Raw genomic sequence first — 71,794 nt, forward strand, 5'->3', positions numbered from 1 at the left:
TTGTAAAAACTCAGGAAGAGAACACGTAAACAAACTTGTCTACTCAATCAGCGATTGTTTAGACGTGGAGAAGGGGGAAAACTAAATGTGATGTGCTTCAATATTATTTTTACATGTAAAAAGCAGGAAATGTAGTTATGTTTGTAGCGTCCCCTGCTGGAGATTTTTAAGAAGTACATTTGAAAGCAGCAGTTCAAAGCCAAAGTGTAGTTCAAGAGTATTAGGGAAGTTTTGATCCATCCAACCAACCATCCATCCATTTTCTATATCGCTTATCCTCACGAGGGTCGCAGGTATGCTGGAGCCTATCCCAGGCAGTTTAAATTGCGATTATCGGGGTATGTGTTAATGTATGATTATAGTTATGCTTATTACTAAATAATAGTACTTTTTTTCATGTGTTTGAATTTAAAATAAAGTGACATTGACGATATTTGTTTTGTCCAGACTGTGGTTATAAAAGTGATACAAATATGTTCAACGAAAGGTGAACAAGCAGTGTCTGTAATCTCGTCATGTCTTTAAACGCACCATCACATGGAAGCAGGAAGTATACACACTGTCGCTGTGCACCAAGCTAACCAGGCTAATGGTGGATATGCAGTGATGCTAACATGTCATGATAATAAATCCGGGTTGACCGACAATTTACTGTCCTGCGGCCCATCGGAATACGACGTCGCTGACGAAGTCAAAATAGTATTTTGTGTCAAGCAAGGTAACGTATGAACCACAGGCGACCGCGCTTGATGCTAATTATCATATAACCACTTCGGTTTGCTTTTAGCTTAGCACTTGGAGCTAATCCTCAATGCTGCACTGGGAATGGCTGTAAATTAAAAATATTGGGAAAGTGCATTATTTTTGATTGTTTCATAATTGCAGTCAAGTGGAGCACCTCTTATAAAAATCAAAGAAATACACTTATGATTTTCCGAGGAACCTGGTGACATCAGCCGTGTTTATACTTGAGTACCAGTGACGTATTACAAGATAATGTTTGTTACTTATACTAGGAGTGTTTTATTCCCAAAATGAAACAGACACAATGAAACGTTTCTCAGTCTATGCTGGTGGAGCTCTAATTCACATGTGTGTAGCTCCGTCATGCTTAAGGATTATTGATCAACTCCATTGAAAACTTACAGTTTACCCAGGATTTAGCAGAAATGAACATTTTCTGTATTCTTTGTGTTTTATTTTTTGCCCCAGAGAGCAAGTGGCATGCTGGACGTTGGGAAGTGGCCAGTGTTTGCTCTCCTCCCGCCTGAGGAACTGGGGCTCATCCGGCAGGCTTGTGTTTTTGGAAGTGGTGCGAACGAAGCCCTCTATGTCACAGTTAACGACGAGGTAACAATCACTGAGTCAACTCAAGCTGGAAAATGCGGGAAGTCTTGATCCAGGCTGCATGTGCAGGGATAAGCAGATAGGATGGCGCTATCTTTAGCCATATAGGCCTAATTCCAGAGCAAGCACCATTTTTATCCCGGGTGAGGGTAGAGTGAACGCCTCGCCCTTGGTCACTTGTTTGTTTGAACACTCGGTATTGTTTGCACCTGATTGTTGCTTGTGTGATCAAATTACAGCACAATGATCCTATGATGGTCCAGAATGATTGTCTTCAAGGGTATCTCCTGTATAACACAGTACTGTTTTTAAATCCATGCAGGTCTTTGGCCTCGGCACCAACTGCAGCAGCTGTTTAGGCCTGGGAGACCTGCAAAGCACCATTGAGCCACGCAGGATTGATGTCCTCTGTGGGAAGAAAATTGTGTCCCTAAGCTATGGAACTGGACCACATGTGGTTGTCGCTACCTCGGGTAATAAATGATAGAGGTGCATGATAATTATCAGGCTGATAGGAGGGAATTTTGACGTCATACAGATGTATCCGATGACATTATAAATACCTCCAATAACCATTACTGAAAAAAAAACCAATGCTCTAATGAGACGAGATTATCCGCATTGTGCTGGTAAGAAAATCAAGCGCTTCTCCTGTTGTAATTTCTCCTGAGATCACTTGTAAACAAACATTCACTTTAAGAGGAAGGACGTTGTCCCAAATGAGGGGGGGGTTCACATCCTCATTTGTTCCAGTCCTTACTTCCAGATGTGCACAAGCTAAAGGTAAAAAGTCGATATAAAGAAAAAGTTATAGATACCACATCGGTCTTGAGAAACAGAAAGTTATCGTATTGGTTTGTAAAAGAAGATATAGTATAGAAAGTTATCGTATTGGTTTGTAAAAGAAGATATAGTATATCTGTAATAAATGCTAAAAGTATAATCAAGTCAGCCGTAATGTTAACCTTTTCTTCACCTATGCCAAAATGAGCAGGGTGGTCCACAAGTACAGCATGAAGTCCATTTTTGCTCTCCTAAAGGGCTAGCGGCAGTGTTTTGATGTTACCCCGTCACACAGGCTGAACAGTATTAAGCGTCAGAGGTGGCGCAATCGTGCATCGGAACTCTGGTAGCCTTGATGCTGGAATTCAGACAATCAATCAGACAATAGCTACTGGGAACAGGCCGTTTTTCTGTGTGTATATGTGTGCGTTTATGGCTTCAACGCAAATGAGATGTGAGTCTCCAAGAAGCGGTGAATGACATGCATTTTTAGCATTGAAATTGTCATAATTCTCAACGTCTGATGAATATGTATACAGTGATGTACAGTCATGTGATGCTTATTTTTAACAATATATGCTCAAAAAAGGCCAAATTCAACCCAACAATCGTGTCCATGAGGAAGTTGGCTTTTCCTTCCTTCACTTTATTGTAATGTCTTTAATGAAGCGTTTGCTTGGTAGATGGAGAAGTGTACGCATGGGGCCACAATGGCTACAGCCAGCTGGGCAACGGCACCACCATCCATGGGCTGACCCCCGCCCTGGTCTCCACCAACCTCCTCAACAAGAGGGTGACTGAGGTGGCTTGCGGCTCCCATCACACCATCGCCCTCACAACGGAAGGCGAGGTAACGCGGCCTCCTGTCTCATAGCTCCTCTCTGTTATCACGTGTTTGACCTGCGAATGTGTCATCCCGGCGTTGAGGTCTATGCATGGGGCTACAACAACTCAGGTCAAGTGGGATCGGGGTCCACGGCCAACCAGCCGACACCCCGCCGGGTCAGCTTCTGCCTGCAGAACAAAGTGGTGGTCAACATCGCCTGTGGTCAGCTTTGCTCCATGGCTGTGCTGGACACCGGGGAGGTAACAACAATGTGGAGCTCAACACGGTGCTCCTACCTGAAAGCCATCCTGAAGATCTGCTCCTTTCTGTTGCAGATCTACGGTTGGGGCTACAACTGCAACGGCCAGTTGGGCTTGGGCAACACTGGGAACCAGCAGACTCCCTGCAGGATCGCAGCTCTCCAGGGTGTCAGCATAGTCCAGGTATGGCTGTGTGGATTGAATAGGGTCGGCACAGGTTGTTGGCCTCCCTTGTGGCAAAGCAGCTCATTCTTCCCGTGTAATGATGATATGTGGCAGTACAAACCTCCACCCCAGGCCCCACAGTTGTTAACCACATCATAGAAATCTTGCTGCCTCCATCCATGCCCAGGTCGCCTGCGGATACGCGCACACGCTGGCGCTCACAGACGAGGGCTTTGTCTTCGCCTGGGGAGCCAACTCATACGGGCAGTTGGGGACGGGCAACAAGAGCAATGTATCTCTCCCCACCATGATAAGCACCGACAAAGAGAGGTGTGTGTTCCCACTCTGCTTCCTGCTGCCTTCTGCAGCGTGTCCATATCGTCTGTCGTCTCGTGTTCCCGCAGAATCGTGGAAGTGGCGGCGTGTCACACTAGCCACACATCCGCCGCCAAGACACAGAGCGGGCAGGTTCTGATGTGGGGTCAGTGTCGAGGTCAATCCGTCACCAACCCCCACCTCACCCATTTCAGCTGTACTGACGACGTCTTCGCTTGCTTCGCCACGCCGGCCGTCACATGGCATCTCCTCACCGTAGGTAAGCGTGCCATGGGGACAGGGCAGAAATCAACATGCCACACAGGAGGGTGTGGACCACCAGCATTATGGATAATTGGATAGAATAGAGGACTTCCTGATGTGCTTGAATTAAAATACAATATAATGAAAATGCTAACGCATGTCAAAAAAAGAAAGTAATCATCCGCATGGTTCTCTGCACCAATTATGCATTCACTGTACGACCACTAGCACAAGCTTTTTCTGATTCTTATTGAAGACCTTTTATGACAGCTAGTCCTGCTGTGACCCCATGGTTCATTTTGTATATCTATGCATATTTGTATTTTACTCACTTTTCATCTCCCACTACATCCATCAAAATAACACGCGTCACTGTCAATCTCATCTACAAGCTCCGCCCCCTCAACCCACCGCCACAAAAGGATCACAGTTCTGAGGGAGACACTGACGTACAACAGAATATGCAAACTCTCGACTCCATCACAGTGATGTCAGAAGGTCATTTTATCACAGCACTGTTTGTAGCGTGTGGACAGGCTCCTTTCTGTGACATTGCCACGAGTTCCTGGAAGCATTAGAATAAACAGGAAAGTCTGTTTCCTGCTCATTCCTTCTGACTGAAGTCACACGCAAGATGCACAAACACGTATGTTATTGTTGCTATTCCTTGTGCTATGACTGTTCCCAGGGTTTTACAAGCCTACAGGGCTTAAAGTATTCCCGATGTCCGGCGTTTAACGATTATTCAGGAAAAAAAAACACTTGGCAACAACAAATCAGAACCTTGTTTGCATGTGTTTACTTCTGCAGCAAATCAATCATTAACACTTTAACTACCAAAGACCTATTTGGATTTCAACCCCACCGCCTGCTCCCATAGACCGATTATACGTCGTTTGCGTTTTTTTGTGTGAAAGGCACAAGAGGTGATGATGCACCTCCACAATAAAAGAGCACGTTTGGTGCACCTTTAAGCTGAACAAACGGCCACAAGGTGGCAGAAGTGCATTGTATAAGACAGGGGTGCTCACACTTTTTCAGCATGTGAGCTACTTTTAAAATGACCGAGTCAAAATGATCTACCCACTACAAAAATGCAAAACATCTATTTATTTTCAAATGTATTGAGGACTATTTGTACGTACAATGTATGTTGATGTACCTTACATAACCAAATGAGCCAATATTGCAAAACACACATAATTAACTATTAACATTTTTTGTAATTACCTGAGTTTACTTTGATGACTTGCACTGAATTGAATCAGCCAGGGATGCATAGTCCGGACAGTAGCTGCTGATAGCCAGGTTAGCCAGGTTAGCCAGGCAAACGCACTTCGAAAAAGACATTGTGAAAAAAAAAGTCCACCTCCCATTCCGTATGGAAGTGATATGTTTTTGCCTTTTTACTTGGTCCAGCTACTTCACTCATTTTAGTGACCATAAACTTTAGCGAGGGCTTAAAATCTGACGCTATTCGCCGACTAGCTTAGCACTTTGCATCGTTGTTTACGCATGAGCGGTGACCTAAAGGTCAAAATTCAGTTGTCATCTGATTGGTTGTCCTGTATGTCAATCAAGTAACGGGGATGGATGATAGGCTGACATGGTAAGTTCTGCTGCACTTAGAGACGTTGTTTGATTTGATTGGTCACCCGAAGGGCAACATTCAGTTGTCATCTGAATGGCTGCCCTGTATATCAATCAAGTGACGGCATTGATGCTAGGATGATATTTTTTTTAATGTCACGCCGCGATCGACCAGTACCACCTCCGCGATCGACCGGTAGATCGCGATCGACTTAATGAGCACCCCTGGTATAAGACATCTGTGCCTTGTCAAAGAGGCTATGCAGCAACCAGGAAGTGAAAAGACTTAAGGCAGAAATTTTAAGGCATGCATACGCGCAATAGTTTGCACTTGCACAGTTGAGTTGCAAATGTGTAAATGGTTGATAGTTATATTTAAATTAAAAAAAACCACCAGAACACCAAAAGCTAGAAACTTTTTTTCTGATGGAAGATGAGAGGCTAATCTTTCTTTTGGTATGTACCATGTCGACACAGACCAAGAACACCATGTTCTGCATGCCTTGAAAAAAATCTTTCAAAATCATCCAAAATGGACTGAATGAGTCATGTCATGTCGTTTATTTTTACAGCCCTTAATCACAAAGGAGCCTCAAAGGGCTTCACAAGCAGGCAACAATAGGCAACAAATGGGGACCTATGATGCTTTTTCCTCTTTTCTGACCTTGAATCTTGTATTCTGGTGTCAAACCATGCCACAGTATCAGATCATGAGGCCTGGAAGTCAGTCCCGAAAGAAGTTTAGGATGTCTTTGAACGCTCGGTGTCAGTTTTTTCTAACACACTTCCTGATATGGGTGTTCCTGAGTACAAGCTGTACAAGTTGTTAGCTGTACAAGCTGTGTGGGCCCAATCACAGTGGAGTGGGTGTTTTAGAAATCCAGCTGGAATAGGTGCAGATTGTGGAAGATCTAGAAAGCTTTCTACACAGGGTGTGGTGTGTAGCTGCTCCATAGGAGTCCACAACTCGATACAAAAGGCCCAAATTAGGCACCATAGGCCGTCTTTAACAGCACGTTATGTAGTACACGCTGGTGTTTTGCAGGTTAGTTCACAGCAAATGGTGCAGCAGAATGAGCAGAGCTACATGCTGCTTGCTAAAGCCGTATTATGACCAAAAAAGCAGGAAGCGCCACATCCACTCACCAAGAAAAGTTAATAAAGGTCTTAAGGAGGACTGGATGGAAACAGAAGAACAAGAGTAGACTCCGCCTGAGCTTTTTCTTTTTCTTTTTCAAATGGGAAAGGGCTGCTCTGAGACAGTTTTGTGCGAGTGAGAAGTGTGACTAAATGAGCAGCTTAACCGTGCGTTTAGGGAACCAACCATGTCATATCCATGCAACGTTCAAAAAACGGAACAAAACTTTCCATTGCAGCCAAGAGGCAACCAACAGATGGTCAAAACCAAACAAAACAAATTCTGCATCAAAAGTGCTAAGTTTTCGGAACCAAAGGTAGCTCATTGAGATGTGGTACTGGGGCATGCTTTTATTTTGATGGCCAGACTTAATGACCAAATACAGGAAGTGTACATTTCCAGAATTAAATAAATCGTGGCAGGACAGACTACCGCAAAACAGGGAAATCAAAGTATGGACCATTAGCAAAGTCAGTGGTAAAATGAAATGATCAACTTGCTACAAGATGGAGAGAATGAGTTAGATTACAGTTAGGTGGCCTTGCTGACCTTTTGAAGCCACTCATATGCAAAATAGCACAGAATGGCAGTTGGACGACCTTCCCTTCTCAGGTTTTGGACACGTGTGATGCACGTCTGATGGTGCTGACAGCGGGAAAAAGTTCAGAATCAGGATTTTCTTTTTTTTTTTACTTGAAGCCCTGAAGCTATAATTAAGCCCTTGATGAAAAAATATTGTCATTAATGCTGTTTTCCTTTCTGCTGCAGATAACGATGATTACCTGACAGTGGCCCAGTCTTTGAAGAAAGAGTTTGACAGCCCTGAAATCTCTGACCTGAAGTTCTTAGTGGACGGAAAGTGTATCCATGTCCACAAAGCCTTGCTAAAAATAAGGTACACAACATCAACGTGTGTGGACACTCCGCTACGTCAGACGGGGTTGGACAAAAGCACTCCAAGGCATGCTCGGATGAACGAAAATGAAAGGACGGAGGCCACTATGTACTTGGAAAAGGATAAAAAGCGATCAATATATCTGCTAAGCTATGTGAACAAAGCATCCACACCTTTGCATTGAAGGTGATAAAGGACATTAGTGTGACAACTAATAACATTTGCCGTTCACTGCTTGGTTTCTATTGGCCGCAGCATATTGCAGAAATAAAATGAGGAAAAAATTAACAAACAGGCACAATATGAACAGAACAAGCTCAATACTGCTAACTAATATAACACAAAGTATTGTCTTAAAAAATATCCATATATGTGTATTTTAGAACGGTAACTAAGTCATGGAATGTTTTAGTGTAAATGGTGGGAAAAAGTTTGGACACCTCTGATTTAAGAGTTGCATGTTTGCTATTTAAAGTGAAGCAAGTCGTTTCCCAGCATGCAGCGCTGTGCAGGGCAGCGATGGAGAAAGGCGCTCTGCGTGAGGGCCTTTCCTGTTGGTGTCAAAGGAGGAAGCGAAGACAGACATATTGTTTCCACTTTTGTCTTTTTATAACCGGGCTCTTGACACCGATGCATGTGCATTCCGCCGCCTAGCTCGTTTGCGCCGTCAGTCGGAAGGAGCCAGACTGTCTACAGTGGGGGTGGCGACCTCACGCACGGATACGCAGTGCTTCCAGAATAGCTGCAGTGCCTTACTTCCATGTCAGGAAAGCACAGTATTCCTAAAGGGGGGAAGTATGGATGTACTGTTTACTGCTGCCAAACCAGTGTCCATCATTACCTGTCATCAAACACGTGTCAAACGCCTTGTCCCACTTGCAATGAATGCAGGAGTCTATCATTTGAATCGTACTTAAATTCTAGCAGTCTAGTATCACTACAGTATTTGAGCCCCCTGCCAAACAGCATATGAATGTTTTATAGAACAGCCAGCGTAGACGTTATCGTTGGTGACGGGGTTTGTGCACACCTGGGCAGGGATGTTGGCCCACCCCTCCCCGCAGGCCTGTGGTTTTCAGGTTCCGAGGCTCTTGTCTGGCTATCCGAATTTGGAATGGAAGCATCACTTTTCCTGGGAAAAAGAGGTGTTGCTCCATCGTTCCATCTTTCCCTCAAATTCATGGAGCTGATGTTGCCACCACCATGCTTGACGGTGGGATTGGTGTTCTTTAGGTTGTCTTCCGGGCCTACTCCTAATCGTCCAGGTGCTCGGCCAGGCCTTTATAGTTTCCTTTTTGAGCACGGACATGCATTGCAGGATTTCAATGCATCACATGCTCTGGGAGTACAGGATTGCTGGCATTTCTGGAGGTCCAACCCCAGGTGGAGCAGTTCAAGGATCTCAGGGAAGGTTGGATTGTGAGGTGGAGGGGTGGATCCGGCATAGCGTCTGCAGTAATGCGGTCGCTGTATGGGGTAGAGAGCTGAGCCAGAAGGCAAAGTTCTCAGTTTACAGTCCCTGGTGAGGTGTTCCAGGCATGGATCAGGGACACCCCACTCTGGCAGACCCAGACCACAGGAAGGTTGATTTTGTAGATTTTTCTTAGAGAATCCACCCAAGAATGTACGTTTGATTGAGTTTATACATCGTTGCATTCTTTCTAAGCGGTAGACCTTCAACAGTAGCATGGGGTCAAATACTTAATTCTCCTACCGTACCTGATCATGTATGTTCAACCATTTCTGTGGTAACCATGGAAGGTATAATGCATCCATTTTCTATGATTCCTCTCTAGATGTGAACATTTTCGTGTGCTGCTAAACGAAACAGACGAGGACACTATCGAAATCCACCAGTTCCCCTTCCTGGTCTACCGAGCCTTTCTGGAGTACCTCTACACCGACTCCATAAACCTGCCACCAGAAGACGCTATTGGTAAGAACTCCAAAGTGCCTTCCGTCACACTCCCAACATGGAGAACACTGTCCCTCAAAGACGGTGTGGTTCTGGTGCTGCTTAGGCCTGCTGGACCTGGCCACCTTCTACCGGGAGAGCAGGCTGAAGAGGCTGTGCCAGGAGACCATCAAGAGGGGAATCTCAGAAGACAACGCCATCACTCTGCTCTCGGCCGCCGTCAAGTACGAGGCCCGGGTAAGCCCGATCACGCCGAAACCCTCTTGGTGACATTCACCAAGCCTATCCCAGCTGTCTTCGGTTCGGGCGAGAGGCGTGGTATACCCTGGACTGGTGGCCAGCCAATCACAGGGCACATATAGACAAACAACCATTCACACTCACATTCATGCCTATGGACAATTTGGAGTGGCCAATTAACCTAGCATGTTTTTGGAATGTGGGAGGAAACTGGAGTACCCGGAGAAAACTCACGCATGCACGGGGAGAACATGCAAATTCCACACAGAGATGGCCGAGGGTGGAATTGAACTCAGGTCTTCTAGCTGTGTGGCCTGTGCGCTAACCACTTGTCTGCCATTTTCTCAAAAGTGACGATCGACGAACCTAGCTACTTTCTGGCGTGGTTGGAGAGTTTTCTGGTATTCAGTCACTGCTCCTTGATCTTGCGTCTTCCACCCGAGTATCGCCCGGCTAAAGACGCTCGACACGCTCTGTAATACCACAGGAGTCAGCTGACCCAACAGCCTCTTCATTTTCAGGACCTGGAGGACTTCTGCTTCAAGTTCTGCGTCAACCACCTGACATCGGTCACGCAGACCCTGGCCTTCGCCGACATGGACCACGACCTGCTCAAGAACTTTATCAGTAAAGCCAGCCGACACGGGGCCTTCAGAAACTGACTGCTTACGTCTTCAGCGGAGAGAGAGACACGGCAAAGTAAAGCGAGGACGGTCGCCTCTCAAGAGCCTTGACAGACCACAGAGACGGGCGTGAGCAAGTTGAAGGTCCCTGAGGTGAGCCTTCCTTTTTGGACAACACTAACAGCCACCTTTCCACCAAGCACTTCAGTTCCAGTCAGGCCGAGGTGGGGGGGCAGCTGAAGGCGTACTTGGGCTTAGCGACTGTGGCGCCAGGTGGAAAGGTGTTGTCTCCCTAAAACAGGCTGTTTGTTGTGAATGCAAACACAGATGTTTACTAAAATGCTTTTTATTTTCACATGTATGTCCAAAACCCAGGGGTGTCCAAACATTTTCCCGGTGGGGGGCCACATAGTGAGAAATGAGGGGATGCTATTTGATGGATTTCAAAAATGCGTCCAATAATTGACTGGAATCCATCACATGTAGGCCATTGATTGCCACGCAGTCTGAAAGGCAGCAGCAAGAAGCGGAGCTTATACGTGTTCAAGCAACGCGTATAGCGGAGATACGCCCAGATGTTATTTACACTATATTTCATCTCAGCTTTGTCATAGAGCTGAAAGGATGCTAAAACAAGGTGATTTTGGCCCATAATGTTACCAGGTTGCGCCTTTCTCCTCCTTCCGTTCCAGCTTGGGATATTTGTTCATATTTTGACTTTATTCTGGGAAAATGACAGCTCTGCTCTTTTGCTTGGCTCAGCTTCCCTCCTGGCAACTAGGACCTCCTTTGCCATGATTATGCTGTCATGTGATACAGCAGAATGTATTATGTCATATAAATGACTTATGACTTTACCATGCTACTTTAACTAGTTGAACTTTCCTTTTGTATTGTTAGGACTTTATTCCCATAATATTTACATTTAGTTTCTGTAATACTATAACTTTTTCCCCAACCTAATTTTGCACAAATTGCATCTTCATTGTTTGTTTGGTGTGTCTTATTTTATTTTTCTATATACAGTATATTTCCACTCCATCTTGCTAAAAGGACATTTATTTTATTTGGACATGACTATTTATTGTAATGTCACCTGCGACCCTACTGTGGATAAGCGGCATAGAAAATGGATGAATATTTATTGTAATGTCATATACAGTTTTCCATCTTTGTTGTTTTTTTTAGTTGGCTTGTTAAATGACATTTTTAGAATGTGTCCCGGCCGCATTTGTCCCCCAGGCCACAGTTTGGACACCCCAACCTAACATCTCACAGAATTCACAACCACATCACTCAGCTTGATGGTGTTTTTGAAAAGCCTGCTGCATGGTGCGCTAGATCTTGGTGGAAGTCCGCGTGTCCACATAAAGGAGCGGCCACGCCATTTTTCCACCTTCTGCTTCCCTGTGCCACAGCTGTTTAGGAATAGTAGCAACACGGCCATAGGGACAAAGACTCTGAAATAAAGGAAAATATTCCAAGACTAAAGTCTCTCTTTGATTTGCTGCTGCTGCTTTTTATTTTCTAAATATTTCAACATTGACGTATTTTCTTTTTCTTGGAATGTTACAGCTTATTGCCACTTGATGATCATCATTTCACTTTTTTCACAACCGTAATTGCAACTTGGAAATTACATATTTTTTCCAGAATATTTCAATGTTATTTGTAATTCAATTCACATTTATGTTTTTGTCTTTTTTTTTTCAGAATTTTTGTGACTTTATTTTTTTACCCCTTTTTGCTGTGTTTCTTCTGTTGTTTGGTTGTCAAATTCAGACTTTAGCCTCACTATTTTTCCTGTAAAATATATAAATATATTTTAAATGTTCATTTATATTGTTTTTCTTGAAATGTTATGACTTAATTCCCATCCAATTTGCCAGCCAACCCAATTTACTTTATTTATAAACACATTGTATAAAGACTAGTAAAACAATAAAGATTAAAAAGTCAAAGTACAAATCAATACTATAAAAGCTAGTCAATAAAATACTGTACAACAATAATCATATGAATATGAATATGAATAAATGACAAAAAAAACTTTTGGCAGGTTTTTGACTACCTACTTTTCCCACACATTCACCTTTATTTTTTATTTATTTTATTTTTTAATTGAAACTTCAAATAAATTTTTTTCCTAAATATTTCACCATTATTTTTTCATTCATTATTGCATTTTTAACTGAATTACATGGTTTTTGTCATATTTTTCTTTTTTTTTCAATTTTTTCATCCAATATTGTGATTTAATTCTCTTAATATTTAAACTTTTTTCTCTTCAAATTACTGCAGGTTATTTTCTTGTTAAATAGTATTTTGAGAAGGTGCCGTGGGCCGCAAATGGTCCCCAGGCCGCGCTCTGGAGAGCCACGCTGTGTGTGTTTTGCCACTCCTGACAATAACAAACGTCTCCACCTTATCTTGGGCCGAGCGAGCGGGGCAAAGTGCCTTTGCCTCGTCAGACGTTTTATGTGCTGTTGACGCTGGAGGTCTGTTTCGTTTCTGCCTCCCTGGCCGCACGCCGCCTTCTCTAGCGACCATTGTGCACAGTCAGCTTCACGCTGCCGCCGGAGTAGCTTCAAGTGTTTGCTTCATCACAGCCTGTTTGAATAGGGTGCCGGTCAGCACGGAAATCAAGAGGCAACAAAAGCTGTGTGTGTGTGTGTGTGTGTGTGTCTTTTGCCACACATTCCGACTTGACAGCAGCCAGAAAACAAGATCAGCAAATATGCACGTTGAAAGAAACCAGCAACCAGCAGAGTAGTGCTTGCATTATGAGCAGGCTGACCTCCACCAAGGCTCAGCATCCCTTGGTGACTCCAAATTGTCCATAGGCATGAATGTGAGTGTGAATAGTTGTTTGTCTATATGTGCCCTGTGATTGGCCGGCCACCAGTCCAGGGTGTACCCCGATTCGCAAAAATCGGCTGGCACCCTAAAAAGGATAAGTGGCATAGAAAAAGAAAAGATGGATACTATATTGGGTTAAAGTTCCTATAGGGGTGTTATTTCATGTCTAGGGGGCTCTAATCATTCAAAATCCATGTATTACCAGCAGTAAAGGAGGGATTACTGCAATGGCAGAATACAGCCTACACATTTCAGTGTAAAGACAATAATGAACCATGAAATAGTTTGAACAACTGCAGGATATTAGGTTGTTGAATATATGTAAGGGGGGGGGGGCACTTGAGTTCCGGGATTGCAACATGATGCTCCTGAGGCTAGTACTTGCATGATGTTAGCCAACATGACACTTAACATCTTTCATTCTTGAAGGCCTCGGCCTTGGAGGGGGGGCATGCTTCCTGGCATTGTGGGACATTTAACAGTCTACGTGTTTTTGTTCTCTAACCTCCACATGTTTGCATGTCAGGCTCTGAATGGAATGGAAAGACAATAGTCAGGCTCGGTGGTGTCTATTTTCTGGAAGCTTTGGGCTGGTGTTTATTTTGTCGCCGGCCATAAAACACCCCGCATCTCTTTGAATGTCGCTGGAGATTTGGTGGGCTATTGTTTTGCAGCGTTGTGAAGTCCATCGGGTGTGGTGGCCGTGTCACCGGGCCCTCTTCCAAGACGGTCCAATATTGTAAAACCCCGACCTCCAACACAAAAGCAAAGTTGTTCCCATGTTGGAACCATTTTACTAGAAAAGATGAACAGGAGAAATAGATGATATTCCAATGGAATAGAGAATATGTAATAGTACAGGTAATATGTATGTACTGTAGCATATTCACGACAGTTCCAGTAGAATATCCTCACCATGCCTTGCAAATCGACTCATCGTTGTAGCCGACTGAAGAACGTTGGACTGCAAAAATGAAGAACGAGGACTGCGGATCGAACCAGCAACCATTAGCGGCCCAATCTACCAATTGAGCTGTTAGAATACGCGGAATGTTACATTAATAAACACGCTTGGAAAAAAGCATTGAAATGTAAAAATGGACGACTGAGGATGGAACCAGCAACCATTGACTTTGCCTATTATCTAAAAACGGGGGATTTGGAATGTAAACATGCATAGTGAACCAGCAACCACTCTACCCCCTGAGCCATGTCCTGCTGTAAAGGGATTAAAAATGTTATCCAACAAACCATTATCCACCAATAGGGGGCGCCAAATAAGCTTCCAATTCATTTTCTGCCGCTTTTCCTCACAAGGGTTGCTGGTGCCTATCCCAGCTGTCTTGGGGCGAGAGGCGGGGTACACCATGGACTGGTCGCCAGCCAATCACAGGGCACATATAGACAAACAACCATTCACACTCACATTCATACCTATGGACTATTTTGAGTCGCCAATTAACCTAGCATGTTTTTGGAATGTGGGAGGAAACCGGAATACCCGGAGAAAACCCATGGGGAGAACATGCAAACTCCACACAGAGATAGCCGCGGGTGGAATTGAACCCGGGTCTCCTAGCTGTGAGGTCTGCACGCTACCCACTCTCCCACCGTGCAGCCCCACCATTCATTTTCAATGGGACAATTACCACAGAAAAAAATAAATGTGGGAATTTTTTGAGTTTGTGACCGGAAAATGATGAGTAATAAGAGTAGAGGAAAAGTAGAGGAATACGTGGTGTATAATGACTAGAACAATAACCAGTCAATAAATACTACATATATCTGAATATGTACTTCATAAATATTTATCCAAAGAGATCTTTCCAAGCTCTCCTGGGGGAAACATCCCAGCTTGTGGGCATCCCAAATGACAAAGCAAGGAAGTCTTTCAAGTCCAGAAGTCCACATTCCTGGTGTCCAGCGTGTTTGTGAAAGTGTCGGCCGGGAAGGCCGGCCAGTGCAAGCGTGAAAGGAAGAACATCCAAACAGCCCACTTCATTAGCGTGGTTGCGTGGACATCATGGCCGGGTCTTCTCACTGGGGGCCCATATTGTACACTCACTTTGTTGTCAATCATGTTTATTTTTACTTTTTCTGATTTTTTTTTTTTACACTTTTATTAAAGTTTTTTTGGGGGGGGGGCGTAGCAGACATTTTGTGCTTTCTTGTGATTTTAAAGCAAATGAGGATTTCAGCAGTTTTTTGGGAAACCAAGTAGTGCACGTGCAGCATTGTTTGTCCTGATTCCTCCTTTTAGCAGACAAAGGAGGGGGAGGGGTGGGAGGCGGGCAAGGAGGTGGAGCCAGCCTTGCTGCTCCGAGTCAAAGTACACACGTGTGTGTGTGAGCGTGTGTGTGATACCGGCACAAAGGAGAAGTGGCAGAAGTGGCAGCTCATGTCTGTGAGTGCTTCCTCCAGAGAGACGTAGACGGTGAGGGAAAGGAAGCCGACCCCGAGGACCAAATCGGATAGAAGGGAGGAGGACGACTCGGGATCTGTGTGTGGATAATGCCAGGCCTCCCTGTCTGGAGGCCATCTCTCTGTGGCTCCGACCTAGCAGTGTAGAGGCACGGCAGGGGCGGGGGAGGGGGGCGGCCCATGAGGGAGCTCCTCACCATGAGGTGACTCACGCTTTGGGAGGATACCAGAAGTGGGAATCATGTGAGACACAGCCAGATCCAATCCTCCTGAATCCTCGGCAGAGTGCCGCCTGGACCCCCGACCCCCTCCCCATCCTGCTCCTCTTTTGTCTCCCGCAATGTCCAACAGCAGCCTCCTGCCTGAAATCTTCACCCTGCCAGGGGGCAGGAACATCTCCTCCAGCAACTCGACCTGCAGCAAGAACGATGGCTTCAAGTACCCGCTGTACAGCACCGTCTTCAGCATCGTCTTCGTGGTGGGCCTCATCACCAACGCGGTGGCCATCTACATCTTCACCTGTTCCCTCAAGCTGAGGAACGAAACCACCACCTACATGATAAACCTGGTGGTGTCCGACCTGCTCTTCGTCTTCACGTTGCCCCTGCGGGTCTTCTACTTCATCAACCAGAGCTGGCCCTTTGGCAGCGTTCTGTGCAAGGTGTCCGTCTCGCTCTTCTACACCAACATGTACGGGAGCATCCTCTTCCTCACCTGCATCAGCGTGGACCGCTTCCTGGCCATCGTGCACCCGTTCCGCTCCAGGACGCTGCGGACCAAGCGTAAGGCCAAGATGGTGTGCACGGCCGTGTGGGTGCTGGTGCTGTCCGGCAGCCTGCCCACGGGCTTCCTGTTGGACACCACCTCGCACGACAGGAACCGCGCCAACGCCACCTTCTGCTTTGAGAACTTCTCCTCCAGCCAGTGGAAGGCCCATCTGTCCAAAGTGGTCATCTTCATCGAGACGGTGGGCTTCATCATCCCGCTGCTCCTCAACGTGTGCTGCTCCGTCATGGTGCTGCAGACGCTACGGCGCCCCCACAAGGTGAGCCGCGGCGGCAAACTCAACAAGACCAAGATCCTTCGCATGATCGTCGTGCACCTGTCCATCTTCTGCTTCTGCTTCATCCCCTACAACCTCAACCTGGTCTTCTACTCCCTGGTGCGCACCAAGACGCTGAAGGGCTGCTTTGTGGAGTCGGTGGTGCGCACCATCTACCCCATCGCGCTCTGCATCGCCGTCTCCAACTGCTGCTTTGACCCCATCGTGTACTACTTCACCTCGGAGACCATCCAGAACTCCATCAAGAGGAAGTCTCAGTTGGGTCGCCCGTACGACACCAAGTTCTCTGAGGCCCTGCGCTCCGAGTCCGGCTCCGACATGCCGTGCAGCCTGGGGAATCTCAAAGCCAAAGTTCTTCGCAACGAGTCTTCGGTGTGAGCGCTTGCGTGGATGGCAAAATACCACCTCCGTCTCGGGAACCGCGTGGAACTCCCGCTTTGGATTTAGGAGGCCTGTGGCGCCGGTCCCTCTGGGTGACGTACCGTCATTGCGCCAGGAGCCCGGGAGGGAACGCCCTCGCTGAACTGCGGTGGCATGTTTGTGTACATATCTGTGGTGAGTCACGGTGCTAGCTTTAGCGGTTCTTCAATGAACATGGAGGAGCGTGACGTCTCTTTGCTCGCTTCCACTTTGAGGCGAGTCCCTGCACTGATTGTTGTGTGTCAAATAAAGCCATTGCACCACACATTGGCCGCCAGACTTTGTTTGACGGGCGTTGGGCAACAACACTCGGTTCTGTAGCGCAAGCTAGACCTCGGTAGGGAAGTGGAGCGTCTGACTCTCGCCCGGGGCGTGTCAACTTCCTGTGTGGCAAGAAGGGGAAGGCTTGTGTAAACTTTGAGAGAAAATACTGTATTTATATACGTTATACAACGGCTGGCCAAAGTGCAGCCTGCGCCATATTCTACAAATACAACTTAACCAGGAGCAGTCATTTTACAATACTAGTCATAAACGTCATAATTTTACAAGAATGTTGTAAAGTCACCATCATTTTAGTATCATAAAGTTAAAAGAACCAAACATGTTTTAAAGTGGTATACTGTATTCCGTATAGAGAGTACATACATATACTGTACATATATACAGTATACCTTCTTAGTGTTGCTTCACCCAACCCATCAAAATGGCAAAGTTTCACCAGGTGAAAAAGTTAGGACACCACCTCATTTTAGGTTGCTGGTTCGATCCCCTGCCAATGCCACATGCCCCGTGTGTCTTTGGCCAGTGAGTGAGGTAAAGGTTGGATGGTGAATGCAAGTGCGGTCTGTGGATGTGATGTCAACAGAAGAGGTCAAAGACGCCACACAGGACCGTTGTTGTGAAAACACACTCGACTGTTTGTGTCGACAAGTGGAGATGTTTAGGTCCTGTCCTTGGTATTCTTGCCTTATTCGGTGATGACCAATTAAAAACTGGATCAGTACTTTCAATGGCCGTATCAATGGCACCGAAACCCCTTTTGGGAGGGAAATCCAGATTTTTTGCCCAAAAATACATTTACTTGTCTTTTTTTTCATTCCACCCAAATTTTTTTTTTTCAAAAAACATATATAATTCAGCCTTAAAAATAAGATTATTTAAAGTTGAAATATTCCAGAAAAAATACTTTATTTTCTAATTTGTCACATTAGAAGGAAAAGAAAAAATAAAGTGGCAGTTTTTGGAAAATTAGGTTACAAAAAAGTTAAACGATGAGAATTAATTTTACAGGAAAAATGCTATCAAAATAATAAATACAAAATAATAAATACAAATAATAAACACAATAACACCTTAAAATATTTAAAATGCAAAAATTAGAAGTATTTTCAAAGAATAAATATAAAACAGGAAATGAGAAAACGGTGGACAGCTCTGGAAGAAAACGGGCTTTGCTACACGTCTTAAAAATGAGCTCAGTCAGCTGCAGACAATATTTTTCCTTCAGTGCATACAGTATGTTCAGCTAGCATGATGTCCAGATGTAATGTTAGCACTTGGCTTCTATGTCAGACTTATACGACCTCAAGTGGGTTTTGGCGTGAGAGTGTGGGTCTGTTTGTTTGCTCTCCAAATTGTGTGGCTTTTTGTCAGCGACTGTGTTAAACATGTGAGGGTAATGTTAGCGCTTCAGTGCACGTACGTACAGTAGCTAATGTATGGGCCAACCTTTGAAATTCAAAACTGTCATTTTGAAGTGAGAATATTCTGGGAAACAAAGAAAAGCACATTTTTGGAAGCTGGAGCTCACATGACAACAGTTGAGACGGGGGCTGAGGATAATGGATAATGACCCCCCCAACCCCCATACACTGTGAAGGATAATAGGAGAGGAAATGTCTGTTATTAGGCTGATACGGGCACGCCCACTACGATACCAGCACTGTGACCACTCCATCTATGTCATTGACTCTCCCAGCTATTATTATCACGCTGTAAAAAGTTATTTTCCTCTACCGAGGGAGGGGTTGGGGATTATCTGTAAAAGCAAGGCAGCCTTTTTCCCCTCCCTGAGAGGGCCAATGAAAAGACGCAAAGCAAGCAGGCAGAACAAGACGCTGGTGCTCAGTCGGAAATCACAGACAACACCGAGCTAATCATGTACCCCCCCACCACCTCCCCCCATGTAAACAAGTCCTACCAGCCAGATAGCATCTTCACAGGAAAGCATCCCAGCCCTCGTTGGACATACCAACAGTCCTAAATGAAATGTTGTTGCATTGGAACTTTAGGAAACATCTTTCAATTCCACTCAGGCACTCTACCGTATTTCATTCCACTCCATGGGTGTCCAAATGCTCTTCCACCAAGAGAAAGTGTCACAGTTTGTAAAACGGGATGTATATTTCAAGAAAAAAGTGCATCTCAGCTTTACCATATACTGTAGGTCAGAGATTCATAACCACACTTCAGATATGAACCACAGATTCATAACCACTAGTGTCACCTAGAGGTCAGCAAAAAAACTTTTAATTTTGCACCCCTGGGCCTCCAGGGCCACATACTGTTAACACACTACATATATACGGGACTGTTACATATATACGTGCTGTTGATTCAGGGTGTGAATCTCGATGTATTGCCATACTTTAACGATACATGGAATTTTCTGGCGATAGAATGCCATACGATTGACCCTCTTCACCATGCGTTGCCATACGATCCGATATGATATGGTGCAATTTCTTGCGATATGATGCAATTCAACATGATGCAAATAAGCAAAGGGAAAAAAATTAATTCAGTATGGTCCTACAAAAAGGATTTGGCTTTATTCCTTATTTCCTTTTTTACTTTTTCACCACTTCTTGATCATTCTTTTTGCCATCTTAAAACAGCAACAACTTTTCAAAAACAACTTTCATCACAATTTCACATGGCTATGCAATTACAATAGCAGTGGTTCAGTGGTGGCGTGAAACAATGAAACAATAATTACTGCTGTAAAAAATACAGTACAGCAACAACAAAGTTTAAGTGACACTTTCAACAGTGGAATCAATGTTTGTTTATATTCCTGTGTGCAAAACATACTGCTAATATGAATTAGCACTAGCAGCTAGGCTAATACAGTAGTGCAGGAAGTGTAACACAACTTATACCCTTTTTAAATTGTTTCCAAATTCAGGAAGAAGCCAACTGAGGGGAGGGGGGGGCACTTGTTGCAGGGACGGACAAATAGCTCCTGGACAATTTGGAAAGCAGCTGAAGATCCACTGACCTGATTTGCTTGGTTCTTCCCCGACGGGAAGGCGGCGGTAGACTTGTGGTGTCCCCTTTTTAAGTGGGTCTGGTTTTAACGGCTTCTTAACGCGGCATTCTTTTCAAGTGACGGACGTTTTGTCGAGATTTCCGTCGTTATTTGAGAATCCGTAGTGTTTCCAAACATACCATTTAAACGTTGTGGTGGGTTAAATATAAAAACTTCCTCGCTGCTTGCGTGCGAACGTCCATGATGTTTTACTAGTAGTTGTATGTACCTCACTGCTTCCGTCCGTATTCAATACAAAACGCGAAATAATGATGGTGCATTCATTGCGCCTGGGGAACAGCATATGGGGCGAAGTTGAACATTAATAAAACGGTGCTTACGTCGGATTTTACCGATACCCACAAACACTTCGCAATGAATCTAGATTTCACCCGTCAATTGCATCCATGCCATGGGAATGAGCCGATGCACTCGCTTCGCGCGCATGCGCATCGATGTATCATTAATATCGATTATTTTCCACACCCTTACTGTTGATACATTTAATTGCAATGTCGCCTCCCGCCACTGGTCAGTCACCTGTTCGGGCACCCAACACTGGTGGGGAAGTTGGTGGAGTTCTTTCGACAAAAAGAAAATGTGCTACAGATGTAAAAACAAAAAAAGGCATGTCGTGGTAATGGTGAGCAACTCCAAATGTGCTTTGAAAGCCAGCTACCAGCTAGCCAGACGTGTAGCTGCTAGCTAGCCAGACATGTAGCTAGCCAGACATGTAGACATATCCTATGCCAGCTAGCCATAGGATATCAGCAAAAACAGGAAATCAATTCAAATACTACTTCTATTGAACTCCTTTTGGAATGTTTGTTTTTTCCTTTTTTTAAGTGAAATTGTTGAATGACACACCGTGCACAGCACCAGCCAGGCCAGCCAAGACCCACGACTCCAGTGGTCACTATACAGTGTTCCCTCGTTTAAGGCGAGGGATAGGTCCCCGCAATCAGTGCAATTTGCAACTCATCATCCTGACGTTATTCGACTGCAGCGTTTTTGTATCCTTGTTCATTCCTCCTGCTGTCGTCCTTCTCATCTTTCTCCTTGAACCCAAGATTTATTTAGCCCGTTAGCCGCTGCTTCTATTGTTTATTACAGTTTAGCAAGCAGCTCAGTTAGCTAGTTTGCTGGTGGAAACACAGTCGGTCTCCTCTGTAGTCTCGACTTGCTACGAGGGATAGGACACATCGCGTACATCTCACACACACACACACACACACATATATACCTGCATATTGACTTCATCAAAGTTGACTGAGAAAACGTTCTTTTTGTGTTTTGGTTTTATTGTAAAATTGGTGGAATTTTTTGGCTTTAAACATTTTGTCTGAAGGGATTGTTTGTTTTTTACCCCAAACAGCTCTTGACTCCACCTGGTGGTTTTTCCCGTCATGGCCACAGTAACGTCAGAGGCTACTTTAGCTTTTCTTCCGCTGGTGTGAAACAAACAATGTCGTCTACAGGCCCTGTAATGAAATCCAAACAGGAAGTGGCGACCTCCTCGACACCAACTGACGCTTCACACTGGCAACATTCCCTCCACTGCAGCCATCCAGTCACTTGGCGAGTCTTCCTCAAAGTCCCTGAGGAGAGAACATAGCATGTCCTACATTTCAGCTAATAGTGAAAAGTGTAATATGTCATTCATTCATTCATTTTCTACCGCTTATCCTCACAAGGGTCATGGGGGTGCTGGAGCCTATCCCAGCTGTCTTCGGGCGAGAGGCGGGGTACACCATGCACTGATCAGCAGCCAATCACAGGGCACATATAGACAAACAACCATTCATACTCACATTCATACCTATGGACAATTTGGAGTCACCAATTAACCTAGCATGTTTTTGGAATGTGGGAGGAAACCGGAGTACCCGGAGAAAACCCACACATGCACAGGGAGAACATGCAAACTCCACACAGAGATGGCCGAGGGTGGAATCGAACTCAGGTCTCCTAGCTGTATGGCCTGCGTCCTATATATATAGCCCTATATGTCATTACTTTTTAAAGTGACAAACAGAGATTAGGGTGTCATATTTTGTTATCAGGTGTGCCCAATGTCATGGCTTAGCATACGCTGCCATGATAGGAGCCGTCAAGCGCTTACGTGTCCTCGTCATCGGAGCGTGGCTGCAGACGGTCGTCGTCCACGTGCACTTCCTGTTCCGGACCATCGGTGCTGTCACCTTGAGCTCGGGAGAGTGGACCCATTAGAGGACTGTCACCTGAGAAGAGAAGGCAAGGTTAGGAGGTCATGATTTGTACGTGATATTTTGCTTTTCAACGTTCTGACCTCCGCTGAGGTTGTTTGTTAGCTACTTGGTGACTTTGCTAGCAAGGTGAGATGTTATTGTGGGGTGGCGCAAGGGCCAAAGAAGAAGTCAGTTGGTTTTGGAGGAGACGGAGTTAAACAGAGCTTTGCACTTTGTTGTGAACATTCCTACCACCTACAGTACATGACTCTAGTGGAACATGTGATATTTTCTTGAGTTTAACCTTGTGACAATGAGCACAACGAACCTTCTCTGTGGACCACAAAGGTGCTGAAGGCTTGGTTCACCTCTGCTTTCTCCAACAAACTCAGCAGCCTCTCGGGGGGATCTCGCCGCCACTGTTTCCGCCGCACGTTCTCCTCTGGAGACACCAGCAATCATACCAACTACCACATACAGGCTGTCTGGGTCCCATGGTGTCCACCAGGTCACTGGCGTACCTTCATCTGACAACTGGAGGCTGGCGTTGGCAAACACCTGCAGCACCGTCTCCGAGGGCCCGGCGGCCCAACGCCTTCGAGGGAGGGCCGCTTTTTCATGGCGAGTCTCAACACCTGCAGTCAAACTTATTGATGAATAAGCAATGGAGATGTAGCTCATGAAGTGTAATTCTACCTCCCGTGGGGTCTAGCTTCTCTCCCAGATGTTGAAGCACCTTCTTCCCCTCGTCTGTGCCCGGCCTCCCAGCAGAGCACCGCCTCTGTTGCTCTGCTTGTATGGCCTGTGAAAGATCCAAAACACGTCCAAGTCAAACACTCCAAGATAATGATGGGGATCAGTATCGACCAGAGAGCAGTATCGCTGATTTTACTGGAAAAGTACGCACAGTGATCGGCACATGTTGACCACAAAAACTGGGCACCTGTGTTTGGTCCTGGTCTCATGTCTTGGGGTCACTTCAGACTTTGTGCTCTCACACAAACACCTTAGAAGAACGGAAGTGGAAGTCGTAGTTGGTTTGTATCAAATTACGGCAGATGGAAATTGGCTCTAAGTCGACCTACTGTTTGGGGGTCAATCGCAAAAAAAACGCTCATCCAATCAGAATGCAGCCCTTCTCCCAATAGCAGGATGTGCTAGCAGTCATGTCCTGATATTTGAGTAGGAGAAACCAACAGGTACACTTGGTCGCATCCTAATTTGTTCCAGTCCTTACTTCCAAGTGTGTCAAGTCCTTTTGGATGCCTTATCAACTCAACTCAGTTTTATTTCACAGGAGCTTGTCGTGTTAGGTTGATAACCTTTGACTCAAAGAGGAATAGCGTGAAAAGGCCAACTTTGGAGGATGAAAGTGTTACCAGGGTCTCTACCGTCCTCTCTTGTTACAATCTTTTGAATAGTCCTTGTAGCACTGTTTTCTACTAAATGACCAATTGTTGGCTTTGTACAAGAACCGAGCATCATGTAATGTGTGTCATAGTTATGTCACATGGGTATGAAACAAGTCATCATCGTTTGCATGAAGTACACGCACTTTGAGCGTCATTGTCATAAGAGTCGTCATGCTCTGTGATGAAGATATGTACAGTCGGTTTTGGTTCTCACAGTACGACTTTCAAAAATAGCATTTTTTTTCTTAAATATGTAAACTCTGTGCTTCTAAAATGTTTTTTTTAATGACAATAGCAACTTTTACAATACAATGTTCATATTTTGACATCATTCCTGGAAAATTGATAACCACTTCTTTCTATTTCTGCTGTTCATTTCTGCCCCAACTATTTCAACTTTCTTTTGCTAAATGTTCTTTTTAGCACTTAATTTGCCAAAAATGTATCCATTTTGTTTGGTTTTCATAATTTTATGACTTAAAATAACTTACTGCTCTCCCTTTTAACCATATCTTGCTTATTGTGTGGCGATATGGCCTAATATCTATCAAAGTGATCTTCATGCACATCTTCGTGATCTTCGCTCATGCACAACGACGAGCCAATTCAAGAAACAATACAAGCAGTTGATGTTTGCTAAATACAAGGATGAAGAGTCTTGAACCAGTCATGATGTGCTATACATATCACTATATTGACACTTACTATGGTATCCATTATGTCATTGGATGGTCATATCACCTCCTACTTCGTTACGGGACAAAAATAAAATAAAAAAATAAAAATCTATATTAGGAAAGCAGGAAGTGAACAAATGTAACAGTTACTGATTGTAAAAGTACCAGATGGAGGGGTAGGATTTAATAAGCTTTGCTTCTTCCTGCTCCTTTTGGACATGTGGAACTGTGAACTGATTATGTGATGCACTCAATTGTAATCTGATGCATGTTCAAATGAAATAAAACCATTTACATTTGCTAATTGTACTGCAAAAAAGATCAGTGAGGATAATCCATAATGCTGCGTATAGAGAATCCTCTATTTCTAAAATCACTAATATTCAAATTCACTCATTTAGTAACATTTCCAACAGCTCAAAAAATGCATAAAGCTCACCATAACGTGTTACCCAGAAATGTCGTACAATTTCTACAAGAGAGGCAAGATCCAATCTCAGGGAAGAAGTCAACTTAAAACACTAACGTTATGGCAACAACAAGGCGAAGAAGCCACAGCATTCCAGTATGTGGACTCAAAGGATGGAACATGTGAAGTAAGGAACTTGAACTTAATGTTCTATGATGAGCCAATTCAAGAAACAATATAAGCACTTAATTTTTGTTGCGTTTAGCTCTATGATTGATTTATTAGTCTATGTGATTACTGTTTATTATGACGGGGAAAACTATTTTACTACTGACATTAGCACACCTTATGATGTTTGCAATTTTTCTCTGAATATTTGGACTAGGAGGGCACGGTCGTGTGGTTAGCGCACAGCCCTCACAGCTAGGAGACCAGGGTTCAATTCCACCCTCGGCCATCTCTGTGTGGAGTTTGAATGTTCTCCCCGTGCATGCGTGGGTTTCCTCCCACATTCCAAAAACATGCTAGGTTAACTGGCAACTCCAAATTGTCCATAGGTATGAATGTGAGTGTGAATGGTTGTTTGTCTATATGTGCCCTGTGATTGGCTGGCGACCAGTCCAGGGTGTACCCCGCCTCTCGCCTGAAGACAGCTGGGATAGGCTCCAGAACGCCCGTGACCCTTGTGAGCATAAGCAATATAAAAAATGAATGAATGAATATTTGGACTATTGTAAAATTACTGCAGATTTTTCCATTCTTGATGTTTTTTTGTTTTCAAACTTGGTCCTAAATGATCGAGTGATCTCACAGCTGTGAAAGATTGCATGAGAGTTTTGGTACCTGCGGGGACAGATGTGCTCGCAGGAGCCTGGCGACCCGGTGGGAGGTCAGAATGGTGCGCAGGGAGGGCCGGTCTTTGGGATCCGTCTTGAACATCTGCCTGAGCAAAAGCTGCAGCTCGTAGGGCAGGTGCTTGGGCAGCGGCGGGTACGCCCCCCGGCACACTTTGAGGATCAGACTCTTCCAGCTGGGCGCTTGGAACTGCTCATCAGAAGACAACGAGACACCTCACATCGGGACATACGTGGTCTGACACAAGTGAGTGCAGCCCTCACGTTTGATGCTATCGTGTCAAACCTAATGTAGGATATGCTTTAGAGTAGTCAGTGTACAACATTTTCTATCAACACAGCTGCCAATGCAAGTGGTCCAGATTATATTAAGTGTGAGCACCATTGTTATCTAGCACCTTTATCCCCGGTGCCAGTAGCACTCGTGTAGCCCCAGACTGTGATGCCCCCACCAACATGATTGACTGTAGGCAAGACACAATTATCTTGCTACTCACATGTGTTGGAATACATCTTTCCTCTCACTGAACCGCAACTCCCTCAGGGCCAGCAGCACTCGTGCCGCCACAGGCGGTGACGCTTGACTACACTCATGCACGCTTGACTGCAGGGCAGACACAACAATCTCGCCAAAAAGACCCAAGTTTCGGTATTGACAATGTAAGTGGCCAAGATCTATGAACAATACGCGTATACTTTGATGTCCCCATCAGGAAGATGATGCATGATATGCTGCATGCTGTTATGTCTCCTTAAACTCAAGAAACTTGGGGGGAGGGGCACTCTACTTCACAATGTCACAATACATGTGGCAAATTGGAATTAATGTTTCCACACTATGAAGTGCAGCTCCACAGTACCGGGAGCACTCATGCAGCCCCAGACAGAGACCGTAGACTGTAGACAAGACACAATAACCTTGCTACTCACTTGTGTTTTTCTGAGGGCAGTAAATCTGTAGGAGCTATTTAGTAGTGTGTTCCGAGGTTTCTAATATCTGTTGATTTATGTTTTGTTGTTGTTGTTTTGTTTGGATTACTTGATAATATTTTCTTGTTAGTTATTTATTGGTTTATCATATTTTGTTGGGGTTAATTAATAGTTAATTTGTGGATTTATTTAATTGGATAACACCCTGGGCACCTGCAATATATTTAAGTAGGCAGTGCTGACAGGACCAGCATGCACCGGGGTGGGCCTATGGTTTTGGTACCAGAGCAAGAGAGGCAACAGGAGACAATGCCTTTGTACCTTTTGTTTGCTTGCTTAGTAATAAAAGAAAATACGAAGAAACGGAACAAGATTATTTGGACAATGACTCTTTTGCCTGTGTAAAACACAACCCGTGGTGCATCAGTGGCCTTTTGATTATATTTTAAGTTAAGTTTATTTTTGAAGGACAAATAGCCACTACAAAATCCATACCGCTGCACAAGATGTACACTGACTACTTTAAAGTGCTGTACATCCAACTTGTCTTCCCACCTTGACACAATATACTGTCATGATGTGAGAGGTATGCACACTTTTGCCAGGTGTTGTTTTCCTTGTAACAACTTCTTCAAACTGTAGTGAGAGGATTGTTTCAGTGAAGCAAGAACACAGATGGTTTTACCGGGTGTCGCAGGGTGCACAGCTCATAAAGCACACAGCCCAGAGACCACACGTCGCTGCAAAACACACAAAATGCTAGTAAGACCCAGGAAGGTAAACAGTAACACATGGGTCAACATGCAGTACCTCTTATTGTTGTACGGCTTGTTTTCCCAGATCTCCGGAGCGACGTAATAGGGGGTGCCGACGTATGTACAAGCGTAAGCCTTTGAGCTGCAACGTGAAACATTGAAAATTCGCTCACAGACTCCAGTTTAAACCAGCAGTGCACCTTTTTCCTGCAGGATACCTGTTAAGAACACATGCTGAGCCAAAGTCTCCAAGCTTGACTGTGCCTTTGTCCGTGAGGAAAATGTTCTGAAAAATCATATTCAAAAATACCTTTCGTCACACACAGAGCCTCGTCTCATATTTTCATTGCCTTACTAACGGTGACACTTGTGCATACAATATATTGAAAGACTGATGTACCTTGGACTTGAGGTCTCGGTGCAAAACCCTCTTATCATGAATATGCTTGGCGCCTGCACACATCTCAGCAAACCATTTTAAGATCTACAGGGGAAAAGGGGATTTAAAATTTAAAATTTTCTCAAACTTAATAATGACAAAACAGATATTATCATCATCGGTCCCAAAAACATCACAACACCCACCCATAACTTCTATCTTCAATTTGACAGCGCCACCCTCACTCCACCCCCGCTCATCCGCAACCTTGGTATCCTCCTGGTCCCCATCCTTTCATTTGAACCCCACATCAAACAGTTAACCCGGACTGCATATTTTCCATCTTAAGAACATAGCTCGACTCTTTTTATATCTTTTTAACTCTTTTTAAATCTTTTTATATCCGACTGCTGTGCCCCGCCCCGCTTTTACTAATGTTTTAACTGTGTATTAACCAATGAATGTTGTATTTTTGTGTGTCTTCTCCTCTGTTTACTTGCTTTATTCAACTCCATTCTTCTGTAAAGTGTCTTTGATTATTTTGAAAAGCGCTATACAAATAAAATGTATTATTATTACTATTATTTATTAAAATGAAAGCTTTTGATTTCAGTCATTATGGAGGCTCACGTCATCAACACAGAAGTGCTTGGTCTTCTGCTGCTGGATTCTCTGCAGCATGTCTCCGCCGCTGCAGTATTCCATCACAATGCACAAGAGGTCGTCAGCTGCACGAAAACAATCACATCATCCGTACATGTCAAAACAAATGCATCATGGAGAGGTGGTAAAGAGGGTAAGATCACCTTCAAACGCCTCACGGAATGCCACAATATTTGGATGTTTCATTGTGGATAACAGCACTGCTTCTCTCCTCCACTTCTCCATTTTCGACTCATTCTATTTACACATGCAAATTGTACATTTAGACCAATATTATCCTGTTACTATGAATATTATGCATGACAGAAATACAAGAGCAATTGCTGGTGTACCTTTGGCAGCTGTATTTCCTTGACAACGTACTTCTCCTGAGTGTTTTTACACTGGACTAACAAAGCTCGACCGAAAGAGCCCTCCCCGATGACGCTGAGCACTGAATAACCCTCCATTGAAGTACGAGAACATAAAACGAAGAATTACTCATAGATTTATTCACATGATGCCTCGTTTCTATTGTTTCGCGCCTACTTCCGTGTTATTGAGTGACGTACATTGTCACGTGTCTCCAATCGTCCCATCCGGCCACGAGATGGCGAAAGAGCATAAAGGAAAGTATTTTTAAACGTTTTATTTTAGTAACAAACAAATAAATGCTAAACGTTACACAAGCCATTATATATAAAACATAAAATCTCACATGACAATATGTAGAAATGAAAGCTCACAACATGGCGGCCGGAGTGGCTGTTGTTTGATTGTCATCAGTAATGGTTTTGTCCTGTTGCTAAGAAAGCTTCACATGTTGGGAAAGTTGTTCACATCGAGACAATTGTCAGTTAAGTGTCAATTAAAACACAAAGTTTATATTTGGTCCTGTACTTGCTTAGAGAAGAGCCCGGATAGCTCAGTCGGTAGAGCATCAGACTTTTAATCTGAGGGTCCAGGGTTCAAGTCCCTGTTCGGGCGGTAGTATTTTTACCTTCTTAGCGTGTTTCTTTGCAGCACTTGGTTGGAGATTATTTATAGTGTCAAAAAAACTTCTTGGTGAAATCTTTTCTCCAAACGTGACGAACGACAAAGCTAGCAACTTTTTGGCGTCGCTTGAGACTTTTATGGTATTTGGACACTTAAAGAGAAATTACTATTTGATCTACAGTTTCTGTTCCCACCTGAGTACTGATCACAGTTGCCAACCTTTCAGTAACCTTTCACTATTTGCTGTCCTTTAAGTCGCTAGATGGCGTCATTACCTAATTTGCATATAATTTGAATACAATGTTGTAAACTGCTGTAGGAAATATCACTCTTGTGGTGAATATATGTAATAGCAATCCATTTGCACCATGGATTGTGATTGCCTAAGTGACAACACAATACGTTCTTTCACCATATTAGAGAACTCCCCGACGACGTCAGAGAAAGTCGCTAGATATATCGCTGGTCGCGTTTGAGAAGACATGTCGTTGTGGGGGATTCATTTGTATGCTGCCAGATTTTGCGATAAAATTGCCAAGTTGGCAACACTGCCGAGAGTCCGTCAACATGTTCAGATTTCGGGTGCTTGGACCAAGCAGCGTCCCTGAGTCCAACGTTCTCCAACTTTCTCACCCAATCAGCTCCGTTTCTGTCTCCGACGGTTGGCCAATGAGAGAGTGCCCAGCGACTTCCGGCTTTATTGGCACTTTTTAACATTTGACCAATCACGGATGATTACGTCACTCACAGATGTAGCTGCTTTTTTAAACCAACTTTATTCCCACCAAGTATACAAAAATCGTATACAGATAACAAATACAAAAAACAAGAACACTGCGATGGGTTACATCAAGCAAAAACATTGAAATCAGAACAAAGTTTGAAAAAAAAAATGTTTTTTTTACTGCTAAATTAGCATTTTTGGATGAAAAATTGTGCTAACATGATCAGGATAGTATTTGGGAATCATTCTGAAGGATACTTCCTTCATCTTGTTGGTGATGTGATATCCATCCATCCATCCATCCATCCGTCCATCCGTCCATCCATCCATCCATCCATCCATCCATCCATCGTGGCTGCGTTCTCGTTCACTACTGGAAAGGTTCACCACTGGCTCTGACTGTGGTTTGCTGGAGTCCCAAAAGCTTTAGAAATGGCTTTAGAAACAACCTTTTACACACCGATAGAGCTCAACTACTTTGAAAAATTTAAGTGTGACAAACATGGACAAAAATAAGAATTTGAGATGGGGGGGGGGGACACTTTTTGCCACCACTGAATTGTCTCTTATTCAAGTCTCAAGGCGGCCATGCCAGCTTTAATGGCTGCTCATCATGCCAGAAAGCAGCCATATCAATAATGCAATATCATCCGTGCAGCCCAGTGTCAAAGGAGAACAAAGACTAGCTGGGGGTAATAATTATCTTCAGCCTAGTCCTGTTGGGGAAAGAAGATAATTAGAAAGAATGAAGCAATGCATCCAACTGACTGCCAAGACACACAGCTTCCTTCCATGAAATCAATGCTAATGTTCCTCACCTGTATTTCTCATTCAGATATACCTACGGAAGATGCCAGTTTCATCTGCTATGAGGTAGTAATTCATCAGCGTTACATCGCCAACTAGTGGCCTGGTATGCACACTGCCAGCCTAGTGTATGAAAGTACGATGAACCTTTAGTTCAACTTCAACAAGAGAAGACTATCTTTCACTTTTTCCTGGCAGAGCAGATCTGTTGAACTTGTGAGGGCATCTTCATCAACAATAATATTTGCCCTCACATTTCCCCCCTAATTAATTAATAAACAGTTGCTGTTTTGTAGTCAACGGAGGACTCTTATTAGTCAAATAATAGGTCTCCCTCTAGAATAAGGTACACACAAATACAGTAGTTACTGACGAATTAATGCACATGAGTTTAGAGTAGTTACAGAGGAACTAATGAGTAGTTACTGAGGACCTAATGCACACATATTTAGAGTACTTACTGAGAAATTATTGAGTAGTTACTGAGGAACTAAGCAACACAAGTTTAGAGTAGTTACCAAGGAACTGTGTAGAGTGGTTACTGAGGAATGAAGCTACATAAGTTTAGAGCAGTTACTGAGGAACTAAACCACATATGATTTGAGTAGTTACAGAGAAACTAAGCAACACACGTTTAGAGTTGTTACCAAGGAACTGAGTAGAGTGGTTACTGAGGAACGAAGCTACATAAGTTTAGAGTAGTTACTGAGAAACTAAACCACATATGATTGGAGTAGTTACTGAAGAACTAAGCAACACAAGTTTAGAGTAGTTACTGATGAACTAATGTGCATAGTAGTTACTTAGGAATTAGGTCACATAAGTTTAGAGTGGTTACTGAGTAACTAATAAGTAGAGTAGTTACTGAGTAAGTAATGAGTATTTACAGAAGAACCAAGCCACATACGTTTAGAGTAATTACTGAGGAACTAATAGGTAAAGTAGTTACTGAGTAAGTAATGAGTAGTTACAGAGGAACTAAGCCACATACGTTTAGAGTAGTTACTGAGGAACCAATTAGTAGTTATTGAGGAACTAAGGCATATAGATTTGGAGCAGTTATTGAGGAACTATTGAGTAGTTACTGAAGAACTAATAAGTAGAGTACCTACTGAGTAAGTAATGAGTAGTTACTGAGGAACTAACGCACATATGTTTAGAGTCGTTACAGAGGAGGTAAGTCACATAAGTTTAGAGTTGTTAATGAGGAACTAATGAGTAGAGTAGTTACTGAAGAACTAAGCTACATAAGTTTAGAGGAGTTAATGGGGAACTAATGAGTAGAGTACGTAGTTACCCGAAGAACTAAGCTACATAAGTTTAGAGTGGTTACTGAGGAACTGACAAGTAGAGCCATTGCTAAGACCGTAAACAGAGTGAAGCAGAGCTGGGGCAGGGTAGGTCTATGGCATATCTGGGCATACCCATAAAAGAAAGTGCAGCTCACATTGACATCACAAAGAGCCATCCCAAACTTCTTTCTAACAACATTCATTGGTCAGAAAAGTGGAAAAAGCATCATAGATCCATTTACGCTAAGTTGGCAAGGAGCCTTTGACGATCCCTACAAGTGAGGCTTTTCAAAGACATTAAAAATGACATTTTATTGCTAATGATGTAATCTATCATCTGCCTCATTTGTTTGCTGCACGTTTGAGTGACAAGGAAGCTGTGGATTTTTGTGGCGTCACGAGGCTCTCAGTTCTCAAGACAAGGCGATGCACGAGACTGAATCTACGAGAACAAGTAGAAAAGTCCAATGTAAAAATATATGGCGATATACTGCAATCTACTCACATCATTTCTACTAGGTTACACTCTATGTGTATGAGACGAAGAACAAACCGAGACAAAGAGACTGACAAATAGGCTCACTCTGTTCATGCCATTGTTCTCTGGAACAACCACACCAAGATGCTGAAAGCATTGGCCAGCGTGAACTCTCTTCTTGCCTGCTCATTGATTATCAAGTTCATCTTCGTGCTGCACGGTAACCGAGTGTTTAGGAAGCAGGCCACACAGTTCGATTCCACCCTTGGCTATCTATGTGTGGAGTTTACATGTTCTCCCCGTGCAGGCATGAATAAATGATGAATTATTTATTATTGTTTCAGGCCTAGATTTTTTTTCTGAGTTATACTTTTGACAGCCCTGGTGCTTCATCACAGACATGATACCATCCTGTGTATATGCCCATCCCTTTAGTAAACAAGCAGGCTTCACTGCACGTCTTAAAATATATGTAGCCTGGGGCTCTGCCAACTATCTGTCAGTCCGTTTGGTCTTTTTCGTCCTTGTTGAAATGTGACTAATGTTTGTGATTGGATTGGTCCAAGGTGGTGCGAATGTTTCGACTGCCGCCCCGACCACTTTAGACTTAAAGTGACGCAGACGTGCTGTTGAAATTTCAAGTGTGGTCTTTGCTAACCTTCCAAAGATACTTGCACGTTTTACAACCTCTGATTACATGGTTCCTCATGATGTAAGGTCAGATAGGGATCACTGATGGCAGAGTGTGTGTGTGTGTGGGGGGGGGGCATCCTAATGAGGTCCAAATCCACGGCAGAGCTGACTTTGCACTTGCATGGATCTCTGAAGCGGCTAAAAATAGTCACAAAGAAACATGGTCGTCACAAACAGTGAGAAAGCCTACTACTTACGTTTCCAGCCTTGTCGCTATCATGGAATACAAGACATTAAGTATTGAAAAATGCTATTTATAGCATCAGCTATAAATTTACCATTGTCTTTCAAAAATGGAACAATGTAGACCATAATTACAAACATTATAAAGCAAAGTCGATAAGTCATGTTAGTGGCAGGGGCTTCACAGGCTTCATCAGAAGCCGCAAGGTTGGCAGGTCAATTCTCCCCTCTGTTGTTGTGTCCTTGGGCAAGACGCTGAATCTTTGGTGGTTGGAGAGGCCAGGGCAGCTGTGACTACAGATGTACATTACCACCAGCAACATGTGAATGAATAATGGGTTCACTTCACTGTCAAGCGCTTTGGCTACCTTGAAATGACCTTGCTATATAAAATCCACTTCTTCTTCTTCACAACTCTTCCACTGTGAGCAAGCCGGCAAACAACAGCTGTTAGATATCAGTATGCAATAACACAGCACATTTGGAATAGTAATCAGATTACCTCTTACTGTAAAACAACATTAACACCGTCATAAAGTGGTGATTAGAATTCAGCAGAAGAACGGAGGTCAACCAAGCAAACGGTGGAGGTAAAGGATGCTCACTTCTTGATCAAACGGCAACTGAATGCGAGTGGGGAGGTCACAGCATTGACCTCATCGATAAAACGTATTCAGAGCGCGTCCCGGTCCTTATCCTCCGTATCGATTGGAAAGAAAAGCTCCCGCGAGGCATCCCATGTGTGCTGAAGAGCTGAAGGATCAGGAGGTCATGGGAAAAGCTTTTTAGGAATGCGCTGTGGGCTGCGCTCCGCGCTCCCACCAGTCAAAGCACCACAATACACACTTTTCAATAAACATTTATTTACAAGTACCAAAACAAAGAAAACGTGCTAATGTGGTAAAAATACATCATCATTCACAACATACATCTCATTATACTTCCTTCTTTTGGACCTGCTGCATTTTTTGTGTGGGGATTATTGCGTTGGGGGGGGGGGTTGTTTTTAAGGCAAGGATGAGACGCCAGGAAGACACGGGAACACGTCACGTTACGATGTAATGGCTATTATGGTCAAGTCTTCATCACGGGGGCGCACATCACGGCAACATCAAGGAGGAAGACAAAGAGAGATAGAAGTCGTCTCGTCAAATTAAGGATTAAAAACAAGACTGGTCCTCAGAATAACATGACATGTGTGTGTGTGTGTGCTGCATTATGAAAAAGTCCCTGCAGTTTGCTGGACGAGTGGGGTCCTCCCGTGCTCCAATTAGCACCCGGAGAGCCTGGGACCATCGTTCAGTACGGGTAGTGCTTCTGCTTCTTGCCGGCGAAACACGACATCCAGGTGCACAGCAGCATGGCGCCCGCCGCCCCCGCCCCTGTGCAGTAGTAGGCCCAGCCGATCTGGCAGGAACCTGCAGACATTGGACTTGGACCTTTTAGTTGGTGGACAGGCATGACTGGAAACATCATGCCCTCTGGGGGTTGTGGTCAAAATGCTTTGGAAGACATGCTAGTAATACAAAGACTTATGCTTTTGCTTGATGGCGGCCATGTTTTTTAACCGATCTTGCTCAAATTAATCACACATATGCTTATCTGTCCCCCAACGATGCATACCAAATTTGGCAGTGATTGAACCAAATACCCTGAAGTTACAGTGGGTGTTTTGTAGAGCTATGTGAGAAAGTCATACACAGGTTTTCTATGCTAATTCATTCATTTTCTACCGCTTATCCTCATGAGGGGCGCTGGAGCCTATCCCAGCTGGTCACCAGCCAAATATGAAAATTTTCCATTTATTAATATGGACCCTCCAATTAACCTAGCATGTTTTTGGAATGTGGGAGGAAACCGGAGTACCCGGAGAAAACCCACGCATGCACGGGGAGAACATGCAAACTCCACACAGAGATGGCCGAGAGTGGAATTGAACTTGGGTCTCCTAGCTGTGACGTCTGCGTGCTAACCACTCATCCGCCGTGCAGCCCTAACATGGACTCCTACTTTTAAATTCACTAATTTCAGTCAGAGGTGGAACCAATTAACCATTGGAAAACTATCTATAGCTCATCATGGGTGCATACTAATTATCATTATTAAGATGGAATTATGTTGATTGATTATGTTATAACATAAAAAATATGTCTGACAACTGATTTAAAGATTTCAAATTACAAAATGCCATGCAGCCGGCAGTCGTGTGGTTAACGCGCAGACCTCACAGCAACGAGATCCGGGTTCAATTCCACCCTCGGCCATCTCTGTGTGGAGTCTGCATGTTCTCCCCGTGCATTCGTGGGTTTTCTCCGGGTACTCCGGTTTCCTCCCACATTCCAAAAACATGCTAGGTTAATTGGCGACTCCAAATTGTCCATAGGTATGAATGTGAGTGTGAATGGTTGTTTGTCTATATGTGCCCTGTGATTGGCTGGCCACCAGTCCAGGGTGTACCCTTTGGCTGGGCTACAGTCATGTGCTGGTTGTCATGTCATGATATTTCATCAGGACAAATCTTCATTTGTTCCAGTCCTTCTTACCTCCAGGTGTGCACTAACTACACTTTAAAAAAGTTAATGATTGTCGGTACCATTGTTCCTATTGTTCTAGGGAAGCAGAAACGTATGTAAAAAATATGCTGTACATCTGGAGTTTTAATATTTGGCATGCACCCTCTTGTTTACTTTCACATTTGGATCAGTAGCCAGCATTGCCATTTGTGGACGTTTCACTTCAGAATTACACAAGCAGCCTCAAAACGGTGCCAATCCTTAGGGACTTAGGCTGCAATTGAACCAAAATCTGACAGATTTAAGCCTTTTCTTGCTTGCATTGTTCCCATCTGGCGTTGTTGAATTAAATTCTGCAAACATCAAACGTGCTGCTTTTATAACTTTTATTGATTCCGGTTGGTTGTTTGCCCTGTGATTGGCTGGTGACCAGTCCAGGGTGTACCCCGCCTCTCGCCCAAAGACAGCTGAGATCGGCTCCAGCACCCCAGCGACCCTCGTGAGGAAAAGCGGTAGAAAATGAATGAATGAATGATTCCGGTTCTCACCGAGCTGAAACTGGTCCGAGCTGTTGTTGCACGTCTGCTGCACCTCCTCGCTGTCCCATCCCAGCGGGTAGAGCGCACAGCCGGATCCGATGAGGAGGCCTTGGGAACAAGAGGAGACGGTTGGTTAGTCATACTCCTGTTTCCCATACTTTCATGTATTTGTTGCGGCCTTCCACAAATACTACACATGCCTGTTTCACTTTTGCAGTATCATAGCGCATAGCTGTGGTGCGTTCAAGGACCCCCCAACCAAAGTGTGAAATCTTAATGCTTGATGAACAACATTAGCAATGAAACAAAGACATAAACATGAGAGAACGATGGGCTTTCCAACAGACATGAAAGCAGCACCAGTCGTCCCTCGCCACTTTCACGTTCAGTCTATCACAATTTCAAAATGAATAATGAATGAATAAATCATGTGATTTGGGGCTGAATACTGCCTATGATTAGTCAACATGTATTCATAGTGAAGCACGTTGAAGAATTAGCATAAAAAGGAACAAAAAGAAGGCATTGAGAAGCTCCATTCAAAGACGACATATACATATACATATACCGTATTTTCTGGACTATAAGTCGCTCCGGAGTATAAGTCGCACAAGGCCAAAAATGCATAAAAAAAAATGCAAAAAAACCCCAAAACATACATAAGTTGCACTGGAGTATAATTCGCATTTTTTGCGGGTAATTTATTTTCCAAACTACTTGACCAAAACAGACATTACATCCTTTTGGAAGGCAAGTTCTAACAATAAAAGAATAGGGAACAGGCTGAATAGGTGTAAGATATGCTAACACAATGGTTATTCAGCTACACAAAAAATAAACAAAAACAGAAAAGGTGTCCAGTGTTTATGTAACATAAACACTTTTTTCATGTATAAGTCGCAGGAACAGCCAACCTATGAAAAAAGTGTGACTTATAGTCCGGAAAATACAGTATATATATATATATATATATATATATATATACATATATATATATATATATATATGTAGTATCCTACCCTTGTCACTAGGTGGCAATAATATGTCGGTAATGTTGGCTGAGACACACAAGCACCAAACGTCATCTCCATAACCAGAACAGGCTTTGATTGCAGCTTTGAATGATCTCACAACAGACACAATAATGAATTATGAACATAAATGATCAATAAACAGGCGGCACGGCGGTCAAGTGGTTAGCGCGCAGCCCTCACAGCTAGGAGACCAGGGTTCAATTCCACCCTCGGCCACCTCTGTGTGGAGTTTGCATGTTCTCCCCGTGCATGCGTGGGTTTTCTCCGGGTACTCCGGTTTCCTCCCACATTCCAAAAACATGCTAGGTTAATTGGCGACTCCAAATTGTCCATTGTTTTGAGGAAAAAGCGGTAGAAAATGAATGAATGATCAATAAACATATGTAATATGTGTAATATATTGGACGTTCTTCTCCTTCATGAGGCTTATTAAAAGACTTGGCCAGCATGTAAATGGTCGTCCTTCACCCAGCGTGACCTCATGCAGCACGTGCAGAGATGACATCCGTAGGACCGTTTGTCACCTCGTCGATGTAAAGCACTCAAAGACACTTTACATGCAAAACGCAAACAAATCGCAAAATCTCTCACTTTTTGTCTCCCATTACGTTTGTTATTCCTCTCTCCATGCAAATGAATCATGGCTAATTAATTAGACCCCCACCACCGCCGTAAATAGATCACACTCCCATGGGAAACCCCGGGTGGGAATGATTGCAAATGGAGAGGTGGGGGGTGGGGGGGTCAATATAAGATAATCAGCAGCTAAGAGGAAAGTCCGTGAGTCAGGGAGACCATCTTGCCAGCCCATCTTTCCTCATAAATTGTAAAAAAAACTTTCAGTAATGAGCTAATGAGTGAGAAGCAAAGCCTCAGGTGCATTCATGGACTCCTAGGAGATGCCTTCAAGTGCAGTGACTCTGTGCGTTCCTTCTTGCTTTTCATGTTTTTATTTGGAAAAGCGTCTATACAAGCTGACAGATGTCAGATGTCGGACTGAGGCAAATTTTTTCTGATAAAATGACAGCTTTTTTCCCTCATTTCTGCCTTTCCTTATATTGACTTTATATTTTGCCTTCATATTTGAACATAACTTTTTCTGTAACTTTATCCTTCTGAAAGTTCCAACTTTATTCATTGTTTAATTTGAACACTTAAAAAAAAAAAGAGAATGAAGTGAAGCCAGTATTAGTTTGCTCCTCAGTCACACACTGGTGGTGGTAAGGTACATCTGTAGTCACAGCTGCCCTGTGGCTGCCCATTCGCGGCTCCGGCCTCTCTGACCATGCCCAAACATTCATTGAAATGAAGTCAAATTACGAATAAAACATTCACGAGATGCATTCAAAGACGTTGTGAGTAGTGTAGTATTCCACACAGGTCACTAGGTGTCAGTAATGATACATCGATGAGACAACTGCCACAGCAGGAAGTAGAAAAAGAAAAAGAAGGAACGTGAAGACGATGGATGTGTGAGTTGATATTATGTCTTATTTATGTTTTATTATGTCTGTCTATATTGGGTAATATTTAAAGGTGACTAGGGGTGTTATTTCAAATCTAGAGGGCTCTAATCATGTTACAAAGTGTATTTAAAAGGTATTCTTTGTTCTAACTAGCAAAATATTCAATAAGGACTTCTACTTGGTGGTCACGGTCGGGTCTGGACCAGTACCAGTACCAGTACCAGTACCAGTACCAGTACCAGTACCATCAAAGTCTCATGCATGTAGACTTTGTAGAAGCAGAGAAAAGCTTGATTTATTTGAGATATAATGTTTTCCATAAACATGCCGCCCTGGGGAAGTGCAGCTCATTTTTATTGGCCCTTGGTAATTAAATGAACGTATGATTAATGAGATATATGATTAGTTATTACACTCATAAAGTGAATATGTGGATGTTTTGTTCAGGATATTTGGCATACATTGACATACATTGTGGCTACCTCGATTCCTGGGTGGCTCCCCCGATCTATGGGTGGCTACCCCAATCCCTGGGTGGGTGGCTACCCCAATCGCTGGTGGGGTGGCTCCCCCGATCCCTGGGTGAGTGGCTACCCCAATCCCTGGGTGGGTGGCTCCCCCGATCCCTGGGTGGGTGGCTACCCTGATCTATGGGTGGCTCCCCCGATTCCTGGGTGGGTGGCTACCCCGATCTGAGTGGCTACCCTGATCCCTGGGTGGGTGGCTACCCCGATCCCTCGGTGGGTGGCTACCCCGATCCCTAGGTGGGTGGCTACCCCGATCCCTGGGTGGGTGGCTACCCCAATCCCTGGGTGGGTGGCTACCCCAATCCCTGGGTGGGTGGCTCCCCCAATCCCTGGGTGGGTGGCTACCCCGATCTCTGGGTGGCTACCCCGATCTCTGGGTGGCTACCCTGATCCCTGGGTGGGTGGCTACCCCAATCCCTGGGTAGGTGGCTACCCCGATGCCTGGCTGGGTGGTTACCCCAATCTCTGGGTGGCTACCCCTCCCTGGGTGGCACCCCAGAGGCTAAAGACATGCCTCAATGAGTTTGATGTAGGGGAGGCCCATCAAACAGGGGCAGGATAAAGTAGAGCAGATGCATACTTTGGAGTGTCTAGTAAAAAAAATACAAATAAAAAAATTTCCGTCACTCCAGCTCAGGATCAAAGTGGTTCCAGGGATTTTCATCCGTGACAAGTGAACCGCTTCTCCTTCCCAAATTTCAACTTTGAGCCGAGCGTCACGGGAGGAAAAGTGACACGGCGTAGGATTGGATGCAAATCCTCGCCCATGCAGCCGACAGGGTCGCAAGCGTGAACGGCATAATGAGCGCGTGCGCGTTCTCGCGTCTTACGTAACATGATCAGATGGTCTTTTCATTCAAATCTGCCAGCCTGCGAATGTATTCCCAATTAATATTTAACAATATCACAGATTCTCTTTCAAGTGTGACGCAGGGCGGCGTGGAATCAAACTGAATTTCCTTACAGCTCAGAAAATAGAAAAAAAAAATCTATACTGCCAGACGTTGGCAGCAAACGCTGATTTCTTCTACTCTTTTTTTTCCTTTGATGAAAGCGTGACAAACATTAGAAGTGTGCGGCTGTGCCGTGCAACCACAGCATTGTTTCAACGTCAGGACACACCAAGAGTTTCACTTTAGGGAGAAGCCATCAAACGCCTCCCATGCGTTCTTTCAGCCTTTAGAGCGCCTGGTAAATTATGTCTGCAAAACAAATATACTGACGGCTAAAGACTCAGTATATTTGTCAGTATATTAGGAAGTGGTCACAATAGCCACGTTTACATGAGCAGTTTTCCTCTTTCCGAATGGAATCTTTCCAAATGACCTTTCCGAAAGAAATGGTATATGGTAATATCTTGTTGCATTCATAGATCATACTGTTTATAATTTATATAATCTGCAATAACCTACTCTAGTCACTTCATTGCAATACTGTACATATTACTGTTATTATATATTGTCACATCCATACTGTTTATAATCTGTATAATCTACAATGCCATATTATAGTCATTTATATCCCTGTACATATCCTCACTGTATTATAGTCACAGCCTGTTATAGTTTTTTTTACATAGATCTGTCCATTTTTTTCTACATTTACTTACTACTAAGGTACTTATAAAATTGCACTTCTGGTTGGATGCTAACTGCATTTTGTTGCCCTGTACCAGTGACATGAGCAATAACAATAAAGTTGAATCTAATCTAATCTAATCTAATCTAATCTAATCTAATCTAATCTAATCTAATCTAACCTAATCTAATCTAATCTAATCTAATATATTATATATATTCCAATCGCGTGTCTACATGCGCCGCTATAATTAACCAGAATAGTCAATGGGGCAAAGTGTAAACACCAACATCACGTGATACCGACTTCCTCAAGTTTTTCTTTCACTTGTTGGAATAACTCCGTATTGCCAGTTTTTCCTTCGTCCAGTCTTGAAATTTAGTTTGAATCAAAAACAAACTTTCCACAGCAGTCCAGTGCTGATTGCTCACCTCCATTTTTTAAAAATCGAACAACGTCTCGAGTTGCGTGTTACGTCATATCTCAGCATTCGCTGAAAAAACGCACCCGGGAACAGGAAAAGATAAAGTTCAATCTTGCTAATATTTTATAATTAAGCTCGGCACATATTTTATATAGATATGTATTTTCTTTTTTAATAAAACTGTACTTGTGAATGGCGTATAGAAGGGTTTAGATTCTGTTCCACAGATGGCGCTAATGCACACCAAAGCTGCTATATTCATTCGGATTGGCACTTTTCTTTCGGAATGAGGTGATACTAAGGTTAGATTCTTTCCGTTTCAGCAAATGGAATATTTGGGTCCATGTATATGTGGCTAATGACACAGGAGCATTTTTTTCATGAATGTAACAATATTATATGGCATATTAATATGTCTGGCTCCCTGGCTTTAAAAATCATTGGGATTATTTTGACAGTTCAGGACTTTGTGGAATTTTAAAAAATTGGAAAAGCTTCCACCATGCATTTTCAGTCAGTGCCTCCTTTTCTGCTCGAGTCCCGTCCAAGGCGGTTCTTCTGAATCCAAAGTAGCTGTAACGCCCTCTGCTTTCTGAGAAGGTCAAGTGCTGCCGGGTTTGGAAGTTGTTTGTTTGCTTTGGCTTTCCGTGGACCGCCATTGTTTGTCAAACCTCCAGCCCATTCTGGAGTCTCGTCTGGGGGTTGCCATGGCAGCCAGCTCATGTCTGTAGGATGGAGAGCGAGCAAAACCCAAGAAGCCGGACAACTTCTTCTCATATTGAGTTTCAATTGATCTCCATTATCAGAGCGACGAGCTCCAGCCTTAATGGCGTCTCTGAAAGCTGCACCATGAACTTCAATAAATGGACTCCAACAAGCCTCCAATCAAGTCTGCCTAACACAGCCGTCTTTCTTTCTTGCCTCACCATTTCATCACCTCACTATTCAAATCACATTTCATCCCACGGAGAACTTCTTTATTCCATCCCCGCTCTTTAGTCCTTATCCCTTTTTTGTGTTTGCTACCTGATTGAAAAAGCCTCCTCTTCATGGCCTGGTGCCTTTAGTCAAAGGCCAGGGCCTACCGCTCACATCACACCTTTCTCCGCCTAACGTCATGCTCTCCAGACAGTACCTTTCAAGGTCATCTGGACAAGGAGAAAAGGATTTGCCCGCTAAGCTGCAGAGAATTTGGAGCGCCTGGGGAATTGGAGCAGCGATGCGCCTGAATGGGTCGCAGTCATTTAGGAGGTTGAAATCACACGTGGAATAAAAAGACTTAACTCAAGTCAATGTCTAATGGGAAGACTTACACAAAAGTTTTGGGTCATTCCACCGACAGGATGTGGAGTGCGGGAACTGGCTCTTTGGTCCATTCATGCCATGGGCATGCTCATGCTGGCGGGCATCTTATGGGGGTGGGGGTAATTAGTTCCAGAAGAACTACATGTGCCTGAGCAGATATTATATTCTATTATTATATATATATATTATTATATTATATTGTACTCATACGTCCTTCACAACTCCTTAAAACCTGAGTTATATATTCATTCATGTACATATGCTTTATTATTCATTTTCTACTTCTTATCCTCAAGAGGGTCGCGGGGTATACTGGAGCCTATCCCAGCTGTCTTTGGGCGAGAAGCGGGGTACACCCTTGACTGGTGGCCAGCCAATCACAGGGCACATATAGACAAACAACCATTCACACTCACATTCATACCTATCGACAATTTGGAGTCGCCAATTAACCTAGCATGTTTTTGGAATGTGGAGGGAAACCGGAGTACCCCAATGGTGGAATTGAACTCAGGTCTCCTAGCTGTGAGGCCCGTGTGCTAACCACTCATCCACCGTGCAGCCTATATGCTTTATTATTCATTCATTTTCTACCGCTTATCCTCACAAGGGTCGCGGGCGTGCTGGAGCCTATCCCAGCTGTCTTCGGGCGAGAGGCAGGGTACACCCTGGACTGGTGGCCAGCCAAACACAGGGCACATATAGACAAACAACCATTCACACTCACATTCATACCTATGGACAATTTGGAGTCTCCAATTAACCTAGCATGTTTTTGGAAGGTGGGAGGAAACCGGAGTACCCGGAGTAAACCCACGCATGCACGGGGAGAACACACAGAAAACTCCACACAGAGATGGCCGAGGGTGGGATTGAACTTGGGTCTCCTAGCTGTGAGGCCTGCGTGCTAACCACTCGACCACCATGCAGCCTATATGCTTTATTATATTACAGTAATAGGAGCTACTGTAAACATCTTCATTGCTGTGTTTGTCTTTCATCATGTTGAATACAGGAAGTGAATAAAAGCATAAGTTAGGGATTTTCCTTCTAACGGCATTCTTTGATTCACAGGAAGTCAGCCGGGCGTTTTAGGGAGGCTTACCGTGCCTGCGGTGAGCTTTTCTGCCAGTTGAGCCTCTGTTTCCCTGGAAGCCCGACGGGGGTCTAAAGAGGTACTCCAAGCGTGGGTTTGAACGCTGAGTGGGGACGTGAGGGAATGAAAGGGACTTAGGAGCAAAGTTGGGAGTCTTATCAGGCCTGACTGGAGTGTTTTTACCAACAAATATTGTACAACGTGCTAAACAGAAAACATGGCGTGTGTCCCTTCATCTCAGGATTAAGCCGCTAAAGAAAGTACAGCTGCAACACCAAACAAATACACAGTATTTACACACATAAAAGTCAAACAAAACTGTATTATAGAAATCAAATCACACATGAAACCTGTTTTTGGTAGAATGGAATTGGCCAATAAAAACGGAATCTACTGTTAAAGCTGAAATTAGCAGCACAAGATTGAAGTGCTGTCATTGCGATGAGAAGGAACGTTTGTGTGGGGAAGTATTTCCCTGGTGGACCGCTCGATTGTGGCAGTTTAACTCCGCCTGCCACGCGTGAATGGAAGCCAGCTGAGTTAGCTTAGCTTAGAGTTGCGGAACATTCCAGAGAAATTCCTCCGTAGGCTGTTAAGCTTAAATGCTGACCATTTGTTATTGGGATATGTTCTCACTCCAATGTGAAGGCACTTCTGGAATGTAAAACACGAACGACTCTGGAGAAGAACGCTTTGCTAAGAGGGATCAGTATTTGATGAGTCTGGTTTTCTGACGTGGACGACAGCCGTGTTCAAACGGACTGAGAAGTCCCGTGGCATGCTGCTAATGTGGGTCAGCACTGTCACTTTTGAGGGAGAAAGCCCCTTTATCATGTCCGACATCTTTCCTTGGCTCGCTCAGTGATGGATGAACAGCATAAGCACACCAACAAAGACACAAATAAACTCCTTTTAGCGAGGATGTACGGTTTGGACATGTACACGTACTTTAAGGAGATTCTAAGTAGAGCTTCAAAATGCAACAAGAAAAAACTATTTAATGCAAACAAGCATAAAAAAAACTGAACCCCCACCTAAAAAGGAATAATGTCTATAATTAATAATTCATTCATTAATTTTCGACCGCTTTTCCTCACGAGGGTCGCGGGGGTGCTGGAGCCTATCCCAGCTGTCTTTGGGCGAGAGGCAGGGTACACCCTGGACTGGTGGCCAGCCAATCACAGGGCACATATAGACAAACAACCATTCACACTCACATTCATACCTATGGACAATTTGGAGTCGCCAATTAACCTAGCATGTTTTTGGAATGTGGGAGGAAACCGGAGTACCCGGAGAAAACCCACGCATGCACGGGGAGAACATGCAAACTCCACACAGAGATGGCCGAGGGTGGAATTGAACCCTGGTCTCCTAGCTGTGAGGTCTGCGCGCTAACCACTCGACCGCCGTGCCACCCAGACAATTATTAATAATTAATTAATTAATTATTAGGGCGGCACGGCGGTCAGCTAGGAGACCAGGGTTCAATTCCACCCTCAGCCAGGGTTCAATTCCACCCTGTGTGGAGTTTGCATGTTCTCCCCGTGCATGCGTGGGTTTTCTCCGGGTACTCCGGTTTCCTCCCACATTCCAAAAACATGCGAGGTTAATTAGCGACTCCAAATTGTCCATAGGTATGAATGTGAGTGTGAATGGTTGTTTGTCTATATGTGCCCTGTGATTGGCTGGCCACCAGTCCAGGGTGTACCCCGCCTCTCGCCCAAAGACAGCTGGGATAGGCTCCAGCACCCCCGCGACCCTCATGAGGAAAAGCGGTTGTAAATGAATGAATGAATAATAATTGTCTAGAACAATGTCCATTTTTCTAAGTCCATCCCCAAAAGAGTGACATCCTTCCTTAAGTCCTGTGTGAAGTGCAGCGTGACAAAGCCAGCTATTAGCCACACAGACATGACCTGAAGCGCCATTGCTCCAACATCTCAGGTGGGATCTCCTTGTCATGCCAGTAACGCCGGAAGCCATCAGGACCGTCAAGTGATAAGAAAACGTCTTCCACCTTTCAATGTCCCATGTTTGGTTGTCTCCTGCTAATTCCAAACCTTAATAGAAACCAGATGTTTCTTCTCTGGCATCTGATGGTTATGGTTATGCTCTTAAAATTTGGATCAGGAGCATCGTGGCTCTCCAAGTTTACAGAGACCTGGTCCAAAAGTCAGCCAAGACCCACAGGGACATCATGGTCATCAGCTTTTAAAAGGGACGAGAAATCAAAGACAGCGAGAAAGTTTCATGTTCATAGCAGCCAAATGAGTGGTGAATATTTCAGCGTCCTCCGCGTCGTGCAGACATCATACCGGTGACAGTGCCACGGTGCAGCGTGGGAGCACATCAACAGCACCAACTTCTTCTTCTTCTTCAAAAGACGATGCGGCAAGTGCTTCAGGGATCCTCCCACTAAGAAGCCTACAAAGCCAAAGCTTGTTTTGTAGTGCCTTGTCTTTTTTTTAAGTGACGCATTCACTTCACAGGCACCCCGGCTAGCGTTTTTACCCTCGGGGGGGGGGGGGGGGGGGAGTCTGAGTTTGAAAAGCCTTACACAACTCTTGCTAACCAAATATTCCCCAAGCACACAAGTGCACACAACACAAACGCAAACAGTAGCAGTTTGAGACGCAGGCAAACAGGTTGGCGAGCTAGCGTGTCGCATGCGATAAACAGTTGGTGTTTGTTTACAGAATGGCTCAAGGTGTATTTTGCTGTAAACAACAAATAATCGCGTGAAGGTGACTATAGGGGTGCTATTTTATGTCTATGGGGCTCTAATAATGTTCATTCATTCATTCATTTTCTACCGCTTTTTCCTCACAAGGGTCGTGGGGGGTGCTGGAGCCTATCCCAGCTGTCTTTGGGCGAGAGGCAGGGTACACCCTGGACTGGTCGCCAGCCAATCACAGGGCACATATAGACAAACAACCATTCACACTCACATTCATACCTATGGACAATTTGGAGTCGCCAATTAACCTAGCATGTTTTTGGAATGTGGGAGGAAACCGGAGTAATCGTAAAACCGGGGCGACATGCAAACTCCACACAGAGATGGACAAGGGTGGAATTGAACCCTGGCTGTGAGGTCTGCACGCTAACCACTCGACCGCCGTGCCGCCCCGCTAATAATGTTAAAAACCATATTCATAAAGTCATACATATGTTTTGTATGGGGCTGCATGACGGTCGAGTGGTTAGCGCACAGACCTCACAGCTAGGAGAGCCGAGTTCAATCCCACCCTCGGCCATCTCTGTGTGGAGTTTGCATGTTCTCCCCGTGCATGCGTGGGTTTTCTCCGGGTACTCCGGTTTCCTCCCACATTCCAAAAACATGCTAGGTTAATTGGCGACTCCAAATTGTCCATAGGTATGAATGTGAGTGTGAATGGTTGTTTGTCTATATGTGCCCTGTGATTGGCTGGCCACCAGTCCAGGGTGCACCCGCCTCTTGCCCGAAGACAGCTGGGATAGGCTCCAGCACCCCTGCTACCCTTGTGAGGATAAGCGGTAGAAAATGAATGAATGAAGGAATGTTGTGTATGCTCTAACTATGAAAACATCACATTTATTAACATTGAGTCATTCATTAATTGCAGTTGGTCGGGTCGGTAACTAATTAACCACCATAAACGAGGGAGGATTGTCGTTATGGTGAATGTGAGTCACCGTTCATACAATAAATGATGTAACAACACGGAATGTCACCGTTATGTTGCACTCACATAATCTATGTATCGCTTCCCTTCATGAGCGGCTACGCTGACATTGCAGCAACCTCGAAGAATAGCAAACACAAAAAAAGGCAGTGCGTGATGACATAACGTGTCAGGTAATCCATGAGCAGCACAAAGGAGAAGCCGGCGCTCAGCTTCTGCAGGGCTTGACATTTTGCATGATATCAAATTGATACTACATAATCATATAATATCTGCTTGATCCTGTCTACTCAGGGATGAAAAGCTCTTTATGCTTGGATAAGTTGGAAGATTGAAAGCAAACACAAGTCAAGGTAGGGCAGCCTATTGAAATTCACGCCACACTTGCTGCCTTCTCCGAGATACGTTGGTATTACCTCCAGCACAGAAGCTAACTGGTGGAATTTTGATTGTTTCTACAATGACACCACACCCATGAGTAACATGACAGGGACACTTGTTTATTTCACTGTAAATGCCTGCGAGGAGCATGAAATATATGGAACATTCCCCTGAGGTTGTTCCTTCCCTCCTTCGTGATATGATAACATGCTTTCCACAGACACATTCATTAAAGGCTCTTTTCCACTAAAACGCCCCCGGGCCGCCTGACAAAGAAATCTATAGAGAAGCCAAAAGCAGCTGAAGACATGAAAATCCAAAAGGTACGGTAAAAGTGGTCCAACAGGCAACGCCCGCTTGGCTGCCATTCACTCCGTACTTGCACAGCAACACTGAAAAGCAGCTGCGTGGCGCACAATGTGCTCCTAATAAGCACACCATTTGTAAGAAAAGATGGGCTCTCTTTGGTGGGGTTTGCAACACTTGAGAGAATGTAGCAGCCAGTCTCCTCCCACGCACATATGCTATCCATCAGCGGCATCGGTGACGCCAAAGTCTTCTCTAACGCTGGGGAACACTTTCACTTGCAGAAAATGACTTAGCTTATAATTTGTCCACTTGCACCACAGGGATGAAGAGTAAAGAAAAGAAGAAAAGATGTTATGTTGTGATTTGTCTAATGCAGGGGTCTCAAACACGCGGACCTGAGGCCCCCGCCTTGATATGAAAGTTTAATCTTAGTGTGGCCCGCGCAAGTTTGATATGGATGCTGTGTGGTATCATGTACCCAGAAAAAATTATTACGTTTGATTAATGTTCATGTTAAAGGTTAAATAACTGTTAATAGTTATCCTCCCTATCCGTGTGGAAGTGGTAAGTTTTTGGCTATTTAATTTTAAAGTAAATAACTTGAAGGCTACCGTTTAGGTCGCTAGCTCTCTAGTTTGCGAGTTAGCATGTGTCTCAAGACCCTGCAGTTGCGCAATATGTTGTAAATAAAGAGTATAAATGTGACTATAGTCGTGTTTTGTCATGTCTACAGGGCTCTAATAATGCTTTGTTCATTTTAATCTGAATAAAATAATTTGTCTACCCACCAACTATATGTGGTTTCTTAAGTTTTTATTATTTGCTGTTTTATTATTATTATTGTATTTATTTATTACTGATTGATTGGTTTTCTTTATTCTTGATTTGTTTATTTATTTTTCATCTTATTTTGTGTATAAAAATAAAAATATATATTATATATATATAATATATATATATAATATATATAATATAATATATAATATATATAATATATATTTGAGAACAGTGGAATGTTTTATCAGAGCTTTTATTGTAGAAAATTGGAACCAAAGCGAAGTTTTTTAAATTTGTTTGTTTTTAATAAATGCGTTTTTTTTTGGGGGGGAAAACCTGATGCGGCCCAGTCTCACCCAGACCCTAGCTCCAGTGGCCCCCAAGTAAATTGAGTTTGAGACCCCTGGTCTAATGTAAATAATGTTCTTTGGGAGTGATAGCATGCTTAGTTACATACATAATACATTTGTCTTTTTTTCCAAAACAGGAGAAGGTGACACCTCTCGGCTAAAGTAGAGGAACCTTCGGGTTCTTCAGGCAGATAGTGGGCTTGGTTCTGTATATTTTCCATCCAAATAGTAGTCATGCCAAAATGTTGCGTTGCTGCTGGGTGTTCACAGTAAGCCAGTCGTACTGGACGTTTGTTTTCTTTTCCAAAAGAGGAAGCGTGTGATTGACTGCTATGAGGGAAGCATTTAAGATTAAGATTAAGATATGCCTTTATTTGTCCCTCAGTGGGGAAATTTGTAAAAATATAAAAATATATACATTTGCTACAAACAAAAAATTAAGTAACCACAGAAGAGAGTAAGCCAATATTATTTTTGGGAAATAAAAGTAAACTCATTTAAATTCTACCAGGTTCTGCATTCTGGACGCATGCTAGCGGCCCCGCCTCCAAGCGCCAACACAAAGCGACGGTATGACTGACTAAAGGGCTCACTCCATTCATGCAGTTGTTCCCTGGAACAAACCCGAACAATATCCTTGTCACATTTTGTCATGGGTTGAAATTTCATATTTCTTACCACTCCAAACCAGCAGGGGGCAGTGTGTTGCCAGACGCCCACACCCACCTTTTCTTCATAAGGTTTGCGAGTCGTTTTGAAGGCATGAAACACACCTGCTCCACTTGGCTGCATTTTAGCACGCCGTGCCACCATCCAGGCTGCTGCATGCAATTTTCAAGATTCATGGCCATCCGCTATGATGCGTTCCACTTAATTACACCGTCTGCATTCCAAAAGAAGGCAAAACTGTACAGTGCACATGAAGTCAATTTGCACAGGATTAGAACGTATTACCCGTCCGACTTAGCCACCGCGCGGCAGGTGATTTGTGCTGGAATTCCTCTTCAAAACTGCAGACGGAGCAGAGGATTAGAACAATCAAGCATCTAACTCGATCCCGCAAACAGCCTCCTGACCTCAGCTTTTATTAGTCTGGTGGAAAACGTGGCTTCCTAACAATTCATCAGTATGCATGAACATGGACAAGTCAAATGAGAGATAAAAGCCGCTAGAAGCACCAGTCAGGATGCTGACAAATAGCAAAATCAACTTGGAGCCGCGGTGCGGAGAGGTAGAACTCAGCCCCACCAAGCCCCCCCCCCCCCCCCCCCCCCCCCCGCCCCCAAATATGGCTGGCTGAAGCCCTCCTGCAACGCTTTCATGGCCACAAATTACAATGCAATTGTCAGAAGATCACAGGTCAATGCATGTGTGAAATGTTTTCCCAGGTGTAAATCTAGTTTTTTTTTATGTTAATCGCAACGCCGATGCTAATCCTCTGCTGAGCGGCCTGCCGGGGGCCACCAGTGGGCTTTTCTGATGGATTGAGCCATAAAGAAGGTGTCCGTGGACCCAACAGGACTCGGATAAAAGATGAAGAGTCTGTTGAGTCGAGATGAATGTCACGGCGTACAAGCCCGGGCTGCTGGTGCTGGGAGATTTATGTTAGCAGGATAAACAGCATTTCTGCGGGCCAATATATATACCCCCTCCGACTCGGGGGCCGTTTCAGGCGGACGGGCACGAAACAATCACATCCAAGTGACATAAACGGCATCGCATCTAAAGTATCGCCGCTCTGCCGTGGAAGACTAAGGAAATGAGGTGACAGGTGATGCATTACAAACAAGGGATGAGGATTCTAATCAGCATAACCTCTTCATCTTAAAAAGCCAAATAGACCGCACTACTGGCTGCCACCAGCAGAGGCACCATGGAGTCAGTCTCAAGTATGCTGTCTATCCTGGATAAAAGGGCCACCTTTATATGGCGTTTTTATACATTTTCTAAATATTTTAACCTTCTTCTGTAATAATAGTGCCAATTTTTATTCTCATCCTATTATGACTTTATTCCCGTCATACTGTAACTTTTCTTGAATATTTGCTGCTACTTTTCCTCTCATTATTATGACTTTATTCTCACAAAATTATATAAACATCAACCTTTCTTCTTTCTTCTAATCATGAATTTATTCCCATAATATTTGGACATTATTCTCATAACATAAGAACTTTTTCAGCAACATAATTTTTATTAGTTCACTATAATATTATGTTATTCCCGTAAAATAAAGACGTTTTCTTGTTTGCTTAGAGAGATAGCAATATATAATTTAATTTATTTAATGTTTTATTATTTTAATATATTTATATTTAATATTTTATTATTTTAATATATTTATATTTAATATTTTATTATTTTAATATATCTATGTTTAATATTTTAATATTTATACAATATTTATTTTATTTTATATTTTGACTTTATTGTGAAATTACTGCTGATGTTTCCATTTTTTATTGTTGTTTTATTCTAGTTTTAGAATGTGTGCCGCTGATGGCCCCCGGGCTGCACTTTGGTCACTACAGCTCATCGTTATCTCCATGGCCGACGGATGTATGCCAAGAAGAAGGCAGGACATTTTGGCGCCAGTCTGGATAAATGTGCAGTGCAAAGCAGTTTTTTAAGACTGGCAGCCATTTTCCTTGATCTCGTGGGCTATCTGGGGGTGTGTCCTCCAAGTGAGGAATGTGTGGCCTGAGCGTGACATTGGAAATTCCTTGGCGGGACTCCGGCAGCCTCATTAGTATTCCATGAATTCATTAAGGAACAATCGCGGGTGTCTGGGAACATGGGAGCTCATGATGGAGGAGAGGCTCCCTGCCAACCAAAGCTGAAGGTCACTGCGTCCTTCCCCGGCTAGTGATGTGATGATGTGAAGCGCTCTATTGTGGCGTGGCATGATGGCTTTGTAGCTGGCAGACGTGGACATTGACCCCCCCTCCTACCCCCCAACATTTCATTGCTGTTGAGCTATAAAAAGATAGAAATGGGATCAGACTGCCTGAAGCCCATCCATTGCTCAAAGGCGGCCACCACCCCACCATAAACATCACTGCTGAGATGGATGAATAGGGATGGGGGGGGGGGCTTCTTCTAGCTCCGCTGAACGGTTCCTGTGCGAGGGAGGGGAGATTTGGTGCACCCTGGCGAACCGGCCATGAATCCTACTTCAGCCAGATGAATAAAAAGGAAACAATAACATCAACTAAAAGTCCAGCATCTAAGCTTTGCACCAACCAACCCCATACGGCTCACATATGGCCGCAAACCCCACCCACTTGAAATTCCTCATTGCTGCACCGTCCTTCAGCCTGCAAGGTTCATGATGAACGACGTCCTGATTATCAAAGCCTGATGGTTGAATGCTGGACATGATCTCCCGTCATAAGGGGACAAATGAAGGACACCAGAAGCTTCAAAAGCAACAGCAAAAGACCGTACGTGGAATCATTCCTTCATGGCCACACTGCGGCTTGGGGGCCATTTGCAGCCTGTGGCACGCTGTGAAAATATCATCTCATAACAAAACTAAAAAATAACTTGGAAAACATTGGAAACATTAGTTAATTAAGTAAATAATCTTTAGTAAAGATTTTTGTAGGACCATATTGAAATATTCAAGAAAAAAATTAAGTTGTTACAGTCAAAATATGAGAAACAAACAAAATAAAAAAACTAAATTTAAAGAAACAGATCATTTTTGGAAAATTAGGTTGGTTTAAGATTTGTAATGTTCCCACAATAAAATCTAAATATTATGGGAATAAAGTCAGAATTCCGATAAGAACATTTACAAGAGGACAGTTGAACCCAAAAACAGTAGAAATGTAATTTATAAAAATTAAGCTAAAATATGAAGAGAAAAAAAGTCGTATTCTAACAAGAAAAAACTCTCACAATTTTATGAGAACAAAGATGTAATATTTATGGGCAAAATCATGTCATTTTAGGAGCATTAAGCGAAAATATTCACAAATATTAGGTTAAAAAAAATCCCAGTGTTATGATAAAGAAAGAAAACAAAATACTGCTGTATTCTGTATTTTGAACTCAGGTCTCCTAGCTGAAGCCATCACCAATGAAGTGAAAATCATTCATTCATTCATTCTCTACCGCTTTTCCTCACAAGGGTCGCAGGGGGTGCTGGAGCCTATCCCAGCTGTCTTTTGGCGAGAGGCGGGGTACACCCTGGACTGGTGGCCAGCCAATCACAGGGCACATATAGACAAACAACCATTCACACTCACATTCATACCTATGGACAATTTGGAGTCGCCAATTAACCTAGCATGTTTTTGGAATGTGGGAGGAAACCGGAGTACCCGGAGAAAACCCACGCATGCACGAGGAGAACATAGATGATGGCCGAGGGGTCTCCTAGCTGTGAGGTCTGCACGCTAACCACACGACCGGCCAAGCAAAAATCAACATCAGAAAAAGTGTAGAGACACGCCCACTGACATCGGCCGCTGGATTGTGGCGACCATCATTGAGGGTAAAGATGACCGAATGCTAATGAACGCAAGAGGGGTCGTGGAGTCGGTGCGCTGCTACAAGAAGGCATAAAGCCTTGCAAAACAACCAGGGATCCTTTTACTCTGGTATTTGGTATTGGCCGTGCAGCCGGTATGAACCTACAACAGGAACTTACGGAATGCTTCCGGTGGCCGTAACAGATCCGCGACAGATTCAGTGTGAGCCCGGACTTAGACTAAAACCGCACAAAGGCTGTTGGTAACCCGAGGACCAACTACTTGTTCTGTGTTACTGTAAAGTATCCTTTACTATTGTTGACATTTGGTATCCTTACAAAGCACCGTGGTATTATGACAGTACTGCTGTTACTTCATTTCCCTGGGGGGTACAAGGCCAAGGGCTCAATCAAGTATCAATACATGTTTGCCAAAGGGGCAGGCATGACGGAGTGCAGTGAATTCGACCAAGCAACCAGGGACATTTCCTTGTCTTCTGTTAATAGCCACTTAGAACACGGCAACCGTACTTTTCTATTTGTACAGTAATGGCAGTGAAAGAGCGTAGCGTCATTTCCTGGCTATTTGAGAGCGGCGTTGAGTTCAACCACTGATGTTGTTTATTCCGCCTTTTAAAAGCATTGATCAATATTGGAAATGATCGCCCGCTGAGAAACATCCGCCAACTGAGAAATCCTCAGCATCTTCTCAATTTACGCCTCCCAATTTGCTCTGAGCGGCCTCTTCACGGCTGAGGAGAGATCCAGCCTGCACCGCTGGTGCAATAAAACTAATTAGCAATAAAGAAATATGACAATAAATGAAGAGCTGCTCTGGAAATCTACAGCCTGGAGAACAGTCGCGTGTGCCGTCCTGAAGCAAATGCCCGTATCAACCTCCACCGCTATTACAATGTCATCATCGACCATGTAGTTTGCTCGTTGATGATGGAGAAATGAAGGTTTAAAGGCAAAGGATCATATTTGGGAAAGGATAGCCATTAAACTCTGGCTTCCTGGCCGCTCAGTATAAGAGTAGCGACACGGCCAACTTCTGATGAATGGCTGAACACTGAAGAGTGAAGATGTTTCCAACCATGTACCGCTATTATTTGTCTGACAAGCACACCGCCGGGTACCACCAAGATGGCCCATCTGCGTTCAATGCAGGAAAGGCACGGAGGGCGCACGTGTGATGTTGATTCTTTGTCATGTCAAACAAACTTTACATTACAGGTTGTACCTCGGATGTGTGATGCCAGATGAGATCCAGATGAGGTGTCTCAGGCATCTGGTCAGGATGACACCTCCCTGGGGATGTGTTCAGGGCACATCCGACTGCTAGAAGGCCTCGGGGAAGACCCAGGACACATTAGAGCAGGGGTCTCAAACACGCGGCCCGTGGGCCAAATGTGGCCCGCAGGACACTAGTTTGAGGCCCCCGCCTTGATATGAAAGTTTAATGTTAGTGCGGCCCGCGCAAGTTTGATATGGATGCTGTATGGTATCATGTGCCCAGAAAAAATTATTACGTTTGATTAATGTTCATGTTAAAGGTTAAATAACTGTTAATAGTTATCCTCCCTATCCGTGTGGAAGTGGTAAGTCTTTGGCTATTTAAGTTTAAAGGAAATAACTTGAAGGCTACTGTTTAGGTCGCTAGCTCTCTAGTTTGCGAGTTAGCATGTGTCTCAAGACCCTGCAGTTGCGCAATATGTTGTAAATAAAAAAGTATAAATGTGACTATAGTCGTGTTTTGCCATGTCTACAGGGCTCTAATAATGCTTTGTTCATTTTAATCTGAAAAAAAATATTTGTCTACCCACCAACTATATGTGGTTTCTTAAGTTTTTATTATTTGCCGTTTTATTATTATTATATTTATTTATTTATTACTGGTTGATTGATTTTCTTTATTCTTGATTTGTTTATTTATTTTTCATCTTATTTTGTGCAGAAAAATAAAAAGATATTTGAGAACAGTTGAATGTTTTATCAGAGCTTTTATTGTAGAAAATCGGAACCAAAGCACTGAAAAAGTTTGTATATTTTTCTGTTTTTAATAAATGCGTTTTTTTGGGGGGGAAAACCAGCCTTGCCCAGACCCTAGCTCCAGTGGCCCCCAGATAAATTGAGTTTGAGACCCCTGCATTAGAGAGACTATATGTCAACTGACGCCTCTGGATTTCTGTAAGTGACACCATCGGGGTGACACCTCTTAGTTAAAGCTGAGGAAACAAAGGCTTCAGTACCTTTTTCATCCAAGTAGTCGTCGTCCCAAAAGGTTGTGTTGCTGCATTTTGAGCATAACCCACAGGGGGTGCCAGAAACGTCACCCCATGGGGCGACCTCCTTCTTTCTTCACTGGACTCTACACACAGGTAATGTGCTGTTTTGTACTTGTGTGTGTAATCTCCTGAAAGTGCTTCACAATTCAGTCAAAGCAAGCAGAAAGGAGGCGTCTGCATTTTGCCCAGTGGTGGGAACGACAGGACAGCAACAATAAACTGCATTCACGTAGAGGCCAAAAGGAGGCTGTTCCAAGTGATTCCTATCTCTTTCTCACCACATCCCCAACCCACACGTTCGACAAAAAGTGCGTAGTGACTCTTTATCAAACTAGAACATACTGCTTGAGGCCGGAATGCGCAGGTAGATATGTTGTTTATTGTGGCGGAGGAGGCAACAAAAGAAGAGTGTGTGTGAGCAAGATAAGGTGGTAACATTACCGCTGAGACTAGCTGAGGTGCAGTAGGATTAGACGATACCCGCGGGGGCGCAGATGGCACACAAATCCTCAGTGACGTTCTGAAAAGGTCACAAAATACAGGAAAGAGACACCGTCGCCCCGCCCTGCCAACATCTCTCACTGTGGGCCCTCATCAATCCTCACAGCGCGACACAATCCTTCTTTTCAGCACTGTCGGACAGTGAGCGGAATACAAATGTCACGAAATGTCAAACAGGAGCTGACTTTTCATGCCACCAAAGACTTTCAGGCACAACGCTGACGTCAAAAGAAGGGAAACACACACATCTTGCAATGGGAGTCCCCACCGGGTGTTATCGGTTCTTTTACATGACGGTAAATTGTAGAAACCCCTGAGGGTCGTGGTCCAAATCCTTTGGAAGACATGTTAGCGTACATGTAATGAAAGTATCCTTCAATGTTCTGCCATCAGACAAATACTCAGTGGCGTATAAGCCACCGTGCAGCCAGTAAATGAGCAAATATGACATTTATAGTTGATGGCGTCAGCCATGGCGAGCTAGCTCTGGCTGTTCAGTCTCATTCAGTCTTAACACACATAGCGCTGTAGCAAACAGAGGATGTTTACAGTCATTATAGCCAAGATGTCAGCTACGTGTCAATAGCTTTAGAGAAAAAAAAGAAGGGAGAAACATTTGGACATGAAATAGATAACTTTTAGAAGATGGGCTTAAGCTTTAAGACATGGAGATGATGATTGGTGGCCTTCAAAACACCGAATGCTAAGTGTAAATGACTCAAGACATGACTCACTCTGTTCTGTAGTAACTTTGACAACCTTCTTCTTGTCTTTTTTTATGTCTACCGGCGGAATAGCATCCTTTTTCAAAATACATTTATAGCATACTAGCAAGCCAAATGCTTCCTTCATAGGAATCATCAGTGAATTGATCACTGCAAAGAACAGAACTGGAGGTGGACGTCCATCTGTCTCTCCTTCTCTGCACTTCCTTCCTCCATTGTTGTCTTAAAGTGTCCTCTTTTGGAAAAAAAACAAACTTCCAGTATGACTGGGATATGTGAACATCCAGCAGCAACGCAACATTTTGGCCTGACTACTATAAAGATGAAAAATATCCACCCCCTTGATGTCACTTCTACAGCCATCAAATATATAATAAGTGTCATTCTTACAAATTTACCGTTGGATTACAAAAATAGAACAATGTAGAAGATAATTCCAAACGATATTTAAGCAGAGTTGATGAATCATGTACTTAACACTACAACGGGCCAACCATCTCCATTAGGTTCTATAGGGGAGTCTCGGGATGGGGTTTTTTTTTTTTGCATCATTTAATGAATGACTCAAAAAAAACCTCAAGACAGTAAAAGGAACAGCACTTTCATCACAACTGTGAACCAGGAAGTAGTCCGCGAACTAACTAAGTAACTCACTAACAGATGGACAAACAAATGGACAACAACACTCGAATCGTGAGGAAGGTCAGCCCTCCACTGATTGCTATTCCAGATATCTTAGCGAAGCACAGTGTCAGCTAGTGAGTGTGGAAACATTCCTCCACTGCCGTGTTGCCCTGTCAGAGCTGTGTGAGTGCATTTCCTGCCACCATACGGCTGCCTCCTCCCCAGGCGCTTGCTCTTCTACCAACACCATATGGCAAGGCCAACTAGGCAGGCAGCGCTCGGCAGGACTCTCACAGCACCGCCATGTTCCCTCTCAAACCTCCCGTGACCACTTAAGAATCCATAAGTGAAGCTAGGACACTGATAAAAAAACAATGCTACAGGAAGTAAAATATCAGTGGTTTAGTTGGGACGCCACGTAAAAATGAAGCTTGTTTGGGAAGGCTGGGAAGAAAGGGAAGACATCCGCCGGGAAGCAGCGTGACAGCTGGCAAAGCAATCACACAACACAGAGGAGCCGTTTGCTTGACGACGTGACTGGAAAAGCTTGTACGCCACCCGCCTCATTTCCCGCCGGCTTTGCTGGGATAATTCAAGAGACAGTTGGCCGTGACGACAATAACGGCCGTCTCTCCTGTTGTTCGCATGAAAGACGACAACGCGAGACGGGCAGTCAGGTGTGGGACGGCTTTACGACGAGGGGGTGAGTGATGGCTGCAGACAGACGGGTTTTACTGCTGAACTACTGCAGTATTCTGGTCCACACATGTACCGCCGGTCCCGCAACTGTTGGTGTGCTTCACCTTTGCAACAAAACACATGACGTCCAACGCCTCAGCTCCGGGGCTGAGCTGCATTGTAAGGAACTTGGGAGGAACACACACACACACACACACACACACACCTGGGTTAATGTTTCTCTTTTCCAAACAGATTTTATCCACAATGTCAACGCAAAAGCACGTGAGTGTGAAGATGTCTAAGGCCAAGAGAGAAGCAAAGGCAGGCTGTTGCATCAGTCACAAGTTGTGGCGTGTGCTGGAAAACAGGTGGACCCTCATGCAGGGAAGCAGCAAATACTGCAGGGAACAAAAGCAGGAATGAGTCAAATGCATGACATGACTTGAACTCCTTTAGTCGGGCTTCACCCAGCAGGGCAACACTCCTTTCAATATTCCTCGGTGGCAGACACGGGTGGCTGGAAAACACGTACAGACACAAGAAAGGCAGCGAGCCCTGTGGGTTTTTCATCGGAAAACAGAGGAAAGACCACTCAGTTTCGCACTTTGTGTTTCTACCGACAATAGTACCAAAATGGCACCTTTAAAAAATGCAATAAAGTGGCCCAAGAAGGTCACAACTCTCAGATGGTAAGAACAGAACCCCTTCCACTACTTACATCCCCCCGCTGATCAATGCCCCCCCCCATCACTTCATTGCACTATTGTACATATTGCACTATTGTACATATTACTGTAATATCTTGTTGCATTCATAGATCATACTGTTTATAATTTATATAATCTGCAATAACCATACTCTAGTCCAGGGGTGGGCAAACTTTTTGACTCGCGGGCCGCATTGATTTAACAAAATTGATACATACTATACATTTTACACGTAACAGTCCACCTGGAATTATGATCATGATCCCAGATTGCATATTATTAATAATAATAATACACTTTATTTGTATAGCACTTTTCAAAATACTCAAAGACGCTTTACAGAAAAATGGACTTGAATAAAAGCAAGTAAACAGAGTAAAAGATACTTTAAAATACAACATTCATTCGTTTATACGCAGTTAAAACATGGGTAAAAGCGAGGCACAGCAGTCAAGTATAAAAGTTCATTCATTCATTCATTTTCTACCGCTTTTCCTCACGAGGGTCGCGGGGGGTGCTGGAGCCTATCCCAGCTGTCTTCGGGCGAGAGGCGGGGTACACCCTGGACTGGTGGCCAGCCAATCACAGGGCACATATAGACAAACAACCATTCACACTCACATTCATACCTATGGACAATTTGGAATCGCCAATTAACCTAGCATGTTTTTGGAATGTGGGAGGAAACTGGAGTACCCATGGAAAACCCACGCATGCACGGGGAGAACATGCAAACTCCACACAGAGATGGCCGAGGGTGGAATTGAACCCTGGTCTCCTAGCTGTGAGGTCTGCGCGCTAACCACACAACCCTGTGCCGCCAGTATAAAAAGTTAGACATTAAAAACAGATTTAAAGAGGTGGGTTTTTAGTTGTTTTTTGAAACTGGGAAGGTCAGGGCAAACACGCAGCGAATGGGGCAAAGAGTTCCAGTAGGGTGGGGGCAGCAATAGAGAAGGCCCTGTCACCCCATTAAGTTTAAATGAAATACTTTGGAAAGAACGGGCGGGCCGTATTCTAACACTTGGCGGGCCGGATGTGGCCCCCGGGCCGTAGTTTGCCCACCCCTGCTCTAGTCACTTCATTGCAATACTGTACATATTACTGTTATTATATATTGTCACATCCATACTGTTTATAATCTGTATAATCTACAATAGCCATATTATAGTATTTATATCCCTGTACATATCCTCACTGTATTATAGTCACAGCCTGTTATAGTTTGTACATAGATCTGTCCATTTTTTTCTACATTTACTTACTACTAAGGTACTTATAAAATTGCACTTCTGGTTGGATGCTAACTGCATTTTGTTGCCCTGTGCCAGTGACATGAGCAATAACAATAAAGTTGAATCTAATCTAATCTAAACAGTAGGAAGCACAATTTTGGTTTTGAAAGTGTGACTTTTTCATAGCGTGGTGTACCCTGAAAGCGCTAACCGGCCCACGCCGACACTACAAATGAAAGGTTCTTCTAGTATGATTTGTCCAGCGTACTGGGACAATGACAAGGACAAGGAAAGAAAGTAACATGATGGATATGCTAGCTCAGGCTGTTCAGTCTCATTCAGTCTTAACACACATAGCGCTGTAGCAGACAGAGGATGTTTACAGTCATTATAGCCAAGATGTCAGCTATGTGTCAATAGCTTTAGAGAAAAAAAATAAGAGAGAAACATTTGGATATGAAACTTTTAGAAGATGGGCTTAAGTTTTAAGACATGAAGATGATGATTGGTGGCCTTCAAAACATCAAAGCATCCTTTTTCAAAATACATTTATAGCATACTAGCAAGCCAAATGCTTCCTTCATAGGAATCATCAGTGAATTGATCACTGCAAAGAACAGAACTGGAGGTGGACGTCCATCTGTCTCTCCTTCTCTGCACTTCCTTCCTCCATTGTTGTCTTAAAGCTTCCTCTTTTGGAAAAAAAACAAACTTCCAGTATGACTGGGATATGTGAACATCCAGCAGCAACGCAACATTTTGGCCTGACTACTATATAGATGAAAAATATCCACCCCCTTGATGTCACTTCCACAACCATCAAATATAAGTGTCATTTTTACAAATTTACCGTTGGCTTTCAAAAATAGAACAATGTAGAAGATAATTCCAAACAATATTTAAGCAGAGTTTGCAGTTTGGGACTTTGTGTTTCTACCAAAGTACCAAAATGGCACCTTTAAAAAATGCAATCAATTGGCCCAAGAAGGTCACAACTCTCAGATGGTAAAAACAGTAGGAAGCACAATTTTAGTGGTTTTGAAAAGTGTGACTTTTTCATAGCGTGGTGTACCCTGAAAGCGCTAACCGGCCCACGCCGACACTACAAATGAAAGGTTCTTCTAGTATGATTTGTCCAGCGTACTGGGACAATCCAGTGAGAAAAGAAAGTACAGGGCTTGACAATAACGATGTACCGATGGCCCGGGGTAAGTTAAAACCAAATTCGGGCTTTTTAAAATTTTTTTCAAAAGTTTTTTTTTAAAGTGGTTCTTGTTGGGTGTTGGTAAAACACAGACTGCGTAATTCCGATGGTAATTTGCAAACCAATCCTTGCAAATCTTGAAATGGACCAATCAGAATCGTTTATTTAGACCGCGTCCGTAGTCCACAGTCCGCGTTTTACCCACACGTGTTCTTGTTCGCGATCAACCAATCAGCAATGGTTTGACTAGAAAAACATCTATCATGGAATCCCTGCCAACATGGTCTAATTCTTCAACAACTTGTGAAGGAAAACAGCAAAAAGTGATGAACCAGTGCCTCCTAAACAAGTATTTTATTAGCGGCAGCAAATCAAATGATGTGAATCACATTGCTGTGACAATTTGAAGTGGTCACAATGAAATTTTCTCTGTGTATTTTTCTCACCTTTGCTTCACAAATTATTGTTTGACCATTGAGCATTTTTTTCTGGATTAAAAACACTTTACTAGTACACAAATGTGTCTATTCAATAATGTTTCATTGTGGTGCACAACTTATAAATATCACTGCTTACTACGACTACGACGTGTAAGGTAGTATGGCATGCCATGTTAACATACATCTCCACAATTGATAATCATTTCATCTTTATTTGAGATTCTCATGTGATGCCACAAAAATGAGATGATATCATTATGGCAGTCTTTTCATTTTACATGGGGCAAGTTCGGGCAAGTAGTTCTCACCTTGAGGATTCCCCATGGGGAAGTCATTTTTGTTTTTAATGTAGAGCCCTGAAGTAACATGATGGATATGGATATGGAAAACGAGCCACGGCAGAGATGATTCAAGAGTTGGCAACATGTGGGACACACGCCAGATTCTTGGCGGGAAGCCCGGTGGTGACCGACGGCTGCCAATCACACCCACTGTGTTGCATAACACTTGGATATGTAAGATGAACGTGAGCTCTCCAGTTTGTGAGGTGATTGATTCCTCTGCCAAGACGCCCCGCCTCCACGTCTGTGACAGATCGCACGTTTCAGCGTGTCGCTGATAAAGTGCCAACACCAGGCGCTGATGAATTTAACAACGGTCCCGGGGGAGAGGTGAGTCTCCATTACACGTCTTATTACCGTGTCTCGCGTCAGACGACTTAATTGATCCTCGGAGGCCCCAGTGTGGAAACCCCGCACGTGGGGCAGTCCACTAGCTCTTGTTCAACATTCAATCACAGCGCTGAAAAACAATCCCTTGTCATCTGGAGCCTGCCTGGCTTCCTCACGTCCCCATTCGCTTCATTTCGGCTACAGCCAGGAACAACATTGGAACATTTCCAAATAAAATCTAACTCTAAAGATACAAATGACAAATTTGAAACAAAAATAAAGAAAATACAAGGGTTGGATTGCTGGCCAGCCAATCACGAGTCACAGCTCGGCAAACAACCAGCCAATCACAGGGCACATATAGACAGCCAACCAGCCAATCACAGGGCACATATGGACAACCAACCAACCAGCCAATCACAGGACACATATGGACAACCAACCAACCAGCCAATACAGAACACATATGGACAACCAACCAACCAGCCAATACAGAACACATACAGCCAACCAACCAGCCAATCACAGGACACATACGGACAGCCAACCAACCAGCCAATCACAGGACACATACGGACAATCAACCAACCAGCCAATACAGAACACATACAGACAACCAACCAGCCAATACAGAACACATACAGACAGCCAACCAGCCAATCACAGGGCACATGTGAACAGCCAACAAACCGGCCAATCACAGGACACATACGGACAACCCACCAACCAGCTAATACAAAACACATACAGACAACCAACCAGCCAATCACAGGGCACATATAGACAGCCAACCAGCCAATCACAGGGCACATATGAACAACCAACCAGCCAATCACAAGGCACATATGGACAACCAGCCAACCAGCCAATACAGAACACATATAGACAGCCAACCAGCCAATCACAGGGCACATATAGACCAACCAACTCTCGTTTGCTGAGTAGGTTACCACTTCCTGTCTCTCACTTAACACACACCGTGTGGGAAATCTGTACGCCTCTGTACCGTACCAAATGTTCCCTCGCATTACAGCCCTAATTGCAATGTTAGTGTTTGGCAAACATAAAATTAAGAGTTTGGAGGGCGTCCTGGTGGACTTCAGGATCAAAATGCAAACTATGGAGTGCCAATGCTGCGTGCCGCCCTCGGAGGTTGACCACAGCCGCTTACTGCGCCATGTGTGCCGCTGCTCAGCCGTCATCAGGCAAGCTGATTTAGATATGCGCCGTGTGCAGCGATTGGCTCCAGGAATCGATGCCACATCTTTTATTTCACCTTTTATTTCATATAGATGGCAACGCAGATAGGCTAGCGTCTCCATTCCTAAGGTTTATGAAGCCCCTCTTCTTCGCAAGTATGCACACAGCACCCCCCAACCCCCACACAGGCTGGGGCCCCGTGAACCCCTTGGTAGCCTGAGGAAGACTTTCACGTCAGGAGGAGGATTTCATCACATTTCTAACAAAGTCATGCAGACGCTATTATGATTTTATGAAAAGGAATATACAGTGATAAACACAACCCCCAAGCGCTTTCAATGAAAGAAAAAGGGATGTTTCAGGAGGTAAATAAGCTGTTTTTCAGACACAGTCTGTCCTCCATGTTTTTGAAGTGACAAGTACCCTAAATCAGGCGTGTCCAAAGTGCGGCCCTGGGGTCATTTGTGGCCTACGGCACATTCTAGAAATAAAATTTTACCAGAAAATGTAAAACAAAAAAAAAAACAGCAAAAATTTTAATCTTATAAGTGATTTAAATGGAAAAGAAAAAGTCACAAATGTAAAATCAAACAGCAAAAATTAATTTAAGAGAATAACATCATACTATTATTAGAAAAAAAATTTTAGTTGTGTCGAAATATTAAAGAATAAATACGTTATTTAGTTAAATGTCAGACTATTAGGAAAATCAAACAAAATAATAAATTAATAAATAAAATAAATACATTAATATTCCAAGACTAAAGTCAAAATATTATGGGAATAAACATTGTGAGAAGAAAATTTACAAAAAAAAAGTTGGGGGGGAAACCACCAGAAAAGGCAACATATTAATGGGGATCTATTATGGTTTTTACACTTTTCTGCGTTATAAATGTAGTTAGAATATTGTATTCTGGTGTTAAAGTTTCAGATAATGAGGTTTGTGCATTTGGAAGTGAGCCCTGAAAGAAGTTTGTGATGGCTTTGAACGCTCGCTTTCAGGGAGTTTTCTCTAACACTGGCTACCTGTGACGTCACAAGGAGCAGGGCTTCCTTATTGGCCAGATACACTCTAGGACTGTCCTCCCCACAGCACTGCTTCGCTACAGTTGTTAGCTATGGTTCCCAGGAAATCTTTGTGCAAGGCAAGCTCAGGCAGATGCGGCTGCATTTGGTGATTCCCAGCAAGAGAAAAATATTTTCATACGGCATTTCACACAGGACTGTTATATGTACGTAATATGAACGTGAAGCCAGAAGCAGCACGCTCTTGCCAAAAAAGGTGCTTTCATGTCAGACACACTACATGTGCACTAGGTAAACACAGACCTACGTTCCCACTCTTTGAGTTCATACATGCTAGGTCAGGGGTCTCCAACCAGTAGCTCATGAGCTGCCAGTAGCTCCTAAACGCTTTTCACTTTCCAAAGACTTTATTCATTTATTACCAACTCCTATACGCACTAAATTAGAAAGTGGGGCTGGGCCATAGTCTGGAGTGTTTGGGAGTGTGGCCAATCACAGCATGATGACGGGCTATGGGTAGAATAAATGAAAACAAAACCGTTTTGGCGGGAAAGAAGGAAATACAAGGATATACAGCTGGAATAGGTGCAGATTCTGGAAGATCGAGAAAGCTTTCTGTGCGGGTTATGGTGTGTAGCTGCTATTGGATTGGAGCCCACAACTCAATACAAAGGTCCCAAAAGGAGCATAATACAAGAGAAAAAGGGTGCATTCTAACCAGAAAGAGTTGCTATTTTATAATAGTAATGCAAACACTAACCCATCCATCCTCCATCCATCCATACTCCATCCAACCCATCCATCCACCATCCTACATGCAAGAAGAAGACTACAAACATGTCAGTATGTGGAAAGAAATGATGGAAAGGATTGCGGAAGGAACTTAATGCACCAAGGTGAGCAACTTCAAGTTTGGCAAATACAAGGAAGAAGAGTCTTGAACTTGTTTTGTTGTGTTGTCTCTATTTATTTATTTATGATCACATTGATTATCATATAGTATTATTATTTATTATGATTTTGGAAAAAGCTTGGCAAGTCCAACATCGCATTGTATTACCTTGTGACTTTTCTATGCATTAAAAAGATGGAATACAGGAAGTGAATAAATGTATCGCAGCAGATGTGAAAGGGATGGGGGTTGGGGGATGGAATGAAAGTGTTCCTTCTTCCCACTGTGGAACTGTGAATTGTACTATGTGAAGTATTCCACTGTAACTTGATGATGAGCATAACTTCCCATTAGGCATTCAGTGCACAAAGGCTGATGCTAAACATCTCAAGGCTCCTTGTACAGCAAATGAAATACCTGACTTCATAATACACATTTTCTGTGGAAAAACATTTGCGAGGCAGTAATGGGAGACAAGAATCATCTTAAACCCGGCCTAGCCATGACAGACATGAAATTCAATCTATCATCAGACACCTTCTCGCTGTTAGCCGCTAATTTATTCTTCCATCGCAGCGCCGACGGTGCGGAGAGAGCGGAGTGGATGAGTGTTGAGATGAGCTTCTACCTGAAAATGAAATCTTTTCCTGGCATATGCTAACTGATGACAGATCGGCAGCCACCTTCTCCTTCACTGCGCAGGTTTCACGTTTGAGGGAAGCTGCGCTTGATTTCCTCGTCCAGCAGGAACCAAGAAAACGTTTAAAAAGCAGCGTTGGCTTTGCCGCAAGTATAAGGTTTTCTGAGTATACGCACCAGAATAAACACACCACCATTACAACACTCCAACCAAAACAATGGAATGACTTTCTGTCTGTGTTTAGCGATTATTGAAAGTAATCATCAAAATCATCTGAAAACTGAAAGGATGTCATGTCTGACATCTCTGATTGAATACAAGTGTAAAAAGAAGTTAGCTGTTGCTGAAAGCAATATGTAAAAACCAGCTTCACTTTGATAACATCCCTCCTTTGCGAGGAAAAACTCACAAAAAGTCAAAGAAAAAGCAAAACAGCCTCGTAACAGAAAGGACGTCATGTCTGACATCCCTGATTGAATACAAGTGTAAAAAGAAGTTAGCTGCTGCTGAAAGCAAAATGTAAAAAACACCTTAACTTTGATAACATCTCTCCTTTGCGAGGAAAAAACCCCACAAAAAGTCAAAGAAAAAGCAAAACAGCCTCATAAAGAACACAGGCAAGCCTCCACACGGACGCACATGACTCCCTGCCCACACCATTCCCACCGTGTTAGACTCCCTCCCCGTTTCCCATCGCTTCTATTCTGCTCTATTGCTACCATTTCTATGACTTGGTGGATTATTTGTGGAGTTTGGCGTCGTTCTGATGATTTATTCTGTACATGGCTGTTGCTGTCATAAACGTCCACGACAGATGACCGCATGGGTGAAATGACACGTCTTTAATGACACGTTGCTGCGTGTCAGCTTTGGTTTTGACTTTTGGATGATTTCGAGTCCTTGGATGTGATGGTCTGTGAAATGTGGGAGTTATAATCAATTCCTTGACTGCGCTATGTAGCGCATGTACACACAAACGTAACGTGTTTTAGGTGTTAAATGGGTAGACAGATTGGCCGAGCGTTTGTTTGAAATAGAAGGCCACCAACCCACCCCCCTACATGGTAACCAGATGGATCAGAGTCCTCCTTATGGAAGCCTGAGCACACAGGAATAAGGAATTCCTGCCTGTGGTCTGTCCGTAAGACGGATGGGGCCCAGAGGCCCCCCTGGGCTCCCTGCAGGGACCTGACTATCGGCCTGGTGGATTAGGTCTGGATCACAGCTGACATGCCACAACACAATGTCCAGTGATTGTGGGGGCGGGGGGCGCCTGAAAGGGATGGAGCTTGTTCTTCATTACTTCTAAGTCGTCATGTGATCAAATAAGAGAATTTGGAGCTGTAAAGTGTTTGGTTTAGTGTTTATCAGTCACAGTGCAGACAATTTAGATACCCTATGTTGTCATATCAATATGGTACTGTACAACCACAATAATAAACCTATTGTTACATTAACACTGTGCACTATGTGAAATATGCTTGGCGAGACATGGCAGCATATACGTAATACAAATTCATTCATTCATTTTGTACCACTCATCCTCATCGGGTGCTGGAGCCTATCCCAGCTGTCTTCAAGCAAGAGACTGGTACACCCTCGACTGGTTATATATATAGACAAACAACCATTCACACTCACATTCATACCTATGGACAATTTGGAGTCACCAATTAACCTAGCATGTTTTAGGAATGTGGGAGGAAACCGGAGTAATCGGAGAAAAGCGGGGAGAACATGCAAACTCCACACAGAGATGCCCGGTTGGTGGAATCAAACTCGGGTCTCCTAGCTGTGTGGCCTGCGGGCTAACCATGCAGCCTGTACTACAAATATTCTCAAAATTGTATCATTGTGACTTATTAGTTGATAAGTCCCGCCCACATTTTGATGGATGGCGGCCATGTTTTTCAACCAATCATGCCCAAATTTGACACTGAAGGAGATCTCCCTTTAAGATTCCTATGTGGGTGTCGAATTGAGGATATGGGAAGCCTAAATAACCAAACCAGTATATGAAAAACCAGAGTATTTATTCCTGATACAAACAATATCTAATACAGACGTCCGGGTTTAATTGCATTCCCTGTATGCCAACAGTACGCGGGTCTTGCATATGCCTAATGTCATGGTAATTGGGCTAAACACCTTAAAGATGCAGTGTGTGTTTTGTCGCTGCGTGAGTCAATCCGACTCACGTGTTTCATAACAACGCCACCGTACCTGTATTTGTCAGAAATATTAGAGCGCTGGCAACACAGTAGAGGTGCATATCACACATATATATCTAAATTATTATGGTATATGAGATGTGTTCTCTGCGGGAAAAAACGTTTTGTTTTTTTAAATAAAATAATTCAATAATAATAACACATAGAATATATAATGTGGGGATTTTCTGTATAGTTGATGAAATGTGCCAAGCTGCAAATGGACATTTTCATATTTGTTCATATCCCACTGGAGAGTGATCCAAATGCATATTGACATTATATTCTCCCTGTTCAGATCATACTGGCTGGTGCCCAATTCCCTACCGTTCACTGGCTGAGCTACCCCCCCCCCTTTCAGCGCAAGATGTATAGGAAGTGGTATGGATGCCAATGAATCACACGCTGCAGGCCACACGTCGCCCTTGGATAGGTGTTACCTCTCCAGCTCAAGGTCTAACGGCGGGATAATTATCACTAAGTGCTGAGATAGGATGGTGTGTTTAGCCAGGATGTGTGTGTGTTGGAGGGGGGGGGGGGCTTCCTTAATTGCTTCCTGCATGTTGGAGACTAAATCATGTTTGATGGCAAAGGAGAAAAAAGTCGAAGATGGAGGAGAACAAGGACCTGAGGATGGCGCTTTAGGTCGACAGGCCCGACGCCCTGCGCCGCCCCCCTTGACTCTCCCACATGCGAGCCTGCCTTCAGGGTTGGCCGGGAGGAAGGAGGAGCATGTATCAAACAACAAAGCCTTGTCACAAGCTCGCTCCTCCGTGTCCGGGCGCTGCTTTGATCAGGAGCACAAATGACTGGAGCTCACGGTGGGCTCCTCTCTCTGAGTCAGCGACACCCCGCCGAGAGCCCGTCAATAAGCAGCAGGGAAGGGTGATCTCTGAAGCCGTGGTCTCGCCTTCTAAAGTCCCTGTGACACCTCAGATTTTCTTCGCTTGCTTGTGAAAGTCACTCCTTGGAGCGGGGGGTGTTCGGGGCCACGTAGTGAAAAGTCAAAGGATGCGACTTTGCCACTTGGATATCTTGTAAAGCAACAGATGCCAACAAGTTAAACACATGCAGTTCAGCTTTTTGCTCTTTTATTCCCATTTTTGGGAATCTTTTTTTGTATTTCTTCTTATATAACCTTCATAAATCTATTTTCATAACATTATGCCTTAATTCCCATCATGTTAAAACTTTTTTCTCCAACATTCATTCATTCATTTTCTACCGCTTTTTCCTCACGAGGGTCGCGGGGGTGCTGGAGCCTATCCCAGCTGTCTTTGGGCGAGAGGCGGGGTACACCCTGGACTGGTGGCCAGCCAATCACAGGGCACATATAGACAAACAACCATTCACACTCACATTCATACCTATGGACAATTTGGAGTCGCCAATTAACCTAGCATGTTTTTGGAATGTGGGAGGAAACCGGAGTACCCGGAGAAAACCCACGCATGCATGGGGAGAACATGCAAACTCCACACAGAGATGGCCAAGGGTGGAATTGAACCCTGGTCTCGTAGCTGTGAGGTCTGCGCGCTAACCACTCTTTCGCCTTTCTCCAACATAATACTCCAAAAAAATCAAACTTCACATTGTTTTGTTTGTTTCTCATATTACGCCTTTTACTATTTTTCCTTTAACTTCAACTCTCGGCTACTAAAAAATGGACAAAAATGACAGCAGTTCATGAGGAACCAACCAACCTAACCCTAACCACTACTCATTAGTTCCTCAGTAACTACGAGCTGATGAAAAGCCTATTTCAAACTCTGGCATACCCGATGGCAGGGGAATCAATTGAGTAAGACCCTCAAACAATGCACAACGATGAGCCGATTCAAGAAACAATACAAGCAGTTGATGTTTGCTAAATACAAGGATGAAGAGTCTTGAACCAGTCATGATGTGCTATACATATCACTATATTGACACTTACTATGGTACCCATTATGTCATTGGATGGTCATATCATCTTGTACTTCAGTACGTGACAAAAATAAAATAAAAAAATAAAAATCTATATTAGGAAAGCAGGAAGTGAACAAATGTAACAGTTACTGATTGTAAAAGTACCAGATGGAGGGGTAGGATTTAATAAGCTTTGCTTCTTCCTACTCCTTTTGGACATGTGGAACTGTGAACTGATTATGTGATGCACTCAATTGTAATCTGATGCATGTTCAAATGAAATAAAACCATTACCATTACCATATTTCTTTGCAATATATTGCTTAAACATTTGTGTCTCACTCCCATTTCTTCCTCATTCTGACATTTTCAACTGGTCCAACATTGTGATGAGGACTGTATGAAACAGTATATGTATATGAATAGAAGCAGTGAGCGAGGCCAGTATGAATGACTCATAAGGAATATGTGCGCTCAACTGCACAATCTGTCCAAAACAGTCGCCTTGACGCACTTCCAG

At 43.7% G+C, this 71,794-nt stretch overlaps 4 protein-coding genes and 1 non-coding gene across 5 annotated transcripts in view; 3 read left to right on the forward strand and 2 right to left on the reverse strand.

Annotated features, from left to right (window-relative positions):
• The first annotated feature begins 514 nt into the window (after window positions 1-514).
• rcbtb2 (regulator of chromosome condensation (RCC1) and BTB (POZ) domain containing protein 2) lies at window positions 515-12,359 on the forward strand. The gene is made up of 12 exons (XM_058079100.2): window positions 515-718; window positions 1,213-1,350; window positions 1,670-1,820; window positions 2,814-2,980; window positions 3,058-3,216; window positions 3,292-3,399; window positions 3,569-3,711; window positions 3,786-3,976; window positions 7,457-7,583; window positions 9,380-9,519; window positions 9,605-9,735; window positions 10,260-12,359. Exons 2-12 carry the CDS (start codon window positions 1,225-1,227, stop codon window positions 10,398-10,400), a joined length of 1,584 nt encoding a protein of 527 aa, XP_057935083.2. The 5' UTR covers window positions 515-718; window positions 1,213-1,224; the 3' UTR covers window positions 10,401-12,359.
• Window positions 12,360-15,589: 3,230 nt separating this feature from the next.
• LOC131134160 (lysophosphatidic acid receptor 6) lies at window positions 15,590-17,412 on the forward strand. Its single transcript, XM_058079105.2, has one exon. It carries the CDS (start codon window positions 15,982-15,984, stop codon window positions 17,080-17,082), a length of 1,101 nt encoding a protein of 366 aa, XP_057935088.2. The 5' UTR covers window positions 15,590-15,981; the 3' UTR covers window positions 17,083-17,412.
• A 4,319-nt stretch (window positions 17,413-21,731) lies between these two features.
• nek3 (NIMA related kinase 3) lies at window positions 21,732-29,311 on the reverse strand. The gene is made up of 13 exons (XM_058079103.2): window positions 29,056-29,311; window positions 28,867-28,960; window positions 28,691-28,788; window positions 28,082-28,165; window positions 27,900-27,967; window positions 27,737-27,823; window positions 27,612-27,666; window positions 25,986-26,186; window positions 23,341-23,446; window positions 23,166-23,279; window positions 22,973-23,086; window positions 22,560-22,677; window positions 21,732-22,035 (listed from the first exon to the last, which is right to left on the reverse strand). Exons 1-13 carry the CDS (start codon window positions 29,170-29,172, stop codon window positions 21,972-21,974), a joined length of 1,320 nt encoding a protein of 439 aa, XP_057935086.2. The 5' UTR covers window positions 29,173-29,311; the 3' UTR covers window positions 21,732-21,971.
• Window positions 29,312-29,616: 305 nt separating this feature from the next.
• On the forward strand, window positions 29,617-29,689 carry trnak-uuu (transfer RNA lysine (anticodon UUU)). The gene has a single exon. It is a non-coding gene; the product is annotated as a tRNA-Lys (tRNA).
• A 5,032-nt stretch (window positions 29,690-34,721) lies between these two features.
• Window positions 34,722-71,794, reverse strand: part of LOC131134166 (LHFPL tetraspan subfamily member 6 protein) — a 60,662-nt gene continuing 23,589 nt past the window's right edge. Inside the window, exons 3-4 of the mRNA XM_058079112.2 lie at window positions 36,937-37,035; window positions 34,722-35,293 (exon numbers count right to left, since the gene is read on the reverse strand). Of these exons, the coding sequence (XP_057935095.1) occupies window positions 35,175-35,293; window positions 36,937-37,035 (218 nt within the window). The 3' untranslated portion in view covers window positions 34,722-35,174. The remainder of the gene's footprint in view (window positions 35,294-36,936; window positions 37,036-71,794) is intronic.

Source organism: Doryrhamphus excisus, linkage group LG8 (genome assembly GCF_037039965.1).
Source record: "Doryrhamphus excisus strain RoL-2023G ecotype Guam linkage group LG8, RoL_Dexc_Guam_v1.1, whole genome shotgun sequence".
Lineage (NCBI taxonomy): Eukaryota > Metazoa > Chordata > Actinopteri > Syngnathiformes > Syngnathidae > Doryrhamphus > Doryrhamphus excisus.

What these genes read in the sequence shown, in the direction of transcription:
- nek3 (XM_058079103.2), bottom strand. Translation starts at nt 29,172, where the DNA reads ATGGAGGGTTATTCAGTGCTCAGCGTCATCGGGGAGGGCTCTTTCGGT. An exon ending in AAGCCGTACAACAATAAGAG is followed by an intron (nt 27,667 to 27,736) that starts GTACTGCATGTT and finishes TGTGTTTTGCAG; the next exon opens with CGACGTGTGGTCTCTGGGCT. An exon ending in GAGCACATCTGTCCCCGCAG is followed by an intron (nt 23,447 to 25,985) that starts GTACCAAAACTC and finishes GATCTTTCACAG; the next exon opens with GCCATACAAGCAGAGCAACA.
- rcbtb2 (XM_058079100.2), top strand. Translation starts at nt 1,225, where the DNA reads ATGCTGGACGTTGGGAAGTGGCCAGTGTTTGCTCTCCTCCCGCCTGAG. An exon ending in ATGTCACAGTTAACGACGAG is followed by an intron (nt 1,351 to 1,669) that starts GTAACAATCACT and finishes AAATCCATGCAG; the next exon opens with GTCTTTGGCCTCGGCACCAA. An exon ending in TGTGGTTGTCGCTACCTCGG is followed by an intron (nt 1,821 to 2,813) that starts GTAATAAATGAT and finishes TTTGCTTGGTAG; the next exon opens with ATGGAGAAGTGTACGCATGG.
- LOC131134160 (XM_058079105.2), top strand. Translation starts at nt 15,982, where the DNA reads ATGTCCAACAGCAGCCTCCTGCCTGAAATCTTCACCCTGCCAGGGGGC.